General features: G+C 54.0%; 1 protein-coding gene across 1 annotated transcript; it reads right to left on the reverse strand.

The window, feature by feature from the left end:
• Positions 1-20,033: 20,033 nt before the first annotated feature.
• On the reverse strand, positions 20,034-36,126 carry LOC115895190. Its single transcript, XM_030924449.1, has 3 exons — positions 33,812-36,126; positions 28,644-28,797; positions 20,034-20,095 (listed from the first exon to the last, which is right to left on the reverse strand). The coding sequence occupies exons 1-3, from the start codon at positions 36,095-36,097 to the stop codon at positions 20,034-20,036; spliced, it is 2,502 nt and encodes an 833-aa protein (XP_030780309.1). The 5' UTR covers positions 36,098-36,126.
• Positions 36,127-70,640: the final 34,514 nt, after the last annotated feature.

Here is a 70,640-nt window from a genome sequence, read left to right on the forward strand (position 1 = left end):
CAGCTGGGGCCAGAGCCACATTCCCCAGGAACACACAGACGTTCTGGCCAAGGAGGAGGGGGAGAAGGGGGGTAGAGGTGGGGAGGGAAGGGGAGGAGGGAAGGGGAGAAGGGAAGGGGAGGAGGGAAGGGGAGAAGGGGGGTAGAGGTGGGGAGGGAAGGGGAGGAGGGAAGGGGAGGAGGCGAAGGGAGAGGACAAGGGCTGGCTCTGACCTTCCCACAGAGCTGGGGCACAGCCAGGAGGCCCACAGCCTGTCTCCAGGGCGGGCGCAGGACAAGGCCCAATCCCCAGCCTCCGTTCCCCTTGGCCAGGCCTGGCTCCACACTGGGCCTGGGAGCACAGCATCTGGACTCCCAGGAGGGCTCCGGGCGAGAACAGACACAGGGAGCTGGGTGCGATTGGCCGGGCTCCGGCCAGAGGCCCCCAGGGTCCCTCCCAAGGGGCTCTCCCAGAACACTGTGGGCCTGGCCTGAGGATCGAAGGGTCTCCCATGAATGCTGGCAGCCCCATCGCTGTGGCAACTGAAAACATCCCTGTGTGGGGTGGGGTTCTGCCTCTGGTGAGCCCACAGCCTGGCTGGGGGCCTCATGTTCTCCAGAGCCAGCCCCCTCACCATCAGCACCACCATGAGCCCAGGAGTTTGAGACCAGCAACACAGTGCGCCCGTCTCTACAAAAAATGTCTTGTGGGCCCCACCCCCGCTCTCTCCCGGCCAAGCCAGGCCTCTTGTTCCAATACTCCCAGCAATGGGAAGAGCTTCCCAAGCCCACCCTGGAGGCTGTGTGGGGCACAAACGGGGAGGAATTATGATGTAGGGAAGTCCCCAGAGACCCTAACACTCAGGCCCTTCCTCGGAAGGTGCTGGATTCCAGAAGGCAGTTGGGGCTGGGGAGGAGAGCTCCCTGGGATGGAGACAGCCAGCCCCAGCCCTCACTGCCCAGGCAACCCTGTGCCAGCTCCTCCACATCACAGGCCGCCCGGGGTCCTGACAGGGGCCTAATGGGAGCGCTTCCTAAGTCGTTGAGCCCTACCACCTTCCGCCAGCTCGGCTAAGGCCCGCCACCACCCTCCAGGACTTGCACTCACTTGAAGCTTTCCTTGTCACCAACTCACTTTTAAAAACTCTGTAAACATTAAAATCTCTCTCTCTCTCTCTTACCATCCACAGAGGATAACTAAATTATATCCCCGGATTACACTGTAAACCCCTGGCTTCCTTGTCCACAATTCTGAAATCCAAGAGGCCCTGAAAAACTAAAAAAGAAAAAAAAAAAAACCCTAAGTTTGTGGCAAATCATTTGGCCATCAGACTGCATGCTGACAGACAAAAGGCTAAGCGGCTTTCTCTCACATCTCCAACACGTAGAGAAAAGCAAAGCCTGGAACTGTGGATCAAGGCCATGGCCCAGCCAGGGCTTGAATCAGTGGTCAATGGCCCAGCCATGGTCACTGGTTTTTGTTTTGTTTTGTTTTGTTTCCCTCTTTTGCTCAGGCTGGAGTGCAGTGGCGTGATTTCAGCTCACTGCAACCTCTGCCTCCTGGGTTCAAGCAACTCTCCTGCCTTAGCCTCCCGAGTAGCTGGGACTACAGGCGCCCACCTCCAGACCCAGCTAATTTTTGTAGTACAGATGGGATTTCACCACATTGGTCAGGCTGGTCTCAAACTCCTGACCTCTAGCAATCCACCTGCCTCGGCTTCCCAAAGTGCTAGGATTACAGGAGTGAGCCACTGTGCCCCGCCTCCCGTTCACTTCCTGAAGTCAAAAAAACAAAACAAAAAAAACAACGGGGAACATGAGTTGCAAGGATCATGGGAGCCTAGGAGTTCAAACCCTGCCTGCGCGACACAGGGCGGCCCTGTCTCTAAAACAAAAACAAAATAGCTGGGTGTGGTGGTGCATGCCTGTGGCCTCAGCTCCTCAGGAGGCTAAGGTAGGAGGATCACTAAAACCGGGGAGGCTGAGGCTGCAGTGAGCTACAATTGCGCCACTGCACTCCCGCCTCGGCGACACAGCGAGACCCTGTCTCCAAAAAAAGAAACACTTCTAGTCCCAAGGGTTTTCAGATAAGGGGTTACAGATTCACACAACGAAAACAAAACCAATACCGCTTCGTTCTGTTCTGGACACTGCCCTGCTCCAGGCTTGCAGCCCGTCACCAGGGTCAGTTCGTCTCTAGCCTGGTCAGACTCATGGAGACAGAAAGCAGAGAGCAGCCAGGGCTGCAGGAAGCAGAGTTCGTGTTTACTGGGGACAGAAGTTCAGTGTGAGAAGACAAAGTTCTGGGGATGGATGGTGGGGGTGGCTGCACAGCACTGCGAACGCATTCAAGGCCACTGAACTGTACACGTAAAAATAGCCGAAGTGGTCAATTTCCCATCATCTTAGCACAATAAAAACTGTTGAGGTTTGCATGACCTACTGGCCCTTGAGATGTCCCCTTGCAGTAACAGTGAATGTGGGACGAAAGAGTGCAACGTCCTCTTGGGAGTGAATGCGCGTCAGCAGGGCCCCTTGAAACACGTCATCCGGTGTAAGAGTTCAGCCCACACCTGGAAACACCTGCCCAGGGCAGACAGGTCAGGATTTAGAGAACAGGGCCCTGGGTTCAGGCTCTGCCTCCACTGTGTAACAGCTATGTGACGCAGGGGGACCCACGTGACCTCTCTGAGCAAAGCTTCCTCCTTTCTTCAAGGAACTGGAGGGTACCGGCAGCCACCGAGACCCAAGCCCTCAGGAAAATGCTCCACAAACATTCAATATTCTCCCTGTGATTACTCAATAAAGGTGAGGCTGGCGCAGCCCGCCTGACATAGGAGATAGGAAAAATATCCAAGGGTTCTATGAGGTCCCTGTCCTGAGGAAACTCAAGACCCCCTGGTAGAAAGATGTAAAACTGGGTCCCGGCCGGGCGCGGTGGCTCAAGCCTGTAATCCCAGCACTTTGGGAGGCCGAGACAGGCAGATCACAAGGTCAGGAGATCCAGACCATCCTGGCTAACCCGGTGAAACCCCGTCTCTACTAAAAAATACAAAAAACTAGCCGGGCGAGGTGGCGGGTGCCTGTAGTCCCAGCTACTCGGGAGGCTGAGGCAGGAGAATGGCGTAAACCCGGGAGGCGGAGCTTGCAGTGAGCTGAGATCCGGCCACTGTACTCCAGCCTGGGCGACAGAGCGAGACTCGAAAAAAAAAAAAAGAAAAAGAAATAAATAAATAAAATAAAACTGGGTCCCAAGGACAAACCTGTGTGTTATGTGATAAAAATGGGATCCGAGCATATTTGAAGGTGGGAGGAAAGAGTGACAAGGTGTCAGCGAGCTTGTGAAGGAAAAGGCAGATTTATCTTCAGCCCGAAGAGGGAGGGATGACAGAGGAGACGAAGGCAAAAGGCAAGGTGACAGCCCACAGCTATTTTTATTTATGGCAAAAAGAGAAGAGGGCAAAGTCAGGCAGGGGCTGGTGGCCGCATCTTCTGGCCTAGGAGTCTCACGTGTCCCCCTTGTCCTGTGCATCCCACAGTGGCCATCCACGCTGTCCCATCACTGGTGCTCGGACCACTGCAGTAGCCTCCTCCCTGCTCTCCCAGCCACCAGCCTCCGGAAGCCACCTTGGTCTCCGCACAGGGGTCTGCTGGCCACATCACACGCCTACTCAAAACTGTTCCCTGCCGTGTGTGGCTGAGTGGGCAAAGTGCACCTTCCAAATGGAATGTCCCAGTGTCATCCTTTTTGGATCCTGAGCTCCCAAACTTAGACTTTAGAGAGAAAAAAAGGGAAGAAGTGCAAACTCAGTGTTCTGGCCTGCAGCGCTTTTGACAGGAGAAGAAACAGCGCATTACCCAGAAATCAGCGGAGGGGGCTTCTTGAAGAAGAAACGTGTCTCTTTTCACAGCTAAGCCAATGCGCCTCTGATAAAATAAACACAGCCGGACACTCCAGTTTGTATTCTTGGAGAGGGTGTTTACATTTTAAAATAAACACATCGCCCTCCTTCAAGTCTTTTGGTCAGAAGACTCGGCTCCGTGTGAGTCCCACCAGTGGACAGAAGAAAACCCACTGCTGGGTGCCATGGCTCTCGCCTGTAATCTCCACACTTTGGGAGGCTGAGGCGGGAGGACTGCTTGAGTCCAGGAGTTTGAAGCCAGCCTGGACAACATAATGAAACCCCGTCTCTACAAAATATACAGGCTGGGCACGGCGGCTCACGCCTGTAATCCCAGCACTCTTTGAGAAGCTGAGGCAGGCGGATCATCTGAGGTCAGGAGGTCGAGACCAGCCTGGCCAACATGCTGAAACCCTGTCTCTACTAAAAATATATTTTTAAAAAATTAGCTGGGCATGGTGGCGCATGCCTGTGATCCCAGCTACTCAGGAGGCTGAAGCAGCAGAATCACTTGAACCAGGAAGACAGAGGTTGTGGTGAGCCGAGATCACACCACTGCACTCCAGCCTGGGCAACAGAGAGAGACTTTGTCTCCAAAAAAAAAGAAATAGCCGGGACTGGTGGTGTGTGCCTGTAGTCCCGGCTACTCTAGAGGCTGAGGTGGGAGGATCGCTTGAGCCCAGGAAGTCAAGGCTGCAGTGAGTCATGATCACACCACCATACTCCAGCCTGGGCGACTAAGTGAGACCCTGTCGCGAAATAAAAAAGAAGGAACCCCACTCTCCAGCCCATATTTTCTCAAAACAAGGGAGGTCTGGCAAGGAGCAAGGGGCTGAAGGGTCAGGGTGGGGGTTCTCTGCAGTGTAGGGAGGAATCAAACGGGGGCATCACAGTTTCAGCAGAAAGAACTGCAGCGTCCAGGGCTGAGCGGGCACTGTCCAGGAAGACGGCAGCCCTCCCCAGCCCCAGACACTGGTCAGCAGAGCTCAGGCCACCTCCATCCCAACCCTCCCAGCACATCACCATTGGACGCACCCTGGTTCCGCTCATCCACTGCTTTATGGCCTGTCTCTCCCACTGCAAGGTCAGCTCCTGGCAGCCGGGGACTCTGGTCTGTGTTGTCCACAGCTATGCCCCCCCACCCTGTCCCAGGACAGGCCTGGCCCCCAGCTGGGGCCTAGAAAACATGTTCCGAGGACATGCCTCAATGCACTTTGCCAGCATCTCTCATCCCCTGTTGACCTTGTCCGCAGAGAGGACCCTTTCCTCTCCCCCTTTGACAGTCAGAAACACATGGCTCTACTCTTTCTGAGCCCTGGTCCCCATGGTTGGGAGCTACAGTCACCCTCTGGGTCCAGACAGGTGTCCCTCAGGGTCACTGCAGCTCCCAGCCATCCCGGTGATGGCCAGGGCTTCTGATCTTCCTTCGCTTCTGCCGCCCACATAGAGGCCGAATCCCAGCCCGAGGTGTGAGGACGCTGAGGGCCACAGCTGCATGTCCTGGCCACCCTCTGCTGGAGCAGGACTCGTCCAACCAAGGGGTGCTCTCAGTAGGAGGCAGGAATTGTTGGCTCCTTGGCATCTGGTTTGTCACTGACTGTATCTAGAAACTGCCCTGCATGCTCACCACACATCCAAGATGGAAAGAAAACACAACTCACAAGAACCTTGCTGATCTGTGCTCTAGTAGCCCCATGGGGACGCTGGGCTGGCGGCGCTACTAGGACAAACCCTTTCAGCTCCAGGCCTCGGATTCTCAGCTCTAACAATGTGCAGGTGGGGACCGCCCCTCGAGAGCCCCTGGCCAATGAGGAGACGGAGCAGGCGGATGCAGGTGCTTGCTCTAAGGGGACACAGAGTGGGGACACCAGGACCAGGGAAGGCCTTGATCCCGGAGGGAGCTGCCAAGCTTCCTAGCATAGGGAGGAACTGACTTTAGTGTGCAGAGAGGCCAGCGCTCTTGTGACTGCCGGTGATGAGGGAAATACGGTCCCTGGGGCCCATCTTCTGGAACCAAGTGGGAGACCTGAATTATTTGGGTTTTAGGCCCCAGGCGGAGATAAAAGATTTGGGATTTTAAAGCTAGAAGTGACACCCCGGGTGTCATGATAGAACAGGAATTAAAAGAAATTTAAGACTGTGTAAGCAAAAACTCAGTTGTATGTAAGAAAACCCAACTCCCCCTGAGGAAGAGAAAGGGCTGGAGTCCTTTAAAATTAACTGCCTGTTTTTCTCTCTGTGGCTAGTGAGCCTTCTCTCTCCCTTTCCCAGGCATTGTCAAGACTCCTTTCCCGCCCCTCCCCAAGTGGATGGAGGAGGGCTCACTGGGGTCCCCCTTCCAGCGTGGATCCCCAGGTGGCTCTGGGTCCACTGTTCTGAACCGCCCGCCCATGTGTCTGGCTTCCCCGCCGAGGAAGAAGCTCCAAGGGGCCAGGTCTTGTACTCTGTGCCTGGCATGCAGGAGGGGCTCAATAAATGGCTGATCGATAAATCAATCACACCCAATCCCTCGTCTGACCCCACAGGAAACGCAGAAGTTGCGTGGCTAACCTGAGCTCACCAAATGAGCAGCAGGTCCCATACCGGGGTCTCCAGACTCCCTGGCCAGTGCTTATCCTCTGACGCAGTACAAGCTTCTCCAAGTGTCCTGGACACATATTCACAGGGGAGAAACCCAAGCACAGGGTGACCTTCAAATTCAGTTAAAAATGGATTCTGCTGATCTTAATAAAAGATCCATTTAGCTTCTGAATGAGGGAATGCAAATTCCAGCAGGCCCCCCCACCTCGTCTAAACATGCGGTCTAAACACAGGGCCTAATGGGACTCCCTCCCAGCACAGGGAGCCTTGGCAAAGAAGGATAGCATGTCGCTGGATTAATTTATGGAGCTGCTCAAGGTCCGGGCAGGTCTGGCTGCCAGCAACCAGGAAAAGAGCACGTCTGTGTTCCACCCATCGAGAAACAATGCTTACCAAAGGCCTCGGATGGAATCCAGAAAACTCTCCAAACTCACCCTGCGCACCAGAGACTCCGTCAGCACCAGCCACACTGAGAGGCCATTTTCTCCCTTTCTCCCTCAAATTTAAAAAGTCACACACACTCACTGTGACAAGCCAAGATGCAGGAGTGCACACACGAACTTGACGCCAATCCCTTCCCCATTCTCTCCTCTCCCACCCCCCAGGGGCCGACAGTCCGATGCAGGTCCCCTCCGAGTTCTCCACAAAACTTGTGAACAAGTCGGAACTTGGAACAAAGTTCCAGAGCAGAGAGGGGCCTTCTCTCCCTGGTCACCTAAACTGAGATCATCCCATGCACATTACTCAACATTTCGGGACCTCACTCAGGTTGAGACAATGACAACACCGGCCCCAAACCTCTACCCACAACCCCCAAGTCCAAAAGTTCTGGAAACCGTAAGTTTTCCTTAATTCATTTGACAGCAAAAACTGCCTTGCCCTGAGGCTATTTAGAGCCCTAGTTTTTCCCCACTGGGCGTGGATACTCACATGTTTTGCAGCAGAAACATGACCGTGTTTGGTTATCGGGTGCTGCCCCCGACTCCGCTGGGGTGTCGTGTCAAACACAGCATCGGTACTAAAGCATCTGTCTGAGGTTCTGAAAAATCCTGACTTCTGAGACATATCTGGCCCCAAAGGTAACAGACCAGGGGCTGCAGGTCAGAAGTGATGGGAATCAGAGCTGCTGGCTTTCATTTGTTTTATTTTTTAACTGTGTAAATGGAATTAGGCTGCTGACTTTTGAAACACAGAGGCTCTCATTCTTTCTAACCTTTCCGGGATATTCTCAGCAGTACTGTGCCCTAGGGCATCCCGAGTCTTCTTCGAGGTTAAGTTCATGGGGTTAATTTTGACGACCACAGGCGACACTGCAGTGGTCCTCACTGGCACATGTGTACCCCCTGGAATATTTACCTCGATAGGGGATTAGCGGGGGGGACCCAAATGGTGTCGGAAATATAGGGCAGAAGAAGGTGGATTTGACAAATGTGCATAGAGCAATCCTCCAAGCCTCTAAATCCAGAGAGCTGCATCCAAGCCCATCCCCTGCGTGACTTGGGAAAGGTGACTTAACCTCTCTGGGCCTCAGGAACATGGGAAGCTGCGAGGCTGCTTCCAGCTCTCCTTTGACAGCTGCCACCTCTGTCCTGGCCAGGGTTACGGCCCCTGCTTCCAAAGTGGTTCCTGCTCATTTCCTCCCCTCCTTCTTCCAACTCGCCTGCCCAGTGCCACTCAGAAAAATCCTTCTTGTAAGATGTTTTGTTACAGCATCGTTCACCCAAGCTCCAAATACACAGTGGCTTCTTACCGCCCCAGTGAATGCAGCTCAAGCGCCTCTGTGGGTTTTTTAAATCTTATATTAAAAATATTAAAGCACCTAAAATTCCACCAACCATAAGACAGCTGACTTCACCTAAGCCTGTTCCTCCTCTCCCCTCACACGTAGCCAGAGGCACATGCCTGTGATTGGATGGTGGAGTGTGGACAGGTCTGTTTCTCACTTTTCCCACCTCACAAATCTCCTGAGTGATTCCTGTACTGGGAACAAGTCTTTATGATGATCTGAAAGCTACTGGCCCCATGACTGGCCCTGCCTGAGCTATGGCTGCCCCGAACTCACTTTTAGCCATTTGTAGCCACTCACTTTTAGCCTCCTCGTAAAAAAAAATACACAGACCTAGGCACCTTGGATCCATCCTGCTCTCTAGACACTTTTGTCCACCCCAGGCTTGGCAGCAGAAACTCAGATTCTCACCCTGGAGAGGTCTTTTCAGCCATTTCCTGAAACACACTGCACAGAACAGAAGTCCATCACAGTAGACATCAGTGTATTTTTTTTTTTTTTTTTTTTTTTTTTTTTGAGGCAGAGTCTCGCTCTGTCGCCCAGACTGGAGCGCAGTGGCCGGATGTCAGCTCACTGCAAACTCCGCCTCCCGGGTTTGCGCCATTCTCCCGCCTCAGCCTCCCGAGCAGCTGGGACTACAGGCGCCCGCCACCTCGCCCGGCTAGTTTTTGTATTTTTAGTAGAGACGGGGTTTCACCGTGTTAGCCAGGATGGTCTCGATCTCCTGACCTCGTGATCCGCCCATCTCGGCCTCCCAAAGTGCTGGGATTACAGGCTTGAGCCACCGCGCCCGGCCGACATCAGTGTATTAAAGGCACTGATAAGTCCTCAACCAAAGCTCCTGGTTAACTGTCTTTAATCTACTGTTTCCCAAATGCATTTGAGTAAGGGAGCAAAAAATCCCAACACTCAAGTCATTAGTGTTCCTTGGCACACACATGGGGTCCTGCTAAGGGTCCAGGTCACCTCCCACACTTCCATAGTCATCTCCTGCTCAAAAACCTTCCAGAATGGCCCGTCTCCCTGGTAACCAATCTGAATATGGCCCCTGTCTCCCTGGTAACCAATCTGAATATGGCCCCTGTCTCCCTGGTAACCAATCTGAATCTTGAGACTGGTGTTTGCAATCAACCTGTTTTTACCTCTTAGAAAAAGAAGCTCATGGTGGCTGGCACGGTGGCTCACGCCTGTAATCCCAGCACTTTGGGAGGCCGAGGTGAGCGGATCACGAGGTCAGGAGATCGAGACCATCCTGGCTAACATGGTGAAACCCCATCTCTACTAAAAATACAAAAAAATTAGCTGGGCGTGGTGGTGGGCACCTGTAGTCCCAGTTACTTGGGAGGCTGAGGCAGGAGAATGGCGTGAACCCAGGAGGCGGAGCTTGTAGTGAGCCAGCCTGGATGACAGAGCGAGACTCCGTCTCAAAAAATAAAAAAAAAAAAAAGAAGCTCACTGTGGTTACTGCCTTGTGCAGATCTAGAAGAAGAAATAGTCCCAGACCAGCCTCTGACCCACTGGGTGACGTTAGGCAAACCCACTGGCCTCCCTAAGCCACAGTCTCCTCATCTATGAAAGGAAAGAACCAGCATCCCAGGACTAGTATTTTTGGGTTCTAGTCTATCCAGGGGTCTCAGACCACAAGTGCGTGTGGACACAGAGTCCAGGAACAGTAGCAAAGAGAGAAGGTGACCATTCTCCTGAAGTGATTCAGGGGTGTGGAGTCGAGCCCGCTGCGTTGTTGAGTCAGGGTAGAGCTCTGCTACGTACTGGCCGCACGAGCCTGGGTGAGGCCTTCACCTCCCAGAGCCTCATTTCCTTTTTGAAAAATGAAGCAGGCTACACACAGATGTACACACACACAAACACAAGTGCATGTACAACTGGAGAAGTAGGAATAAGATCCATGGATTGTGTCGATGGCAATGCCCTGACTGCGGCACTGTTACCACAGTTACCCAAAAGGCTCCCACTGGGAAACATTCAGTGAAGGATACACTGGCTCTTCATTATTTCTCACAACCGCATGTCAATCTACAATTATCTCAGAATAAAATGCTTTTAAAAACTGGCTGGATGCGGCGGCTCATACCTATAATCCCAGCACTCTGGGAGGCCGAGGCGGGTGGATCACTGAGGCCACGAGTTCAAGACCAGTCTGGCCAACATGGCGAAACCCCATCTCTGCTAAAAATACAAAAATTAGCCAGGCATGGTGCTGGGTGCCTGTAATCCCAGCTACTCGGGAGGCTGAGGCAGGAGAATCGCTTGAACCCAGGAGGTGGAGGTTGCAGTGAGCCGAGATCGCACCATTGCACTCCAGCCTGGGCGACAGAGTGAGACCATCTCAAAAGAAAAAAAAAAAAAAAAAAGCAGGTGAGCCCAGGAGTTCGAAGCTACAGTGAGCTATGATCAGGCCACTGTACTCCAACTCGGGTGACTGAGCAATATCCTGCCTCTACAAAACGATAAAAATAACAATATATTTAGAAACACAGCAGGAATACTCATGGAGATACGGCAGCTATTCAATAGGATGGTGTGTCTATCATCCCCTTCCAATGCCTATCCACATCACGAGCGTTCAATAAACAGACACTGAAGAACTGAATGAATGGAGAAATAGAAGGAATGTGAACTCGGTGTTCAATCTTTTTTCTTATTCTTTTAATGAAGTCTTAATAGTCTAGAAAAGGAAACACATTTTGAAGTCCGATGGCTGGGTACGCTGCAACCAGAGGGCTCCCTATGGTCTCCCAAGCATTAGAGGCCTTACCAAGATGTGCCAGATGCCTGGGGAGGAGCCTTCTAGCAGGCTCCTAGCCCCCTCCAACAGCCCTCCTGCCCTAGTCGGCCAGAGGCCAGGTGGGGCGGCAGGCACACAGCCAGCAAACCAAGAACAGGGGTCACTCATGTTCGCAACGGCATTTACACAAATCCCACCTTCTTCCCAAAAGGGCGGGGCAGCTTCCAGCTGAGGCCCAGATGCTGCCTCGACCCCCACGCCTTCTCTCCTTCTGCCCTAGTCCCTTCCAACAGCTGGCCCAGGGAAGCCACCCAGAGGCTGCCAAAGAGAATATCCCCCTGCTGATCTCACCCCCTCTGCCATTTGCTGGAGCTGGCGAGGAGGCCAGGAGGCCTCCAGGCTCCCCACCGCGTCTGACGAGCTTAGGCCCCGGAACCTGCAAGGTCACTCAATAAGAACCAAAGGGTGAGGGGGACAGGCTCAGGATGGAGGCAGCGGAGGCGCAGATGAGGTCCAGGGAGGCTCCTGCAGAGCCACTCACACCTGTGAAGCTGCAAACAACCTGGGCGCCCAGCAAAAGGCGGCCATATGTAGCCAATGAAACTGTTCTAGAAGAACGCTGAGCCACACGAGGCCATATAACAAGGCTTGGCACATCGCTCTAACACGTCCTAACTCGTTTAACCTTTGAAACAAGCTTACAATAGACATATGGCTATTAACCTTTACAGATGGGGAAATTACAGCACAGAGAGGTTAAGTAGCAGACCCAAGAACACACAGCTAGAGCGAGCCCAGATTTGAACCCCAGCATCTTGCTTTACAGTGGACAGTCCTAACCCCTCTAAAAGACATGATGTCCTGGGTGAAAAAGACCAAAATATACAATGTACAGCATGGTCCCACCCACAGTACTGCCTATGTGTGTGCTGTGCATGTGTCTGAGTGCACCAGAATGTACACGAGCAAAAAAGGGCTGGAAGCTCTGGATGGCGGGACTTAGCTCATCTTCATTGCCTCCTTCTCATCTCTGCTCTCTACATTTTCAACATGAATAGCCTGGACTTCGGAAAAAGATTCAAAACTGCTGCCCTTGTCCTCCTTGGTGCCCTGCCCCTCTGCATGTGCCCACCCATGCCTGCCCACCCTGGAGGCCCTGCTAATGGCCTAAGTCCTTCAGGTCCCCGGACCCTCGCACCACCCAAGTCTATCGGTCATGGTGTCAGGGAAATCTTCTAGCCAGAAGCCTTGCAAGTATCGCCTCCCATACGTTTGGCATCAGCACACGCGGCCCTTCTCACCCGGGGTGTTGACTCTCAGGTGAGGGGTAAGTTCCGGCCTCTACTCGCTAGCCCATCACAGGCACAAGGACTGTTTGCTGCAACACTGGGGGATGTTCATGCCGGGGTGTGAAGTGAACAGAAGAGGCACAGCTGCATGGAAAGTTCCATCTCAACTGGATAGGAAGTGTGCACTGAACACGCCAAGAGGGAACAGGAAAGATAAGCTGTGGCTGCCTCTGAGCTGTGAGGCTGCTCAGGAGCACGGCTCCTTCATTCCTCTCTGAACTTTCCGAAATCCCTACGGCAATCATGAAATGATCATAAAAATGAAAGCTAACATGGCCAGGCACGGTGGCTCCCGCCTATAATTCCAGCACGTGGAGAGGTCGAGGCAGGCAGGTCACTTGGGGTCAGGAGTTTGAGACCAGCCAACACAGTGAAACGCCATCTCTTCCCAAAATACAAAAATTAGCCAGGCGTGGTGGCACGCATCTGTAATCCCAGCTACTCGGGAGGTTGAGGCAGAGAGAATCGCTTGAACCTGGGAGGCGGAGGTTGCAGCGAGTCGAGCTCATACCACTGCACTCCAGCCTGGGTGACAGACTCTCTCTCAAAAAAAAAAAAAAAAAAAAAAAAAAAAAATATATATATATATATATATATATAGTGCTAACACTACATGGGGCTTACTGACTGCCAGAGACTAGGCTAAATCTCCACATGGGTTAACTAACTTCACCCCCTCTCTGAGGTGGATACAATCACAAGTGTTTTCCAGATGGAGAAACTGAGGCACACAGAAGTTAAGCTGCTTGCCCGTGATCACACAATAAGTGTAGGAGCTGTGATTTATCACCTTTCAAATGAAAAAAAAAAGTATTAAAATAATCTTTTAATATGAAGGATCAAGGATAGAAAACGACTTTCTCAGGTACTGAACGTACAGTGCCATGTAAATAACATTTCCTACCCGCCTGCTTTGCCCCCATTTAAAAGCAAATCATACAGAAGCATCCTCATACATTGCTAGTAGGAATGGGAAATGTTGCAGCCTCTTTGGAAAACGTCTGGAAAATAACCTGGCAGTTCCTCAAAAGGTTAATCATAGTTAGGATATGGACCAGGCATAGCCAGGCATAGTGGCTCACACTTGTAACCTCAGCACTTTGGGAGGCTGATGCAGGATTGCTTAAGCCCAGCAGTTTGAGACCATCCTGGGCAACATAAGGAGACTCGTGCCTCTAAAAAAATATAAAATTAGCCAGATATGGTGGTGCATGCCTCTAGCCCCAGCTCCTCAGGAGGCTGAGGTGGGAAAATCACTGGAGCCTGGGAAGTCAAGGCTGCAGCGAGCTGTGAGCGTGCCATTGCACTCCAGCCTGGGTGACAGAGCAAGACCCCATCTCAAACATAAAATAAAATATATTTTAAAATAAAGTTATAGTGCTACCCAGCAATTCTAAGTATATACCCAAGAGAAACAAAAACATACGTCCACACAAAAACCTATACCTGAATGCTTGTAGCAGCTTTATTCACAACCGCCAAAGGATAGAAACAACTCAAATATCCGTCCACTGACGAGTGGATAAACAAAACGTGGTCCATCTATTCGATGGAATGGTATTCAGCCAGAAAAAGGAACCAAGCGCTGATACTTGCTGCAACATGCATGGACCTTGAAAACATTATGTCAAAGAAGCCAGTCATAAAATACCATATTTTGTATGGTCCCATTTATGTGAAATGTCCAGAAAACACACATCTATAGATATAGAGAGTAAATTTGTAGTTTCTAAGAACCCAGGGGAGAGGGGAGAATGGGGTTTCTTTTAGGGATGAATTTCTTTTTTTTTTTTTTTTTTTTTTGAGACGGAGTCTCGCTCTGTCGCCCAGGCTGGAATGCAGTGACCGGATCCCAGCTCACTGCAAGCTCTGCCTCCCGGGTTTACGCCATTCTCCTGCCTCAGCCTCCCGAGTAGCTGGGACTACAGGCGCCCGCCACCTCGCCCGGCTAGTTTTTTGTATGTTTTTTAGTAGAGACGGGGTTTCACTGTGTTAGCCAGGATGGTCTAGATCTCCTGACCTCGTGATCCGCCCATCTCTGCCTCCCAGAGTGCTGGGATTACAGGCTTGAGCCACCGTGCCCGGCCTAGGGATGAATTTCTAAGATTAGACAGTGGTGATGGTTGTACAATTTTGTGAATATACTAAAAACATTGAATTGTACACTTTAAAGGGCAAATTATATAATAAAACTGCTGTGTATATATATATGTATATATGTATATGTGTGTGTGTGTGTATATATATATATATATGTGTATTTTTTTTTTTTTTGAGATGGATTCTGGCCCTGTTGCCCAGGCTGGAGTGCAGTGGTGCAATTTTGGCTCACTGCAGTCTCTGCTTCCCAAGTTCAAGCAATTCTCCTGCCTCAGCCTCGCAAGTAGCTGGGAATACAGGCACACAACACCACGCCCAGCTAATTTTTTGTATTTTTAGTAGAGACGGGGTTTTCCCATGTTGGCCAGGCTAGTGTCAAACTCATGGCCTAAAGTGATCCACCTGCCTTGACCTCCCAAAGTGCTGGGATTACAGGCATGAGCAAGACTCTGTAATCCTAAAATATATATATATTTTTAAAAGAATGGAACTGACACAGAAGCAGCTGTCAGTGGCTCTGACGGGACCTTGGGCCACCCTGGAGATGAAGGAGCAGTGGGTCTGCAGGATGCCACTCACCATCAGTCCCACCCTGGCGAGTCCCACCCTTTGTGCCCTCAGCCAGGAATCCCACATAGGCTTGGCAGCTGGGCTGACCTCCCATGGCCCCTCAAATTGCTAATGCAAAAATACCAGGATATCTACTGCCAGAGGGACAGTCTTGGCTGATGAAGCAGAAATTCCCAGGGCACTGGCATTCTGCCTTAGCCTCTGACAGGCTAAGTTATAGGCAAGTCCTCTATATTGGTGGGCAAGTCCCTTTCCCTTCCTGGGCCTTGGAGTCCTGTGAAAGTGAAGAGTATTAGACTCAACTTCACCCAGTCCTGTGATTCTAAACAGACATTTAGATTTGTTAAAAATACAAAGACAAGTGAAACTGGAATTTCAATCAAGGTTATGGATAAACCATACTTCGTAGCAAAAGCACAGAAGGTCACAAATACTTCAAATGGTGGATGCTTTGTATAAGAAATGAAACACAACATTATTAAATGCATATGCTCCAAACAACACAGTCACTAATATATAAGAGAGCCAGCAATTCTTTACGATCTGTGATTCCGAGATAAAGTAGTTCTCTTTTCTGCATTAAAAAATATTTCAGTTTAGTATCTTTCTTACTTATCCAAGTTTTCATAAAATTCACTCAAGCCAAAGGACACACCATCTGGACTTCACCAATGTCCATCACAGGGGCACATGATAGCGAGAAATTGCTTTAGCCTCCACTGGCTCAATACACAGAGAGAAGAACAGGCTTGGTAAGTGTGCCCTTAGACCTAGATAACTTGGAACAGTCCTGGTGTTTTCATACACATTTCTTCTAGATTTGCAAAACCGGGGCAAGATAGGTGACAAGCACAAAAGATAATACATCTCAAGCCCCCCAAAAAACTGGTTCAAAAACTTTAAAGAGGTAAATCTCTAAAATATAAACCTTCTGGGAGATTAATAAAGTTCCTACGCTGGTTAAGAAAAGAGAAGGCACCAATATTAGCAGTGAAAGAGGGGACATCATTACAGAACCCACAGGCATTAGAAAGCTAATACAGAAATATTAAGGACAAAGTTACATCAATTAACTTGACTACCTGGACAAAATGACTAAGTTCTTTGAAAATAATAAAGTACCAAAACTGACTTAAGAAATAAACCTCATGGGAGAATTCTCATTGTCAGTACATCAAGACAGTGGCCAAGTTTCCCATCTACTTAAGAAGGTAATTCAGAAAAAGACTACCAACTGGAACAGGGTTTTAAATGTGGACAAATCTGGTTTGTTTTGGCAGTGATGTCTCTTAGAACTTTTATTTACTGTGGTTTTTAAAGACATATACTTAATGCCATTTTTATTGTTTTTCCCTAACCTCCCATTTTCACTGAGACTTTGATCTTGCCAGTTGTGATTGTGCCAAGTGCAGTGCTTTTCAGGAATGCCACTCCCACAGCTGGCAAGGAATCACTGTGTACAATGCACAAAAGAAAAACAATAGAGGGTTAATGGGTAAAAATGCAAATTTTAGCTATTTTTTTCTACCTAGTTGGAGAAATAGGGCTTACACACGTGAGTCAATCAGAAGACAACACGAATCAAATGTTAAAAATGCGACATACAGACAAGTGTCTAGGTCGGTCAGGAGAGGGGAGAGAAACTTCAGCTGGCAGGAATCAGCAAAGAAGCCTCCCTGGAGCAGGAAATAGGCAGAAATGTGAAAGAAAGAGCATATGTCAAGACTTAATGGTGGGAACAAGCTTCGCTCTCCAAGGATTGGTGAGGAAAAGACTTCTGGCAGCACTAGAGTGTGTGCAGGGAAATGCGTCTATAACAATGGCTGGTTACATTCTGGGAGTCACATGTCCCCCACAGTGAGTCTGATAAAAGCCACTGATCCTCTCTCCAGAAAATGCACATACGCACCAGATTTTACAGTAAATTTTGAGGGTTAAGAAAGGTGAATGTGAGAACAGAGGTAGTGTTGAGAATGATGGATCTTTGTAAACTCCCCTCTTTTTATTTTTTTAAGACAGAGATAAGGTCCCGCTCTATCACCCAGGCTGGAGTGCAGTGGTATGATCATAGCTCACTGCAGCCTTGAACTCAAGTAATCCTCCTGCCTCAGCCTCCCCACCATCTGGAACTATAGGGCATGCCACCACGTCTGGCTAATTTTTAATTTTTTTGTAGAGATGGCGTCTTGCTTTGTTGCCCAGGCTAGTCTTGAACTCCTGGCCTCAAGTGATCCTCCTACCTTGGCCTCTCAAAGTGCTGGGATTACACGTGTGAGCCACTGTGCCCAGCCTCCCCTAGCTCTTTCCCATAACGTGACCTAAAAAGTATCCCTCCTGATTCACCTGGACTAAAAAGGTCTAGGCCCCTGTGTTTTTGAGGTCTAGGTGCCAGCTCTCCAGAACAGAGGGAATGGAGGAACAGAAGGGAAATAATAAGTAGCAAAAGTAAAGAGCCAACGTTAATTGAGCACATACTATGTACTACAGCCTGTGACACACACTCTACTGTAATTCCCATACATAGATGAGGCAACAGGGCCCACAGACAGACAGACAGTCAGGCAGCAGGTGCCTGCTGACTGCTGCTCAGTGCCCAGCAGCCCCGTGAAAGACCATGTGCCTGAATGCCCCTCCGTCTCTCAGATGAATGCCCCTCTGTCACTGGGAGCCCATGGCAGGTTGAGGGAGCCTGGATCCCAGGTACCCTCCAGCCACTCGCAGGTTTCCATCCCACACCTGCCTCCCCTTGGATGACAGTGACCACAGCCTGGCAGCCACTGTGAACAGGGCCCAGCACCCTGCAGATGGTACCAAGGCCCATGGAGACGTGCCAGGAGCCTGGGAGCAAGGGTCCTGCCACAAGGCCAGGGTGGCCCAGGTGGGGGAAGGGAAGGGTTATGCTGAGGGTGAGGGGCACGGGCCCCTTCATTCCCAGGGCCTTTGAGTGGGGCCTCAGCTACCTCCCCTCGTCTTTCCTCTGCCCCTACTAACCACAGCGATCATTTCCCAAGTCTGGACCACAGGCAGAACCCCCAGCTGCGGCTTCACCTGCTTCCTGTCCCGCAGTCCTGTGAGGTCAGTCCCAAGCCTGTCCCTGTGTGTGGGTGAGGAGCCCAAGGCCCAGAGAACAGAGTGACCTGCTCAGGGCCACCCAGGCAGGAGCAAGTGAGGGTGAGCCCTGATGTCCAAACACCCTTAGCCAAACCATGCCATCTCCCGGTCAAGAGCAGACCAGCACTACCTTCCCTAAAGCCTGGGTTTCTGTGTCGCAGGAAAGGGATGGTACTGGCGCTGGCCTCACCTCCTTTTGTAAGGATGGCTGGAGAGCCAGGTGACACTGAGCAGCAACGGGCTTCGTCACAGGGAAAATTTGGGAAGCAAGTTTTTGAACTCCTTCTTTCTCTTCCCCCAGAGCAGGGCTCTCAGCCCAGGGAGCAGGGACCCAGTGCTCCCTAGGGCCTTGGCCTAGCCTGAAGCTGCCCCCAGCACTGCCCAGCCTCGCTCTGTCCCTTCCACCAGCCAAGGCCCCCAAGCTGTGGGGCTGCCAGCTCTGCTGCTGCTGACGCTGCATTCCGCTGGCCTGATTAAGGCCCTGGAGCTGCTGCAGCCAGAGTCACAAGGGATCCCATCATGCCTCCTAGGCCCCGAGCTCCGGGCACCTGGACACCACAGAGCGTGCCAGGCAGCTGGGTCGCTCCCATTGGTCAGCTCCAGACCTGGAGGCGACAGAGGCAAGAGGCATCTCAAGGAGGACCACTCCCCAGAGACACCAAGCGTGGCTGCGTCACTGCACCAACCCCAGTGCTGGCCCAGCACACGCTCAGCAGGGCTGGCCTCGTCCGGGCCCCACAGAGTCACCCTGAGGGGCTGGTGGGAAAGAGGAAGCCAACTTCCCTCGTACACCCGTCAGAGGGTCCTGTTTACAGGGTCAACGAGATGATGTCTTGTCATCGATACATGGCAACCATCACTGCTATTTCCTTATCACCATTACCATCATCATCATCCTTACTGCATTTCACTGATTTGAAGACCCAGACTGTTTAGATTTTTTGGTTTTTTGTTGTTTTGATATAGGGTCTTGCTCTGTCACCCAGGCTGGAGTGCAGTGGCATGATCATAGCTCACTGCAGCCTCAAACTTCTGAGCTCAGGCCATTCTCCCACCTCAGCCTCCTGACTAGCTGGGACCAGACATGCACTACCACACATGGCTAAATTTTTTTTTTCTTGAGACAGAATCTCACTCTGTCACCCAGGTTGGAGTGTAGAGGTGCGATCTCAGCTTACTGCAACCTCCACCTCCCAGGTTCAAGCCATTGTCCTGCCTCAGCCTCTCTAGTAGCTGGGACTGTAGGCGCCCGCCACCACACCCGGCTAATTTTTGTATGTTTAAGAGACGGGGTTTCACCGTGTTAGCCAGGATGGTCTCGATCTCCTGACCTCATGATCTGCCCGCCTCGGCCTCCTAAATTGCTGGGATTACAGGTGTGAGCCACCGTGCCCAGGCAATTTTTTAATGATTTGTACATATGGGGTCTCACTATGTGGTTCAGGCTGGTCTCGAGCTCCTGGGCTGAAGCAATTCTCCTACCTCGGCCTCTCAAACTGCTGGGATTACAGACGTGAGTGACTGTACCCAGCCTGTTTTACATGTTAATGTATCTGAAATGTGAAATCAGGACAAAATCTCACAATGGGTGGAGGGTCAGTCTCCCAAGGCAGCCTCTTCTCAGGCCTAGGGGGACACAGAACAATATCAGTGGCGACTGTGGTCAGATGTCGCCGCCCGGCCCATCGTGGTCTCTCAGGCTGGCTTGCCTCTACTCTCATCTGGCACACAGTATGAGCCGTAAAACTGCTGACTGAACCCACCCATCACCCTGCTCAGGTCTCTGCATCCACAGCCCATGGCAGAGACGCCCCTCACTATGTCAATTTCCCCCATAAACATCTCCTAGACAATGGCCCTCCCAGCCCCTGCAGGGCCCTCCAGAGTTTCCCAGAATGCCCCAGGGAGGGCTCAGATCACGGGCAGAAGGCCTGCCGCCAGCACGGAGCCCCCGAGGAGCTTCAGGCCACAGCCTGGCAAGGGTGAAGCACCAGGAAGTGGATTTGGCTTGGGCTCCCACAAGCCCACACAGACCAGGGGAGCCAGAGACAGGGACATTTCTCCTGCCATCCAGAGAAATTCTTATGACATGTGAGTCCTGGGAAGCTCTGGCCAATATGCTCAGAACCATCTCACCAAACAGGGAGACGGTGCCAGGAGCCCCAGAGCTAGAGCTTAGTGAGAAGTTTCCAGCGGGTGTTCCAAGCGTGCTCAGCCCAGCTCCCTGCAGGCTGCAGGCCAGATGCTGGGCTCTGCATGGAGGTGACTTCCAGGGCTGCTGGGAGGTCCTCTGCCAAGGGCGGGCAGGGACACAGCTCTGGCCACCTGGCAATCATGACACCAGAAAATCACTGGGAAGGAGCATCTCTCAGACCCATGGCCCCAAAGTGACTGTTGAAGTAGAGAAAACTTGTGTGCAGCTAGGCTGAGAAGGCCGCATTCCGCCCCTGGAGCTGACACCTGTGTGGCCTTGGGCAAGTCACTTTCCCTCTCCGAACCTGAGACCTCGGTGTCCAGATGTGAATAATTCAGATAAAAGAGGCGCCAAGACAAAGATGCTGCCAGAGATGGAGGAGCTGCATCGTAGTGGAAACAGCGGCAATTCACGCGAAAGACAAAACAGCCACAAATGTGCCAAATCTACGATGAAAGACTGGACAAAACTGAAGGGACAAAAAGATAAATCTAAACTGGAGTAGTTCTCAATACTCTTTTCTCAGCAACTGACAGACAAAAAAAAAGTTAATAATAACCTAGACAATTTGAACACCACTACCAACCACCAATCTCCTCAAGTTAATTAATATGTAGAGAACCAACTACTGCTGTTTCCATATCCTTTTCAAGAGCTTGCAGTCCCTTCTTCGAGAGAGTACACTTAAATATAAAAGGATTAAAGCCATACAGAGTACCTTCTCTGTTCACAGAATTAAATTAGAAATCAATAACTGTAAGATATTAAAATAGTCCAATGTTTGGAAATTAAGCAACATACTTCTAAATAATCCATGTTTTCTAAAAAAACACAGGGAAATTGAAAAATATTTCAAATGAGATGAGAATGAGAAATGACTTATCACAAAGTGTGGGGTGCAGCTAAAGCAGTGCTTAGAGGAACATGCATAGCTTTAATTGCCTACATTAAAGTAGCGATAATAATCCCTCCCATGCAGAATTTTAGAGAAAAGTAAAGGAGTTTTCATGGGGGAAAGAGGGAAGCATATGGGGAATGCTTAGAAAATATGCCAGTGCCTGGCCCCCTTCTTAAGTATAATTTAGCAGGCATCATTGAGGTTAGAAATTTCTCTCTCCACATCCTGAGGGAAAACATGATGTTGCAGGTTCCCTTTTTTTCCCCTAGGAAATACAAGATCAAGAATTTGCCAGGCATGCAGGGGAAGGGGGAGCAGAGACATCAGAAGATGCCACGAGCAGAGTCACTAGGAGCCACAGGCGTTCGTTCTGAGACAAGGTAATAAACCAGAACCAGAAACAACAAGAACGAAGACAGGCCTGAGTCACAAATGGGGTCCAAAAGCCCCTCCCAAAACTATTCCTGTTCGGCAGAACTCCCCAGGCAGAATTCTCAGAGCTGCAGAGGATCCTCAGAAGCCTGTCATTCCTTCCTGACACATCACAGGTGAGGCCTGGTTTCTGAGGGAGTGAGTTCTCCATCCCTGGAAGGATCAAGAGGAGGCTGAAGACTCACTGGGGAATGATGAGTAAGGCCCATAAACAAATATGAACAATTACCGAGTTTTTACTGGGATCTTGGTCTGTGCAGAACACGTCAACAGCTTTGTCTCACCCTCATGACATCTCTGTGAAGAAAGTTCTAGAAAGAAGGCACAGGGAGGTATTTGAGAGCCAGACTTTGGGCCAGACACACAGGGATCCCATGCCAGCTGTGCTGCTCCCCAGCTCTGACCCTGGCACGTGTCTCCACCTCTCTGAGCCTCAGCCTGCACATCTGTAAAATGGGGACAATCATCTCTAAGGCACAGCGGGGCATCCACGTAGGTGAGCCATCATTCCTGTCCCAGCTTTACAGCTTTACAGCCAAGCCTAAGACAGGCCAGGCGACTTACCCAGTGTCACACAGCAGAGAAAGACAAGTGCAAACATATATCTGAGTCCAAATGACCCCAGGACATGGAGGAGAGCGAGGTCACCAAATCAGAAGGGACCCTCTGGGGTCACAGATGAGAATTTCACCCCACAGGGGTGAGGGCGGAGCAGGGAGAGGTCCGGGTGCCCTGGCTGTAGAACACCAGCCTCTCCAACCCCACCCTGCGCCTTTCCTCCCCAGTCACTGTGCCCACCTCCTCCCTGCTGCAGCCCAGCTGGACTCCAGAGTCTGTGCCAAGTTGTTTCTTAAGACGGACACCCCTGTGGCCAAGAGGAAGTGGTGGCACAGGTGAGAGCTAGGCTGGCACATAGGCCCTGCCAGATTCACCTCCAGGCAAGAATGTGAGCGTGTATGCGTAAGTGTGCATGAATGAGAGAGGGTGTGTGGGAGTGAGTGTGTGCATACGGATGTGTATGAGGGCATGCGGATGTGTGTACATGCAAATGACTGTGCAGGTGTATGAGTGAGAATGTGGGGGTGAGGGGGTGAGGGTACAGGTATGCATGGAAGAGCAGGCATGTGAGCGCGTGGGCACAGGTGTGAGGGAGCATGTGAGTGCACATGAGTGATGCGTGTATGAATGCACATGACTGCATGTGCAACAGTGAGTGTGATATACAAATGTGTGGGTGGGTTTGCATGTGAACGTGTGTGCATACAAGTGTGTGAGTGCGGTGCATGAGAAGGAGGTATAAGGTGTGTGTGAGAGAGAGGTGGGTGTGCAGGGGTGTGTGGGTCAGAGGGGTGGTGGGGGCAAAACTACCCCACCCTGTGAGCACTGGGGGAGGAGGGGCTTTCCTCCCATCTCGTGCCCTCTCAATCCGCTGTCCCTCCCACACAGGCGGCCTCAGCACGCCTGTCGGCTTGGCCTGCCTTCCTGAAGACTTGCACTGCACCAGGCCTTAAGCCCTAAAGAAAGGCCCGGTTCACCCTGTCACCTGCCGAGGGACAGGTGAGCAGCCAGCGTGCTCCAGGTTTCTCCCATTCATGGGAAGTGCTCTTGGAGGAGGCATCCAGCAGTCACACCCTTGGGCGCTCAGAAAACCAGACCCTGCATTGACCCCAAACACTTACAAATCAGGAAGAAAATGCAGTTTCTGGAAGAGAAAGAGGTTGAGGCATGGCAGAAGCAACGATTCCCCCTGCAGGGATGAGGCCACCAGGGGAGTGACACCTTCTCTGGCTGCTGCCTTTCACCACGGGGCTCACACGTGAGGCCACCTGAGGGCCAGGCCTGACTCTCCTCCCATCCTCTGGAGCCTGCCCCGTTTCTCAGACAACAGGGCTGAACCAGAGGCCATTCTTCATGCCCCGGGGTCCGCCAGGTACGTTCTGGGCTTCTATAGGAGGCCGAATGGTTGGTATTATTCCCAGAGTGGCACCTCCTTCTCCCACAGGAGCCCAGACTACCCGGACTCCTGGCAGCAGGGGGTGGGGGAGTGGAGCACGGCTTCCCAGGAGCCCTCCCTGTCCACTGTGCGTCCCCCGTACTTGGTGCGAACAGCCTTGCGGGGGACACCGCGCAGCCTGGAAGCAGAGCAAGAAGCCACCTTCTGGATGTTCCACGGTTCCCCTCTCCAGAGGCTCCTGGGATGTCGTACAATTGCACAAGAGAAAGAACAGCATACAGCTGTGAGACAGTGCCTCTCAAAGGGCAAGGGCATGCCTGGAGGACATGCCAGCTCAAAGGGACTGCAGATTCACAGAGCTGGCACTGCAGCTGTTCCAAGTCCCCACCATGCTCTCGGGACATCCAAGCCTCAACCTACGCTGCGCTGCCATCCAGGTGCCTCCTGGCCTCCTTTTGCTGCTGGGTCTGGACCCCAGGACCCCTCCCAGCCCCATGGCCAGTCCTGTTGCGCCTGGAAGTGTGGAGGCTCCATGCCACTGCCCAGCTGCCGCCCTTGTCACTGTCACTCCCCCACACAAGCCTCCCAGCCTGCAAACCTTCCCACCCGAAGCAGGAGACTAGGTTGATGGGTCTGGAAAGGGGAATAAAACGCCACAGCAGTGGTCAGCCCTCTGGCCCTCTCCCTCCAGAACTGAAAGCTGATGCGAGAGGCCATGGCGGCCTCCTCCTGTGTGAAATCAGGGGAGGGGCTGGGTAGAAGCCAGGCCCCTACCGGGGCTGCATCGCCTCCCAGAAGCACCCCTTAACTCCAGGGCGGGGAAAAGGCTGAGGCAGTGGCGTTGGACTGGCCACTCTCCCTCACCTCCCCGCCCTGCCAATGACGGCTGGTACCTCCACCCCGAACTCTCTTAGGGTTCTGAGCCTTGGCCTCCTTATCTGAAAAGTGAGAACGGTACCATCCGCCCATGGGGCCATTCATGCCCCCTCTGTGGTCCAAGGAGAAATGGGCAGACTTCAGGGAGGTGGGGAACCGGACCCTGCCCACGGTCACCAAGTTAGCCAGTGTCAGTGTGGAGCCCAGCTGAGACCCATAAGGATCCCAGGGCCAGCGGACCCTGTGGGCAGCTGCAGAGGCTGACACCAGACACATGGCCCAGCGTTCACCTGCTCTAAGCTTTCCAAGCTCAACATCATGAAACACATGTTCCTTCTAAATGTAAAATACGACACAATCTGAAAATGTCTTTAAAACGTTGAAATGGTTCCTACAGTATAATAAATCAGCAGGCAGCATCCCAGCATACATTTAAAGAATAAAATCAGGACTTTTTAAGGTGACATCACTGGTACGTAAATGCCAGAAGAGGAAGCTTTTCGACATTCGCTACTTAGTTAAATCCTAAGAACTCATCAGAGACCCCTCCTCCAGGGAGCCTTCCTAACCCCACCCACCTTCATCTTCCTCCCAGCCTGTCTTCCCATTCAGGAGGGGTGTGGTGAGCAGGTCAGAGTACAGACGCTGGAGCCAGGCAGCCTGGGTGTGGATCCTGGCTCCAGCACTTCCCAGCTGCGTGACTTTGGACGAGTGACTTAACCTCTCTGTGCCTCAATTGCCTTGTCTATAAAAACAAGTAAGCCCACTCATAAGAGAGTGAGATAGTCACGTGGGGCAACGCAAGCAAAACTCTTATGACAGTGGCTGGCACCAGGCACATGCTATCAATGCCGTCTGCTGCTGCCACTGGCACTGGCATCCCCTCAGCCCTTCCTGCTCTCATCAGAGTCTGAGGGCTTGCGAGTGGAGGGCCAGAACCTAAATACCCTTTCTGTGCCAACAAATGACACTAATGATGGGCAGGATAGCGTGGCCTCGGTGGGCAACCTTTGAGGGGACACCCTTGGGCCCTGGGCTGCCTCCTCTCCCCAGCCCACTCTCGCCAACTGGAAAGAGCTGCAGCAACAGGCACTTGCCCCAGGCCCTGGCTTGGCAGGGCTGAACACCAACCCCGGCCTTTGTGCCACTCCAACGAGGTTCTGCACCTCTCGCAGGAAGCCCAACCCAGCAACCGATTTAATCAAGGGCTCCACGCCAGAAAGGCCAGGCAGCAGAGCTTAAAACACAGCAGTCAGAGCAACCAGACCCCAGGCAGGGAACCTGAGAGTCACAGGCTCACAGAGCCAGGCCAGGCCCCAACCTCCCAGGTCTTCTCTGCCCCCCAGTCCCCTGCCAACACGTGCAGAAAAACGAGATGGTTAGCGACTGTCAGCTGTGCAGGAGCTGAGGGCTCAGCTAATAGTCTACCATCTACCATTTGCCCCCATTTTCCAGAGCGGAAAACTGAGGCCTAGCCAGGGTAGAACATCTTGTCCAAGGCTGCTGTGAGTGTCGGGGCCATGACTCAGGGCTTCTGATGCCCAGGGTTATGACTGGAGCAAGCCAAAAGCCCCCTGACCCAATGCAACCCCTTTCTCAATCCTTAGTACAGCTCCCCTCATCCCAGGGAGAACAAAAACGACCACCATCTTCAAACACAAATCCACCGCCTGGAGACCAGGACTAAGAGGATGGACTGCAGGCAGCGTTGATGAAACAGGGTTTCAAGGAGTCACCAACATGACTTTTCCAAACCTAAGCCCTATCACGTCATTTGCCTGCTGAAAACTCCCAACGGGAAAGCAGTCTTCAAAGGGTTAAACCTCCAGTGACCTTAGCACCCAGCAACCTTACTCCCAGGGGCATACTCAAGGGAAATGAAGACATCTATCCACACAAAACACTTGCCCAGGCATGTTCACAGTGGCATGATTCAGAGGAGCCAAAAAGTAGAAACAAGCCCATGTCCATGCTGTGACGATGGGGACACAGTACGTGGTTCATCTGTACAACAGTGCTCTTAGTTGCAAAACGGGATGAAGCTCTGATCCACGCAACACTGTGGATGAACCCTGAAAACATGACGCTGTGTGAAAGAAGTCAGTCACGTATTAGATGATTCCACTCACAGTGTGTGAATTATATCACAATTAAAACAACAACAAAAACCACAATTTTCCCCAGGGCAGCCCCACAGTCCTTATTCCCGCCTGACGGCCCCCCGCCCGCCGCTACGATGGACGGCGTGCCCCTCGTCCCTCCCTGCCCACCCCCCACACCTCCCTCCTCCCTGTCCCTCAGTCCCACCTCGGGAGGGGCCAGAACCCTCCTCACTATGCAGGTGGAAGGCCCCTGCCACTCTTCTCTCCAGCCACTCTGCTGGCTACCGTCACTGCCCCCAAGACCCTGCCCGGTTGCTCACTGCTGGGTCCTGGTGTCTAGAGCAGTGCCATGGGCACTCAGTAAAGACAGGCTGAAACCTGGAATAGCATCCTTTTCCCGTTGCCTTCAAGGATAAATCCCAGACTCCTTAGCTGTGCCCATGATGCCGCCTGTCAGCAGTTCTCACCTTTGTACTTGAATCTTCTAGAAGCTTTAAAATACCAGGGCCCGGGACCAACCCTCAGAGATTCTGATTTAACAGGAGGGGGGCAGGGCCCTGTCGCTGATATTTTCAAATTCAGATTGATTGACGTTGATTCGAGTGTGCATTCGGGGATCCCAAACACTGCCGGGAATGCTGGTCCTGCCCACCCCTCATGCCCGTCCCCTCTTCCGGCTCCATGCAAAATGAACGTTCTCCAGCACATCAACCCCCAACATCCAGGCCTTAACTAAACCTGCTCCTCTGCCAGGAGCACATGGCCCCTACTCAGACTTGGCTGAATCATTTCCAGCCTTCAGGACTCAGCTTAGATGTCACCTCCTCCAGGAAGCCTTCCCTGTGCACACCTGTTTCTCACCCTGCCAAAGGCTCTCAGCAGACCCTACCCTGACCTCAGCCCAGAACTCAATGCACTGCACAGCCATGGCTGGACCTCTTCACCGGTCCCTCCACCTCTCATCGCCCACCAGCACCTTGAGGTCAGGGGATGGCTGATGTCACAGCAGGTGCCCAGAGTGCCAGGGGCTCCCGGAACGCCTGGCCCAGGGCAGACACACATTGTTCAGCGAGTGGGTAGAATATGGGTGTGCTTCTCCAAGGCAGCCATGGATGAGGGTAGAGGCTCGCACAGGGACGGGAGGTAGGACTGCAGCTCGTCCCTGGCCCAGCACTGCCAGGGTGTAGTGTTGTCTGAAAGTGATGGTCTGTGAGATTCTTCCTGACCCTAACATGTCATCCTTCAAGGGACAGAACCCCATGGCGTTTTGGGGTCCCGGCATCATATACTACATTTGAAACCAGGCCCCAAGACGAAGTCATGCTCCTGTTCCTAGTCCCGCAGCAGAGACTGCCAATAAATCACAAGACATTTTCCCAGAGAGTCCAGACACGGCCTCAGAACCCTTCTTAACACAGCCCGAGACGGCGGAATGAGACACCACATATACAATGCAAATCGCCTGTGACCTTTGCAGACCAGTCTTGTCGCTTTGACAGACGGGGAAACTGGGTGAAAGTCATCCAGTGGGGAGGCGCTCCTTCCACAACTGACCCCAAGAGTGTCCTACTTGGGGCTATGTGAAGACAAGAGGCAAGTCCTGCAATGCTCTTCTCCGAGGACAGACATGGCATCTCTCTTCAGTGTCCCTACTAGAACCGGGACCTGAGGCGGAAAAGGACCTTGAATTCTGGACATGGGGTCTTCCCCAGCCAAGAAAATGTGCCCAGAAGTTGTACATCCTCCAAAGACACTCCCAGCAGAGTTAACCTCACAAGGGTGAGATCTTGAGAGATCTAAGCAGAGGAGGAACCAGGAAGCTTTGCAGACCCTGGCTCCTCCAGTCTCACCCCTTCCCCCTCCTGTTTCCAGGGGAGGCCGAGTTTTGAAGACCTTTCGCCTTCACTTCCTCCTTCCCCTGCTTTTCTCTGACTGCCTCCAGGTTTAGGAGGGGCACATCTGGAAAGCTCACGCCTCCAAGCTTGAGGAGGGCCTGGCCACTTTCCAGTTGCTGCCAAGGAGAGGGTGCCAGTGCCAGCCCCACCCAGGCTGCCTCCTGTGGCACCTTCCACAAGGTCCCCCCTTCCAATCAGTCCTGACCAGGTGTTCCAAGAGCCTGGACCGTGTGGGCGCAGATAGTCAGGAAGCATGGGAAACAGATGTGCACGTGGCCTGATGGGCGGGTGACGACAGACGCTCTCCGCAGACCTCAGATGTCCCTGCAGAGAAGAAAGGTGGCTGCGGCAACAACACCTGTTCTGGGCTCGGAAGCCACACTCGGGGGGCCTGGCCGGGGCATCCCCATAGTGAGAGGCTGGGATATGGTTAGGTAAACAGCTGCATGGGCCATTAACCAGAATGCTCTCCGGACAGAGTCCTGGAAGCGGGAAGGGCGGCTCGCCCGCCAACTGGCTTGCAGGGAGAGCCAATCCATCATGCAGCAAACCCATCTTTGATGGGAGCTCTCCCAGCAACAGAAGGAAGGTGCTGGCTAAGACCTCAACAGATGGGCCACACTGGGGAGGCCAAGGCACGGGGCACCACTGCTCACTGAGCAAAGAAACTCGGGGGTGCAGCCAAGGCAGCCAAGTGGGGCGTCTCAGAGCCTCTGCCCCATGCAAGCTAACTCCTGCCCCTGAGATGTTCCAGAGGCTGCGGTGAGGAGGGGTGGCACACACAGGAAATTAAGAGCCACTGCCCCACCTCCAGGTCATGGCCACCTCCACAACTGGAGACCCACAGGGACAGAAAGGCAGGATTTGGGGAGGCCAAGGTGAGAGGATTACTTGAGCTTAGGAGTTCAAGACCAGCCAGGGCAACAGAGTCTCTACAAAACATCAAAAAATGAGTTTGGCGTGGTGGCGCACACCTATGGTCCCAGCTACTCAGAAGACTGAGGTGGGAGGTTCGCTTGAGCTCAGGAGGTGCAGGCTGCAGTGAGCGGATATCGCACCACTGCACTCCAGCCTGGGCCACAGAGTGAGACCCTGTTTCAAAACAAAACAAACAAAAAGGCAAGACCAAGTAGAGGCTGGAGCAGACTCAAGAGCTGGACTCTTAGGCCCGATGCGGGTCCTGGGGTTACTAGCTGAGCGACCTTGGACAAGTGGCTTAACCTCTCTGGACTTATTTCCTCATCTATGAAAAGGGAACAGTAGCACCTCCTGAAACTGGGCTGCAGCGAGGCTTCAGTACATGTGAATACAGGTGAAGTGTGCACGCCTCCTGGAGGGTGGGAAGCACTCCAAAAAGGCATCACCCACATTATTGCATCCCCAAATGCCACCCCCAGCATTCTGGCCAGTCTTGTTTCTAGCTCTGAAGGGAGGGACAGCCGTTCCCCAGCCAAGCAGAAAGGCAGCAGGCAGAGGCTCCAACCTCAGAAATCCAGTGTCACGCCGGCAGCACTTCACGGGGTGTGGGGGGCGGGGAAGGGGGCGTCAATGCATCCGCACCCCCACTGTGAGCCAGGCGCTCGGCTTACTGGGCTCCAGGACAAACCTTCCAGAGGGAAGAACATCCCCAGTTCTCAGGTGCAGCCACCGAGGCCCAGACAGGGCAAAAGTCTTACCCAGGATCACATAGCTGACTCCCAGCAGCATGAAGATTCAAGCCAGGCTTGTTTTAAGGCAACCCCGCGGTCTTTCCAGGGTTTCACAGAGCTTCCTTGGGAGGCTTGCAGGGAAGTGTCAGTCCTTGGGGCGGGGGTGCCCGGCCCAGAAGAGCAGGCTTCAGCCCTCCCCAGGCCACCTCGGGCACAGCCCTGGTGAAGCACGAGGCACGAGTCAGGTGCCTGCAGAATGTGGCGCTCTCTGGGGACCCAGGGCCCAGCTGGAGAGAGAAGTGCAAACCCTATCCAAAGCAGAAGGTGCAGGGGACACCCTCCTCCTTTACTTTCTTCTTTTCTTCTCTTTATTTTTTTCCTGTTTCCTCTTGTAGTGTTTTAAAGCTGATTCACTAATGCAACGAACACATCATAGGGAACAACTGAGGAGTCACAGGAAGCAGCACAGACCATGGTTCTGGGACATGCCACGTCCCCAGCTGAGTGGCTTCCCCGCAGCTAACTTCCAGTGCCCTACTCATCCCACCTAAATTCTCAAGCCACCCCCCAAAACACAGATGGGAAGATGCACATGAGCATCAAGATCTTGGGGGCTGGCATTAGGAAACTGGCTTGGGGACAGTCCCTCCACCCTCTCCCCCTCCCCAGGGGGCTCGCAGGCTTCTCCCCTGCCCGGAACCCCAGCTCTCATTCCCAGCTCCGGAGCCCCAGTTCTCATTCCCAGCTCCTGCCAACGCCACCTTCGCTGCCCACGCCCACCCTGGCACTGGGTCCTAAGTGTAATCTGCTCTGCTGTTTCTCGGCACTTAGCTCTGCTGGAAGTGGCTCCTTCCCTCCACTCCTCGTGTGTGTCCCCCTCCCCCATGACACTGGAGGCTCTGTGCTTGCCACCAGATCCCCAGCATCTGGAACCGCGCCTGGCTCAGAGTCGGCGCTCCATAAATATTTGTTGAATGAATGGGAAGGAGGGGGAGGGAGGACGGAAGGCCAGAAGGCTGCATTTCCGGCATTCTCCCGGCTGTCAATCGCGCCTCCCTGGGAGCTGAGAGCTGAGGCTTCTCCTTTCCCTCCGTCCAGGGGAGCCTGAGACCAGCAGAGCTGCCCCCTTTGCCCCAATGGCCTTACCACCCACCTGGATTGCTGCCACGGCTGGGCCCTGAGCGGATCTCTTCTCAGTCCGTTCCACTTTCTTTCAAGAAATTGTTATTGCTCCCCTGAGCCTTCAACTTCAAATCCAACCTCCTATTCCTGATTTCAAGGCCTGGAGTTCACTCCCACCTTATTTCCTCTCATCCCCATCAGGCACCTCCTGCCCACGGAGGCTGAACAGGTCACCCCTGCTTCTGGGCCTGTTTGCCTGCCTCATTCCAACAAATCCTACCTCTTTTCCGAGGCTTGACTCAAGCTCCACCTCCTCCAGGCAGTTGATAGAAGAGGGCCTAGGGAGCAGAAGCAGGTTCAAAACCAGCCTCAGATACCCACTGGCTGTGTGTTGTCTGACTTCTCCGAGTCTTGGTTAACTCATCTATAAAATGAGATTAGAAGGCCTCAAGGGCCATGGTAAGGGGCGAATGTACTAACTTGCTCTAGGGAACAGAGCCCACATCCATGCCACATGAAACCTTGCTAAACCCATGCTCACCCCTTCTGGGTAGACACCAGCCTGCGTTCCCGTCCACACCAGACTACTTTCCATTCCCTCTTCCCAGCTCCATGGGAAACAGCGGCTTCTTGTTTCCTGGAGTTCTTATCGGTCAAGGCTGAAGGGCAGCATCCCATCAACTGCTGACACGTGAGCGGATCCACATGAGAAAATGCATCAGAGTTTGGATGTTCTGCATAAAACCCTGTGTTTGAGATCTTGCAGAGAGTTCTGACTGCCCCTTGAAACACACTGCCAAGTGTAAAACTAGCACCCAGCCTGCAAGTCAGCATCTCGCACACATAACCAACCCACATCCAGGAAGAACTTGCTCCTGTGTATCAGCGTGGAGGACATGAGGGTCCCACTATATGTCAAGCACCTGACCCTGTGGGGGAACTTACATTTCCCCCAATCCATTGAACTCTCACCATGTCCCTACAAAGCAGGCGGTACCTTTCCACTTCTCAACCAAGGAAACTGACATTCCACCAGGATAAGAAACTGACTCGCAGGTACTTAGCTAGCAAGAGAAAGGGCAGACTTTCGAACCCGCCTCAGATGCCTACTGACTGAGTGTTGTCTGACTTCTCTGAGTCTTGGTGGACTCATCCATAAAATGAGATGAGAAGGCCTCGCAGCGCCATGGTAAGGAACAAATGAACTAGGGTCAGTCTTGCTCCAAAACTTGGTCTCTGCTCCCAGTTTCAGCCCTTTCGGGAACTGTAGCTCTTCTGATTCCCACAGGCTGCATTGCTACAGGCCGTAGCTTCAGCATCTGTGACAGGAGACGATGTGCTCGTCCAGTTAAAAAGAGAGGCCATCCCACCAAAGCCACAAAGACGGCTTGAAAGTCCAAAGCTGTCATCCGTAGAAAAGGAAGTCTGAGTACAGCATGAAGACCGGGGCCGCGTATTGGGGGAGAGGTGGGCAAATCACAGCAGAGCCCACTTCCCGAGTACAGCCACTATATGTGAACATGTCCCCCAAATATCCCACCTACGGGCCCCACACATGCAGGTGGGAAGCGGGATCAGGAAGCTTTCAAAGGGTGGGATGACCCTTTCTGAACAGGACAGCGCCACCTTTCCCATCCACACCTCCCTCTGCCCACACATGGCCAGCAGCTGCCACTACAGGCGTTTGATTAAAACAAGTCACACTGACTGTCTTTGGCAGAAATGAGGATCCATGCCCCGGTGGCCAGGTTGGTGACTGCCACTCACAGACGCCTACATCTACCTTCCCAGACCCACTGGGGGCAGTTCCTGCTTGGGCCCTTGCAAAGCCGGATCCCAAATTAACTGAGCCCCGTCTGGCTCCTCGCGGGCGGGCAGCGGGAAGGCAGGCGCCTTATAAACAGGGAGAGCGCCAGGCCTCCCGTCTGCCTCCTGCACAGCTGACTTGCAGAGAAGAAAGACTCTCTTCCCGCTGGGGGAAAAGTCTGTTTAGGCCAGTGTCCCTCGAATTCCACACCCGCATGTCTGGAACCCTGTTTCCCTCAGCCATAAAGCAAGCACAGTCTCAAAGGAACAGTGTGAACTTAGGTGGAAAACTCTGGAAAAGCCAAGCCACACGGGAGCTAGAACGGAGAGGAACTTCCACCTCTGATGTGTTTCAAACCGGGTGAGCACAGAGACCTCTCCGTGACCTGCACGGCTGGACTAATTACCAATGTTATCTGGCGGATGACAGACATGCCCCGAACTTCCTCTGTTTGATAGATCCCACTGCAAACACACCCAAGTTCAGGCCCGTGCCTGCTGTTCTCAGCAGTGCCCTATTCTTCCCTAAGACCACTCCTGATCCCCACTCCTCTGACCCCTGCCCCATGCTTCCAAGGTCAGCCAGGCCAATGTACCCACCAAGCACCAGCCCAGTGACTCAGGGGGGTACCTCTCCCGGAACACCCCACACAGAACCAGTGAAAACTCCTACTTCAGAGTTTTTCTGAGGAAGAGAAAACATCTCTCCCTTCCCTGGATGGATTTTGGAGGAAGCGTCTGAGATGAAAACTGCTGCTTACCTTCGTCACTGTTGCCACTGGGGAGCTCCAGCTCATGGGTCCCTGGCGGTTGAGCCCTTGACCCGCACACACCAGGGTCCCACACTCCACGCAAGCGCCAATGATCAGCTGCTGTCCGTCATCCACCAACAGGCTGTGGCTTGCTCGCAAGGTGTATAGGAACAGGGGCAGCCGGGCCACCCGCACGGACTTCAGGCCCAGACACCGTTTCTTCTCCTGCTGGCAAAAGAAGCACACGAATGTCTCCACCTGGTACTGCCGGGACCAGGCGCTGACAGCATGGTGGGTGCTGCGGGCCTCATGCTGCAGCCACTGGGCCAGCAGGTCATGGTAGCAGAGCACACAGGTGGCCACCAGGCCGGTGGAGTCCACAGGCCTGGCACGAGGGGCAGGCGGGTACACAGTCAGGAAGGGGAAGAAGGGCTCCTTCTCGCCCAAGCGGCTGGCAGGGTTCACGTTGAGCTGGAACTCCTTCCCGGGGCCCAGCTCAGCCCCACAGATGTAGCAGATGGACACGGGGCCGCCCTGGGCTGACGCGGGCAGCTCGGAGAGGGCAGGGTCGGAGGCGGAGAAGGCCTGGTGGTACCTGCCCAGGAAGCCCTGCACGGAGGTGATGAGCTCCTCGTTCTGGCAGGCCCTGTACAGGGCCCAGACATCCTCTAGGACGCTGAAACACTTGGGGCAGCTGCGGACCTCACAGCGCTTGTTGGGGCCCTGGGCGTTGGGCGGGCAGGGAAGGAGGCTGAGGAAGGGGAAATGCATGGCGCTCCTGGCGTTGCCATTGAGGATCCTGGAGGGGACCGCCCGGGCATCTGGGGTACAGTCCTCCCCACAAAGGTAGCAGGCCTCTCGCAGGGCCCCGGAGGGCAGGCCCTCTTCTCTCGGGAGCCTCCTGCCCTTGGAGGCCATGCCGGGGGCGTGGCTGTCCAGGGGCACCACATAGAGTCGCTGCAGCACCGGCACGTTGGCCAGCTCGAAGCTCTGCCACTGCTGCGTGAGGGAGGAGAAGCAGCTGGCGCACACCAGGGTGCTGCCGCCCTCACTGATGGGCTGTGCCCCTGGGGGCGGGCTGTGCAGCCACAGGAAGGGGAAGAACGGGGCCTGCGCCAGCTTCTCCTGCTTCTGCACGTGGACCTGGTGGTGCGAGGCCGGGGACAGCGGGGACCCGCAGATGTAGCAGCAAAGGCCCTCTGGTGGTGCCGCCCGGCTGTCCGGGAGAGCCCGGGGGACAGGGCCACTGTTCTCCTTCGCTTTGGGGTTGCAGACGCCTGGGTAAGGCTGCTCCTTGTGGTCCTCTTCCCCACTGGTGATATTGATGTCACTGTCCTCGGATGTGCAGAAGCCCCGGAGGGTCTCCCTCAGCGGCCTGCTCTCCAGGGGCTTAGAGGCTCTGCCCGAGGGAGGCCCTTTCATGCCGTCTGCAGAAGCCTCTTGGACAGGAGGACCTTGCCAAGGATTCTGAATGCCCCTCAGGACGCTGGCCCGGGCCTCAGGAACCCAGTGCCTCCCAACCCCCTTCCGCCGGCGCCTAACCCCGGCCTTAGGCTCCCCATCTGCGTGGGCCTTCGCGGGGAGCCCCTCGTGCTCCGCGCGCCCCTGCGCCGCGGCCTCTGCGCCCTGTCCCGGAGCGGGTCCCGGAGCTGGCCTCCACTCCTGGCCGCGCCCCCCGCGAGGCCATGGCCCCGGGGCCCCGTCCCGGTGGGGGCTGGCCGCGTCTCGCGCAGGCGGGTCGGGCTCGGAAAGTGGGTCCGTGTCCGACAGCTCCGACAGGTCAGAGTCTCGCGTCTCCTCGGCGGCCCCGCGGAGCCGGGGGCCGCCACCGTCGTCCTCGTCGTCGTCGCCGCCGGCGCTGCCCAGCGCGTAGGCGACGTTCCACTCGCGGGGGGCCCCGGCGCCGCCACGGCGGCCGCCCGCGCCCGCGTCGCACTGGTGGGGCCGCTTGAGCCAGTACATGCGCTTGTCCACCGGCGTGCGGGCGCGCTCGAAGGCGGCCCACTGCTCGCCCAGGAAGCAGCGGCACACGGCGCACACCAGCACACAGCCGTCGGCCGGGGACAGCTCGCGCGCGCCGGGCGCCGGCTCCTGCTGCTGCAGGAACGGGAAGAAGGGCTGCGCCGGGGCCCCCGCGCCCGCCGCCGGCTGCTTCACCTGCAGCTTCAGCTCCTTGCCGCGCCCGATGCCACCGCCGCAGATGAAGCAGGAGAGCGGCGCGCCGCCCGCCGCCCGCTCGCCTACGGCTGCCATGAGCCGCTGCTTGCGGGAGACCGGGGCCGGCCGCCCGCTCATGGCCGCGCCGCGCCGCCCGCCCGGGCCCCCGCGCGCCCCGGGCCGCCCTCAGCGCCCGCCCGCGCCGCCGCCGCCGCGCCCAACTTGGAGCATGTGTGCGCGCCGCAAAGTTTGGCGGCGGGCGGCCGGCGCGGGCGCGGGCGCACGGCCCCTCGCAGCGGCGCCCCCCCGGGCCTGCCGAGCCCCCCCGGCGGCGACGCGGGCCGAGGCGGCGCCGCGGCGAGTGCGCCCGGAACGCAGCGGCGGCGGCGGCTGCGGCGGCGGCGAGGCCCGAGCGGCTGGAGCGGCAGCCGCATGTGCGAGCTCCGGCGCCTGCCAAGGCGTGGGGTCATTTAATTGGGGAGGAGGGGGCGGGGCGGCGGCGGGCGGGAGGGGCGGGGAGGGGCGGAGGGCGGGCGCGCGGCGGGCGGGGGAATCCCTCCCCGCGCGCTCCCTGCCCCCGCCCTCCTCCTCCAAGCCTGCCTCCCTCCCGCCCGCCGCTGCCTCCCCCCGCGTCCCAAACTGCGCACAATAGCGGCCGGCTCCTCTATCTATTTTGTGTCCAGCCGGAGCCGCGCGCGATGATTCATTGCCCCAATTAGGGGCTCTTTCCAGCGCGCCCGGCTCAAGCCGTCTGAAGGGTCTCCTGGGGGACCCGCGGAAACCCATCAGCGGCTGGAGCCGGTCTTTAAGTAAAGGTCAAGCAGGACGCGGGAGGAGCCAGGTAAGGACGCGGCGGTCGGCCCTGGAGCGGAGGAAGCCCCCACCCCAGGGCTGCAGTAAGGGCAGCCCCAGCCTAGATGCAGGCACCCTGCCGGGTTCGTTCGGGGTGGTCCGACCCCCTCAAAAGGGGGGACCAAGCGAGAAAGCCATTTACAGTCCCGAACAGGCCTGAGTTGGGGACACCATTCACGCCCCGCGTTCTGATTTGGGAGAGAGGAAAGAGGCGCCGTCCCCGTCTCCTGGAACCCGTTAGTGAATGCATCGTCCTGCGGACAGTCTGGGGCCTGCTCTGCCCCTTCCCACCACCAACAGGGGTCACTGGGTCACCAGCAGAGATAGAAAGGGTCCTGTGTGTCCCAAGGCCAGTGACTCAACGTCTCTGGGTCCTGATTTCATTCTCTTCAACAGGAGCTGCAGCAGGGGATTGATTGTTTCCGTGTCTTTATTGTACATGTGTAGAGATACATTGTATTTATTTAACAAGCAGAAGGACCTGCGGTGCAAGGCGCTTAGGGTTAACTGTGGTGATCGGCCCCATTTCACAGACAGGAAAGAAGTCGCATTGAGTGTTAAGTTTTCATCCAAAGGGGCCAAACAGGATTCAGACCCAGGACGTCGGGCTCCAGGCCCTACTCTTGACCACCAGGACGAGTAGCCGTGCGAGGCAAACGTCGGGTCCCCGTCGCAGGTCTGCTGATGGGGACGGTCCATGGCAGGACAAGGCCAGGATCCCTCGGTCCTCCCAGATGATATGGCTCAGGCCCTGGTCCAATCCAGGCATCTCCAGACCGCTCATTTCCCATCTGTGAAATGGCACCCCTTCCAGCTTCAAAATTCTACAAGTCTCTGATTTCTGGGCCGTTTACAGCTTCCTCATTTGCAAGCAGCAGCCCAGAGTCAGCCTGGGGACAAAGGTACCCGGTGGTCCCCTCCACCCTCTGGGACACTGAAATGTAAATAAAACTGGGCTTCCTCTTGACAAGGAAGAGGGCCATGCATTGTGAATAAATGTAAGAAGAAGGCCTCCAGATTCCCTGGGGGATGTTCCAGGGCTCACGGTCCAAGGGTTAACAGGAAATCATCATTGGTTGGGACTTTGGGCCTTCACCCTGGCCCAGAGGAATGCTGTGTCAGCAAAACTGTCCCGAAGGAATGTTGGGGGCGGGGCAGGGGGCTTCTTGGCTCCTGGCATTTTTAATACCTGGAGAGCGGAGGAGGGCTGATTCGGAGAAGTTTAAAGGGCAGTGTCTGTTGAATTGCATCCTTGCACAGCTCAAGAGGGACTATTAGGTCCCACACAGACTAAGAGGTTGCTAGTAAGGCACTGCCTGACTGGGGACATGCAGGTCAGCAGGTGAGTTAAATGTGGGTTCCTTAGGACTGGGGCACATGCTGTCCCTTCTGCTTCAAATGCGTTTTGGGCTCATCTGTATGGCCATGGCCACAGTGTCATCCTCAGAGGCCTCCCTTTCCTCTCTAGAGCAGGTGCTGTGCCGTGCTTCTCCATCCCAGCTCCCCAGCGCAGGAGTTTGCCATTGATTTTATTGATTTTTCCGTCCACTGCTCCTGTCTGCCCCCAACACCCCGCCCCCGGAATCCTGGGTGCTCCCTCCCAAGGGCAGGAGCCAGGTCTGTCTTGCTCACTGGAGATGTGGGGCCTGGCTCAGTGCCTTGGTCCCACATACCTGGGTCTCAGTCCTGTTCCATCCCTTGCCAGCTGTGTGAGCCTTGGGTGGACTTCTTAGCACACGACCCCTTAGTTTTCTGCTCTGTACAATGGGGGTTGTTAAATAAACAGAGATTTGGGCGCAGGCATGGGCTCTGGCATGCTGTAGGTGACTGTGTACGTGTGTTGCCCCTTCCTCTTTCCAGTGGTTGAAGAGGTTCTCCTGCCGCCTGTCCGCACTGCAGGGTGGCAGGGAGGGCCACTGTGTTGAGGTCACACACAGAGTCTGAGAGAGAAGGAACACAGGGCCAACCAGACCCAAAGAGAGAGGTAGGGTTTTCTTGGCTGAGCTGGAATCCTCCAGGAGGTATTCTGAGTATGCACCATACATATGCAGGTGTGAGTGTGTACGTATGTGAATGTGCATGATTCTGTATTTGTTAGATTGTATATGTGTGTGTACATGTGCGTAGTTATATATGTATGTACAACCTGTGTGTGAGCATGTGTGTGAGTATGCATGCGTGTGTGCATTTGTGCATGCATGAGTTCACCTGTGTGCTTCTGTGTATGTGCCTGTGTGTGCATGTCAAGTGGGCCAGGAGTGGGAGTGGGAGGTGTCCAGCTGGATGTTTTTCTTCTCTTCAATGACCCAGTGACTTAGGAAAGTCCCCTGGAACACATCTTGGGAACCAGGAAGCAGGGTGAACACAGATCAGAGGAGAAGGCCAGTGATGATGGCTGCTCCTCTGCAGGGATGACATGGGGGCAGGGCCGCTGCCACAGCTTGACACAGCAGACTGACATCACACAGCCATTTACTAGCTGTGTGGGTTTTGGCTTGCTTGTTTACCTCTCTGAGCCTCAGTTTCCCCTTCTGTGAAGCAGAGCCAACTTGACAGTGTGCAGGGAGGGTGAACTGAGCCAGTGCTGGTAAAGTACATTGCATTGGGATGCAGAATAACAGTGGTACAAACACACACAGCATGTGTAGACATTAAACACACAGCACACCCATTCAGTGTGAAGCACACACCAGGAGCTATACTTTGCAGGTGCCAACTCGTCAAATCTTTCCCAGAAGCCCATGAGGAAGGTTGTGCTATACCCGCAAGTTTAGGGGTGAGGAGACTGGGGCATAGGGAGGGGAAGTCACAGGCCCAGGGTCACATAGCATGGTGGAATTGGGACTGGCACCCCAGTCACATGCCTCTGAAACCCTCTGCTTTGCTGGCTAGTGAGATTCACTTTCTCTTCAATCCTGCGATGCCAGGACAGGAACAGCCTAGAATCTGGTCTCCCCTCTCCTCACGTGTCCCCAGTTTCACACCAAAGGAAACAGGCCTTCACACGTGCCTGTCTGGATACAAAACAGGCCAAGTGTGTGCCAGGAGATGAGAAGAAATGCCAGGGTGGATTGGCATGAACTTCACGCACCAAAGTAGACTTGAAGTCCCTGTTTCTAATGGAAATGGGCAAAAGGTTCAAACAGGACTAAGCCATCCAAACATCCCTGCCAAGAGCTGCTGAGGCCACAGCCTGACCGTCCCCAGCAGAGCCATCTCCTGGCTTCCCTCTAAGCCCTACACCCCACCCTGCAGCTGGAGAGAGGGTGCCAGGCTCCCTCCAGACCACACACTGGCTCTTCATCTTTCAGTTGTAGGACTTGAAAAGCATTGACAGATGCTCATAGGCAGACCCTGCGTTGGGAGCAGGTTAAACATGCCCACCTGGATTCTGCAGGAGACAAAGAGGCCGTCAGTGTAGAATACCTGGGCACATCTCAGATTTGCAGCTACCTGTAGGTTCATCTTAGCCCAGAAACCGCAGGAATCTGCCGTCATCCCGCCCAGGAGAGCTCATTTCCAGCCTCCAAATGCTTAACCACACATTGTTTTGTATCTCTGTCTCTGTGCCTGCCTCTCCCAGTGGGGCAGGGCCTGAGCTGGCTTGCCTTGCCCTGCCTCACGGTTTCACAAGGATGTGGACATGGTTGGGGACCAATCGGTGCTTGAACCAGGGACGCCGCTAGACTCTATCCAAAACCTCACTCATTATGCCTTCCAAGTTCCAGAATCATCCAGCTGCCTGGCCAGTTTCGACTGCGCCATCTTTTATTCCTCTTGAGTGCCAGCAATCAAGATTAAACTCTGTCATGTGCCCCTGGCTTTTCCCAACCCTGCAACCCGACTTCCCTTCTCACTGGGCCTTTCGCCCTTTTCCTCCTTCCTCTAAACTGTGCCTGCGCCTTTGGCATCCTGCCCAGGGCCCATTTACCTTCTTAGGCTGGTCCATCCTCCTCATTTCAGAGGCAACGTGTGCTGTGTTTGGCCTCTGGCTCACTGGGGACCAGAAAAACAAAATTTATCATCTGACTGCCCTATTTTTTCTTTCTTCTTTTTTTCTTCTTCTTTTTTTTTTTTTTTTTTTTAATTCTTTTTGCCTAAGAATGAAGCAGGCCCTTCTGTGCTGTCCTCAGAAACAGCTTCAGACATGGCAGGCCACTGGCAAAAATACATCCTCCTTCTCAGAGGGAAAGAATGTAACTGTTAACAACGAAAAAACCCTGGGATTTGTGGAGGCCTTGGGCTTATGAACCAGTTCACCTCCGTGCACTCGTGTGACACAGCAGTACATGGAGGCATCACATCCATTTTAAAGATAGAGAAACTGAGGCTCCAAGAAGTAGGGATTTCCCCAAGGGCACCATTCTTGGAATCAGGATAAGTTGCCAGCTTTGGAGCTGATGAAATTTTGTTGCATTTTGTATGCATTTATTGTGCTAATTTGTTAAATATAAACATTACACACATACAGCATGTTTTGTAACCCTGTCTTAGCATCTTGTTGCCTTTTTATTTTTTATTTTATTTATTTATTTATTTATTTTTGAGACAGTCTCACTGTCACCCAGGCTGGAGTGCAGTGGCACAATCTGGGCTCACCACAATCTCCGCCTCCCAGATTCAAGCAATTATCCTGCCTCAGCTTCCCAAGTAGCTGGGACTACAGGGATACACCACCACACCCAGCTAATTTTTGTATTTTTAGTAGAGACGGGGTTTCACCATGTTGGCCAGGCTGGTCTCGAACTCCTGACCTCAAGTGATCCACCCGCCTTGGCCTCCCAAAGTGCTGGGATTATAGACATGAGCCACCGCTCCCAGCCTCGTTGCCTTTTTAAATACAGGTGCTTCTGAGCATGGAAGTGGGTGGACCATTTTCTATCTCAGGGGCCTGAGACAACCTAGGCAGAAGCATTCTGTAAACTGCAAAGTGCCTTTTTAAACAATCACGGTTTGCATTATACAATTCAGTGTCAGAGCACAGGCTACAGATTCACAGAGCAAAATCAGGTGCTCTAAAACCTCTCCTTGCTCCCCTAAGCCTGAAAAAGAATCCAGCAGAGAACAGCCCAGTCTCCCGCTCCGGGAGGCGTCCCCCAGCCCAGCCCTCACCGTCTTGAAACACAAGGATATTGCCGTGAACTTCAGGGCCTCATAAAACCCTTTTGATAAATGATCGCTGGAGCTGACCTGCCCCTGGGGATGATGGGACACTCACTCCCATGAATCTGGAGTGGACTCAAAGACTCCCTTGCCGCCGGCTTCTCAACAGGCCCCCGATTTGCAGCACAAAATTCACAGCAGCCATTTATGTGTTTGTTCCCAAGCTTGCCAGCCATGGAGGTTTCTTGGTAGAGCACAGGGGGGAGGGGTGGGGGCACAAGCCAGGGGAGACAGAAGCCAGAGCAACCCAGAAGTGCCATGAGGGCACCCGGCGTGCAGTCAGTGCTTAATACTAACCAGTGTGCAACCGAGAAGTGCCATGAAGGCACCCGGCATGCAGTCGGTGCTCAGTACTAACCAGCATGCATCCTGCAATGACAATAGCTGATGTTTAACTAGAAGCCGGGTACCGTGTTCAGAGCTGATAGTCATATTTATCCCATTTGGCTCTCACAACAGCCTAAAAAGTAGGCACGATTACACACTTTTACAGACAAGGACACTGAGGCTTGGAACAGCGAATCCATGTCCCCAGTGTCACAGCTGGGAAGTGTTAAAGCTGGACTGAGACCCGGTCTGGCCAGAGCGCCTCGCTCTCATCCGCCCTGCTGTGTACTCAGCTCCTGGCCTGTTGGGCCGCTTTCCCAGATCCTTCCTGCTAGAGGTGTCCTTGTCCCTCAAGGGGTCCTGCCAGGGAGGCTAATGGTCAGGCCTCGCTGCAGGCCTTCGAGTCCTGCCCGTGGCTTCATCAGCGGCTGCCAACTTCAGGACAGGTTCCCCAGCTCTCTGGCACCGGAATACTCAGTGGGCTGCGGCAGGTCCCCCGAGCTGCCTAATGGGAGGGCGGTGAAGTCAACAGCAGCAGATTATTTCCAGCTGCTGCTCTGAGTCACGAAAGCATGTTCCAAACCTAGCCGCCAGCTCGCCTTCCCTGGCCTCTGATTTATGCGGCGGGTGGGTCGTTGCTGGACTCATGGTTGGGGACATGAGGTGGGACCGAGGTGTGTGTCTGACACTACACTAGGGTGTCATTTTTTAAAATCCTTTTAGTGGGCCTGGGGCAGTGGCTCACGCCTGTAATCCCAGCACTTTGGGAGGCCAAGGAGGGCAGATCACGAGGTCAGGAGATGGAGACCATCCTGGCTAACACAGTGAAACCCCCGCCTCTACTAAAAACTTCAAAAAATTAGCCGGACGTGGTGGCGGACGCCTGTAGTCCCAGCTACTTGGGAGGCTGAGGCAGGAGAATGGCTTGAACTCGGGAGGCGGAGCTTGCAGTGAGCTGAGATCGTGCCACTGCACTCCAGCCTGGGTGACAGAGCGAGACTCCGTCTCAAAAAAAAAAAAAAAACCTTTTAGTGAAGTATTGCCTCTGTACAGAAAAGTGTGCATCTTCATATGTGTACAGCAAGCTGAATTTTCACAAACTGAACATATCTGTGTAACTATCACCCAGAAAGAAGACATGGCTAGGCTCCCAGAAGGCCCCCATGTACCTGCTTCCAGACCTTCCCCCACCAGCAACGGTAATGACTTGAGCCGGGACTACAGGCATCTTGACTTCTAACACCAAGAATGTTTTATTTTTAGCAGCTTTATTGAGATGTAATTCAAATACCACACAATCCACCCATTTAAAGTGTACAATTCAATGGCTTGTAGTATATTTACAGAGTTTTCAACCATCACTACAATTCATTTTAGAATATTTTCGTCACCCCCGAAAGAAACCTCATACCCTTTAGTTCTCACCCTCAACACCTCCAGCCCCCACCCCGCCCAGTCCCTGGCAATCATTAGTCTACTTTCTGTCTCTGTGGATTTGCATGTTCTGGACAGTTCATATAAATGGGATCGTACAACAGGTGTTCTTTTTTTTTTCTTTTTTTTTTTTTTTGGAGATGGAGTCTCCCTCTGTCGCCCAGGCTGGAGTGCAGTGGCGCAATCTCACCTCACTGCAAGCTCCACCTCCCAGGTCCACGCCATTCTCCTGCCTCAGCCTCCCAAGTAGCTGGGACTACAGGTGCCTGCCACCATGCCCAGCTAATTTTTTGTATTTTTAGTAGAGACGGGGTTTCACTGTGTTAGCCAGGATGGTCTCGATCTCCTGACCTCGTGATCCACCCGCCTCGGCCTCCCAAAGTGCTGGGATGACAGGCGTGAGCCACCGCGCCCGGCCACAACACGTGGTCTTTCGTGACTGGCTTCTTTCAGCGAGCATAATGTTTTCAGACCTTCACATTGTAGCCCGTGTCTGCACGGGCTGTTTTTGTACCTTTGCTAAGTGGAAGTGTATCATATGTACCCTTCGGCTCTGGCTTTTTGCTCTGTGTTAGACCTGTGAAATTCTTCCCTGTTTTTGCCTGAAGCAATACTTTGTTCTTTTTGATTGCTGTATAGTAGTCTGTGGATGAACATTCCATCATTTGTTCATCCATTCCGCCATTGGTGAGCTTTTGGGGAGTTTGCATTTGAGACTTACATGATTAGTGTTTTTCTGAACATTCTATTTCATGTTTTTGGTTGAAAACACAAAATGCAGGCTGGGTGTGGTGGCCACATCTATAATCTCAGCACTTTGGGAGGTTGAGGTGGGAGGATGGCTTGAGCCCAGGAGTTCAAGATCAGCCTGGGCAATATAGTGAGACCCCATTTCTGCAGACAAATCTAAAAATTAACTGGTCAGGCCGGGCGTGGTGGCTCACACCTGTAATCCCAGCACTTTGGGAGGCTGAGGTGGATGGATCACGAGGTCAGGAGTTCAAGACCAGCCTGGCCAAGATGGTGAAACCCCGTCTCTGCTAAAAATACAAAAATTAACCCAGTGTGGTGGCGGGCGCCTTTAATCCCAGCTACTTGGGAGGCTGAGGCAGAGAACTGCTTGAACCCAGGAGGCAGAGGTTGCATTGAGCCGAGATTGCAGCCACTGCATTCCAGCCTGGGCAACAGAGCAAGATTCCATCACAAAAAAAAAAAAAAAAAGAAAGAAAGAAAGAAATAGCTGGTCCTGGTGGCGAATGCCTGTAATCCCAGGTACCGGGGAGACTGAGGCAGGAAGACTGCTTGATCCCAGGAGTTCGAGACTGCAGTGAGTTAGGATGATGCCACTGCGTTCCAGCCTGGGTGACAGAGTAAGAACCTGCCTCCAAAGAAACCCCTAAAAGCAAAAATACATAATGCATTTCTGTTGAGTTAATAATACCTAGGAGTCAAATTGCTAACCATGGGGTCAGTGTATGTTTGACTTTAATGCATACTAAGATGTTTTAAATCACATTCATAGGCCCATGGAATTCCCAAGTCTCCCTGGTTCCCAGACTCAGCCCTTCCTGACTCCTCCCCTCAGCTGCCCACCCACCAGCCTGACCCCCTGGGCAGCTTCTTGCAGGGCACCTCCTGCCTTCCAGAGCAGCTGCAGTAAAGGCCGTACAAGTTGCAGAGGATGGCCAAGATTTGGGTTGGGTTTTGTGAGCACACATGGTTTTTCTGCCCTGGCTCTGAAACTGTGTTCCTTTCACAGGCCAGAAATACTTAGGCATGGCTCACTCTAAAAGGGGAAATACATTTTTAAATTCCATTCTGCCTGGGTCTTAGAATGATTTAGAACATTCCAGCTGTCTGAAGGACAGTGCTCACCAGGAACAGTGGCTACAGTCCCCAAGATTGATCGCTTGTGATTTTGGGTCCTGACTCCACTGGTCCTGGGTTCAATGTGCATTTCTCCCAGGGAATTTCTGGGTTCAAATACTGTGTAGAGTCCAAGCGAACGAGCAGCAGGCCGACACAGTGGCAAGCGCATGCGTCTTCGAGTGAGACTTCATCAATACAGCAATCCTGAGCCCTTAGCTAGCTGAGCTAAATCTGCACACGTCATCCCATTTCAGCCTTTCAGTGCCTGATGAGGTGGGTGCACAAGCATTATTTGCACTTTACAGATGAGGAAACAGAGGCACAGAGAGGCTAAACTATTTGGCCAAGATCACATACCCTCTAACAGACAGAGCTGGGATTTCAACCCCAGGCTCTCTGGCTCCAGACACCACACTGAGTACTGCACTACTTTGCTCCAGATTTCAAAATCTAGATGGAAATTCAACCCTGGCATTCATTATCAGTGTGGCCCCTGGTAAGTGGCCGAACCTGCGAGCCACATTTCCTTACTCCACGTGGGTGTGGCGCAATAACCATGCCCACTATGCCTCCTTGTCAGGAGATCAAATGCCAAAGGGCCTCGAACACAGTAGGCGCTGTGCAAAGGTTCATCTCCCCACCACCAGCACCCCCCACCCAGCTCCCTGAAATGGCTCCTTTCTTCCGGAGGCGCCTGCCTTCGGAAGCCTGCATTTTTAGAGAGGATTGAGATGTTGGATGCGCTCTAGCCCATCCCCTGAATTTGAGAGTCCAAGGCCCAGGGCAGCCCCGAGTTGACCAAAGTCACACCAAGTCCAGCTAGAACTCACTTTCCTGACTCCCAGCCTAAAGCTCCTTTTACCCCTTTGGAAAAGGGTGATTTGTGGTTATGAGGCCAAGGGGCCCTGAGTCAGTCATTCAAGAACTTCTTCCTGACTCCATTTCTTCCTTGGAAGCCCGAGGTTTAGCTCAAGGGAGGTCGAGCTCTGGGCTTAAGAGAAAACCTGAGAAAGTCTGAATGTGGGGCTCCCAGGCTCGGTGCCCAGTGGGATGGGGTGGGGGCCGGCGAGGAGGCTGGGAGTCGGGCCCAGGTGTCCCATTGCGTCTGTGACTGGGCACCCTGATGTGCCTTCCAGAAAGACTATCTCTCCATGGGGCCCCCCTCGACCCTGCGTGGCCATTAATATTTATCAGAGCTGAAAGCTGAGCTGCTGGAGCAGTGGAAAACAGCCATGGACAGGTGCCGCGGTGGCTGGCACTCCAGCCCAGGGTGTGGGCCGCTGGGGGGAGCTTAGCAGAGGGAAAGGAGATGGGCAGGGTGGTGTGGGCTGAGCCAGGGCCTCATCGGGGGGTGGAACCAGGACTGCCATCTAAAAGGGGGAAGCAGATGATCAAGAAAGTGGGGGTCTCCTTAGGAGAAGGGTTCCCCTCCTGCCATGGGAGTCTGAGGCCAGAGGGTAGGGACAGTCGGAGGTCCCTGGCCTGGGTGGAAGCGGGAGCTGGGGGAGGGGCTTGGCAGGGCAGCCCCAACCTCCAACGTGCTTCCCCTCTGGGGGCCCCCATCCGTCTGTTCTCCACCCAGCAGCCAGCACGGCCTTTTCAAAAGCGCAAGTCTGGTTGTGGTCTCCCTCTTGCTTAAAATCCTTCTCAGGGTTCAGAGCTCTCAGATTAAAGGTCAGAATCCCTGTTTGCTGGCCCTGCCCAGGCCTCCAGGAGACCCTGAGGCTTCTTGGGACCCTGCAGCCTCCTGGTGCCTTGGCATTCCCAAGAGGCACCAGGCATATTGCACCACAGGGTCCTTGTAGGTGCTGCTTCCATTGCCTGGAACTTGCACCCCTTCCCTCTGTGCCTGATGAATTCCTGCCTATCCCAGGAATATCCCATTCCTCACCCTTCTGCTCTGCAGGCTGACCCTGCAAACTACATTTCCCAGGCTTCCTTGCCTCTGACTTCCCATTAGGGACAGTCCTTGAGAGGCACTTGCGGGAGACCGGGAGACCGGAGGGCCAGGGGAGGGAGAAGCCCTCCTCTCACTCCCTCTCTCTTTCTCTCTCTCTCTCTCTGCTTGGGCAGTGTCTCTGCAAGTGGCCAGATCTCTGTGATTCCGGCAGCAGCTCTAGTAACTCCATCCTCCTCCCAGTCCTCCCCAGGGGTGACAGCAGCTTCCTGCTATTCTTCATCATGAGTCAGCCTCACTTCCCTGCTTGCTCTTGCAGCTTCTTCACTGCTTTTGCAGCCCATTCTCTTTGTTGGATTCCTCTCTTGACTCACCTGGCTAAGGTGCCCTTTTCCTTGACCAGCATTGGCCTCTGTGTGACCATCCAGATCTCGCAGGAGCACTCCCTGGCCCCAGGGCCTGGCTCGGAAACTTCTGTGACATTCTGGGTGATATCTTTTCTTTCTGGGCACTGTGTGGGCACGGCTTGTAATTGCTGTTTGTAATTATGGCTTCATGAGCGTGGCTACTTGGCTAACATCTGTCTCCCCTCAGATTTGTAAGTTTCATGAGGGCAAGGCCCAGGCATCTGTTTTTGCTCAACTGTATATCTCCAGGACCAGAACCAAGTTGATGTCTGCCACTTAGGAGGCACTCAATAAACATGTGCTGAATAATGGGCAGATGAATGAATGAGGAGAGCTGGGAGGGACGTGTTCCACAAAAACCACTTGCTCCAGGGGAATCTTTTTCCCTTTCTCATAAGGTTACTAAATAAATTGCTTGGAGAGACTCATCATTCACTCATTCAACTAGATTTATGGGCACCTCTCTTGGGCACCAGGATGGATGGGTGGATAGATGGGTGAATGGATGATGGGTGGGTGGGTGGATGGGTAGACAGATGGAAGCATGGATGGATGGAAGGAAAGAGAAATGAAGGGTGGATGGATTGATGGATGGTTTGGTGAGTGAGTGAATGAATATGGGTGGATGGATGGATAGATGGATGGACAGATAATGGCTGGGTGGGCAGATGGATAGGAAGACGGATGAATGGATGGAAGGCAAGAGAAATGAAGGATGAATGGATTGATAAATGGTTGGTGGAGAGATGGTTTGGTGGGTGGGTGAATGAATGATGGGTGGATAGATGGGTGAGTTTGGGATAGAAGGTTTGGTAGGTAAATGGATAGATGGATGGATGGGTGAATGGATGGATGGTTGGAGAAAGGATGGATGGATAGATGGAAAGAGAACAGATGGATGGATTAAGATGGGCTGGTGGGTATATGGATGGGAGGAAGGAAGGATTTACTCCTGGAAAAAAAAGGCAGAGAGAGAAGACAGGCAGACTGAATTAAGATAAAAGGCACGACTGCTCTTTGCGGAGCAGCAGAGGGTCAGAGAATGTCAGTGCCCACGTGGGAACTTCGTGCTGTGTTCCGCAAAATATGCAGAAAGGTCAGGCTCTGAGAAGGGAGTGGGCAGGGAAGGTAGTATCTGAACTGAGGTGCAATTCCCTTGCATTAACTAAGATTAATAACTCTGCTTCGGAGAGGCCACTCCCAGCCATGACTTTTTGGCCAACAGGACATGCCTGACAGCCCTGTGGCTGCCTCAGAGACACGGGGCTCCCAGGGTGACAGTTAAGGTTGACATGCCCCTGGCAGCGGGCGACAGAGGCAAAAAGTGAGATCCTGGAGCCCCTAAGTTCAAGTCCAGCAAAAGTTGGAACAACATTTCCCTTCACCCCAGTCCTGGGACCCAGGACAGAGAATCTCAAACTAAACAGGACCCAGAATCCCTGCAAGCCTATTAACAAGCTGGTGCCTGGGGCTCCCCAGCAGTCTGGGTCAGAAGGCCAGACTGGGGCCTGGAAGTCTGCATTGATTTTTTTGTTTTGTTTTTTAGGTTTTTTGTTGTTTGTTTGTTTGTTTGTTTTTGAGACAAAGTCTTGTTCTGTCACCCAGGCTGGCGTGCACTGGCGTGATCTCGGCTCACTGCAGCCTCTGGCTCCTGGGTTCAAGTGATTCTCCCGCCTCAGCCTCCCGAGTAGCTGGGATTACAGGTGCCCACCACCACGCCGCGCTAATTTTTGTATTTTTAGTAGAGACGGTGTTTCACCATGTTGGCCAGGCTGGTCTCACACTCCCAAACTCAGGTGATCCACCCACCTCGGCCTCTCAAAGTGCTGGGATTACAGGCGTGAGCCATGGTGCCCAGTCTGCACTGGTTTTAATGAACATGTGGGGATTCTGAGGCAGAAGGTCCATGGATGACAGTTTGAAAAACAGTAACGTGAGAGACATCTCAAACAGCATCCCCCAAGAAGGGGAAGGAGCAGGAAGGTCTAACAGGTTGAACTTGAGCTTGGCAGCCAGAGATCTAGGCCCAGTCCTGGCCTGTCTCTCATGAGTGAAACCTTCCTGAGCCTCAATGTCTTTATCTGAGATAGAACAAATTATCTCCATGTTTGAATTCAATACATGAGCGAAGCACCAGCAAAGATCATCCAGCAAATGTCAGCCCTGAACACATCTGTCCACATGGTTAAAATCGAATGCACCTTTGTCACACCAGGGGAGTTCCAGAACTCAGCGTTATATTCTGTATAACGCTGTATACATATTCTGTAGCGTTAGAACTATAAAATGGTGCCAATGCCAAATCTTACATGACACCCCAGCGGGGCTGAGGCAGTTCCCTTAATCAACCACCATTATATTTCTGTAGCAAAAGACATGAATATTCATGCAGAGTGCAGCAAGTGGAGGCTCCGAAGAGCCTCAGGTCCAGTTTGTTTTGTTTTTTGTTTTTTTGCTTTTTTTTTTGAGACGGAGTCTCAGTCTGTCACCCAGGCTGGAGTGCAGTGGCTCTGCCTCCCAGGTTCACGCCAGTCTCCTGTCTCAGCCTCCCGAGTAACTGGGACTACAGGCGACCGCCACAACGCCTGACTAATTTTTTTGTATTTTTAGTAGAGACAGGGTTTCACCATATTAGCCAGGATGGTCTCGAGCTCCTGACCTCGTGATCCGCCCACCTCGGCCTCCCAAAGTGCTGGGATTACAGGCGTGAACCACCGTGCCCGGCCTCCTCAGGTCAGTTTTTTGTGGCCAAATGAGTGACACAAAAACTTGTTTTTTTTTAAGTACTCGTGATTTTGGAACTGCAGGTACGGGACTGAGCCCTATATAAAGATGTGGGCATCCAAACCAGGCGCAGTGGCTCACGCCTGTAATCCCAGCACTCTGGGAGGCCGAGGCAGGTGAATCACCTGAGGTCAGGAGTTCGAGACCAGCCTGGCCAACACGGTAAAACCCCATCTCTACTAAATATACAAAAATTAGTTGGATGTGGTGGCACATGCCTGTAATCCCAGCTACGCAGAGGCTGAGGCAGGAGAATCACTTGAACCTGGGAGGCAGAGGTTGCAGTGAGCAGAGATCACGCCATTGCACTCCAGCCTGGGCAACAAGAGCAACATTCTGTCTCAAAATAAATAAATAAATAAATAAGTGGGCATCCAGGCGATGCTATGAAAAAAAAAAATTATGCTCTGGCTCCCTGGGTATTGTCCTGGGAGGAGATTAACCTTATACTGTTGAATAGAAGGAAGATTTTAAAAAATTATATACATCTTCATAGAAAAAAAGACTGGAAGACTGATAGCAGGTGTATTTACCTGGGAATACAGATGGTGGTTTTCTTTTTTTGCCTGTGGATAATTTCAAAAGCCTCCACTTTGTACCATGAATTTATATTACTCATCTGATTTATTTTTAACAACAGGAGTTTTAGACCAGGCACAATGGCTCACGCCTATAATCCCAGCACTTTGGGAGGCCAAGGCGGGAAGATGACTTAAGGCCAGGAGTTTGAGACCAGCCTGGTCAGCATAGTGAGACTCCATCTCTACAAAAGAAAAATGAGAAAATTAGCCAGGCAAGGTGTTGCACACCTGTGGTTCCAGTTACTCAGGAGGCTGAGGAGGGAGAATCACTTGAGCCAGGGAGGCTGAGGCCATAGTGAGCCATGATCTCGCCACTGCACTCCAGCCTGGGCAGCAGAGCAAGACCCTGTCTCAAAAAAACAGCAACAAAAAATAGGAGTTTAAAAGTCTTTAAATGCCCAAAGATTTGGTGAGTGACACCTTTGAGGGACAGATTTTATGGGACCTTGAAGGGACAGTGGTGGGATGGGGTGTCAGGGGACATGGGGGTCAGCACCTACTCATGGCCGTACTTGGGGTCTCCTCTGAGGGGTGACCAAGCCCCCTTCCCTTGGTCTGCTGGGGCTCTCTGCTTTCCCTGCCCTGAGCCTTTGCAAACCAGGCTCTGAAGAGGATGTTTGTGCCCTCATCGCCTGCCCAGACTCAGTTGGTCCCCTCTCTGTGACAGCCCCTGCCGTGGACGCTGCAGGGGCTCAGTGTAGAACACAAGGAGTAGGTGAGGCCAGCAGGCAGGCAGGAGGAGGGGGGCGGTGGAGGTGCCTCTGGCGGGGTTGCCGACTCGCAGCCATCCCTTCCACAGGTGGCCTGCCATCTGCCCCGGCTCCCTGCCCGAGCCACGTGTCCGGCCCTCTTAAGTTTAACTTTGGCTGCGCACGTGGCCTGAGTTCATACAGCCAGAAAAAGAACTTGTCGAGAGCGGCCAGGCCCGAGGACAGAGTGTGGGTCACTTGCCCCCAGGGAGGGAGGCTAAAAATGACCAGGGACCTTGGAAAGTCCCCCTGCTGGGGCCCCAGCCTGCCTTTTGCTTCTCTGGGTTCCTGGACTTTGGCTTGAAAAGCTTTCTAGAGCTGAGCACTCCCAGGCTTAACCTGACAAATGGAAATGCGGACCCAGAGAAGTGAAGAGGCTTGCCTGGGGTCACACAGCGCAACCGTTCATTGATTCATTCATTGATTCTGTTTATTGAATGAGCTCCCTGCCCTCCGCAGAAAGGAGGGGGAGCCTGTAAATCCAGCGAGAAGAGGAGCTGTCTACACAGACACCTAAACTTAATGCACAAGCCTCCCAGCTCTGCTGCTGACAGCCTGAGAGAATGTCCGCGGCGCTCTGAGCCTCTGCTTCCTCATCTGTAAAATAGGAATAATAATAATAGCACTGACCTCTCGGAGCTAGCATGCTTGGCCATGTCACAGATGTCTGATGAGAAAGTCCTTTTATTTAACCTCAGTGTCACGTGCTTTTAATTTTTTTCGCACAACCTTGAGTGGTCGCCATCAACGTCAACAGCTTTTTGTTGTTGTTGTTGTTTAGACAGGGTCTTGCTCTGTCACCCAGGCTGGAGTGCAGTGGTGCGATCATAGCTCATTGCAGCCTCGACTTCCCTGGCTCAGGTGATTCTCCCACCTCAGCCTCCCCTAGTAGCTGGGACTGCAGACATGCGCCACCACAGCCGGCTGATTTTTGTATTTTTTTGTAGAGACAGGGTTTCACCAAGTTGCCCAGGCTGGTCTTGAACTCCTGGACTCAAGTGGTCCTCCCACCTCAGCCTCCCAGAGTGCTGGGATTACAGGCGTGAGCCCCCGTGCCTGCCCACCAACCTTTTGCAGTGAGGAAATAGACGTGGCGAGTTATTTATCAGCGCATGCAGGACAAGCCCAGACTCGGACCTGGTCAGTCTGATCCCCAGCCGGCCATCCCCACCTCCTCCCCTCCTGCTCCCTGAATCTGCCTCTGCCCTGCAGGGAACGTGTTGGAGCCTGTCCCCTGGGGTGGGGCCCAGCTGTCATCCTCCGGCTGCCAGGACTCTGGTGTTCGACACCTGGTGCCAGGCCTCAGGCTGAGGCTGGGGAGACGCATGTAGCTTCTGGACCATCAGGGGCAGGAAAGGGAGCCCAGGGGGCCAGGCAGGAGCCTCGGGTACAGCATGTTCCATCCTGCATTACCCACCACACAAGGCCTGCACCCTAACAGGCCCCCTTCTCCAGGCAGCCAGCCCTGCCTGATGCCTGTGCGGAGAACCCAGCCTCTCCTCCTGCCATCATGGGTCTCCCTTACACCAGCCTAAGCATCCACTGGAAGAGTCACTTCCGCGCAGGCTTCCAGGATGGAAGCTGCCCGCCATGATGGACTCTCCGGCGCCTGCAGAGCCTGGGACACCCAGTAGCTCAGCAATGCGTGCTGAGTTTTCCGAGTATCACCTGGAAGAACGTTGTGTGGGTGTTTCTCAGAGCACTGCCATTGAGGAGCGAGTGTTCCCACAGCTCACATGGAGGTGGCCAGTGGGCACCACGCACTCACGTTATTGAAGACACCTGTGCCAGGCATGGGGCCCGCTCTGTGACCTCAGCCTTCCTGCTATCCTGGTGGGCTGGGGCTCTTACCTCCACCTGGAGATAATGGCCTTGAACTTGGAGACATCCTGTCACTGACAGGGGCCGCTGGTCTGTGGCCCCAGGGTGGCCAACTCCAAGCGTGTTTATCCCACTGGGCTGTTTGTGTTTCTGATGAGCCCTACAGAGGATTACTCTGAGTGGCTGGTGGCTTCGAGGCCAGCTCAGGCCTGGCTGCCCTAGGGACTCTGACTTCCTGGGTCCTGCAGGGGGCTGCCACCGCTGGAGCTGTCAGGGGCCTCCCAGCGACTCCTCTAAACTGGGGCCAAGAAACACAGACCCGCCGGGGATAGGAGGGTGGGGGCGATTGCTGAGGGTGACTGCGAGGGTGGGGCCTGGCAGGCCACTGAGGGAGGCGGAGCCCGGGCCTCTTCCCAGCCAGAGGTTCCCTGGACTCCTGCAGAACCCGGGGGCACGCAGAGCTGGCAGCGCTCTGCGGGGATAGGAGGCAGGGGCCTCTCCCAGGAGGAGGGAATTCACCCTGAAGGCTGGAAGGCATGGAGCCAGCTGCTGCGTGCTGCCTGCTGCCTGGGCAGGAGCGGGGTGGGCCTTGTCCCGGGAAAGGGCTGAATGCCTCTTCCTGCTGCCTGGAGGCGCCAGAGCGGCCTGAGAAGGAGCCGCCGAGTCAGGGCTGGCCTGTCGCTTCATTCCATCTGCCCGGAGAGGGGCTTTCTTCTAACTCTGCCACTCAGGAGCCCAGAGGCAGGAGAGGGATGCTGTGTATCTGACCATGCACAGAGATGGAGGGAGATAGAGATGCAGAGACACACACACACAGGGAGGAGCAGAGACAGAACGTGATACAGAGACAGAGAGACACACACACAGAGGATGCTGAGAGACAGATCAGAGTCAGGGATACAGAGAGAGACACACAGGATGCTGAGACAGATCAGAGTCAGGGATACAGATACACACACAGAGACACACACAGAGGGACAGAACACGATACAGAGACAGAGAGACACACACAGAGGATGCTGAGAGAGAGACAGAGACAGAGAGAGACACACAGAGGGGCACAGAAAGACAGACAGGGATACAGAGGGACACTGAGAATTACAGAGACACAAAGACAGAGTGTGTCAGAGGCACACAGAGATACAGAAACAGACATGCAGAGAGACAGCCACACACACAGTCAGAGAGACAGAGACGCTGAAAGAGAGACACACACAGACACAGAGGCACACACATGCGGCTACACACACACACACACACACACACACACAGACACATACAAAGTGATCCCAGTATCCCCCACAGAGCCCCCAGCCCTCACAGGTCCTGTGCACACCTGCAACCCTGTGACCCCACCTTAGCTGCTTCTTGGGGAGCAGCAGGAATAGCCCTCAGGGCTGTCCTGCCAGCCATGACCCAGAGCTTAGCCATCCCCAGAGCCCAGCAGTCCCCAGGGCTCAGCAGGCCCCAGCTCTCAGCCCCCAGCTCTCTGCTCCCAGGGCCACACGTCGCAGCATCAGTGTCTTGTGTTTTGACCCAAATTCGCTCGGGGTGAGGCTCTGCGTGGTGAGGAAGCCCACCAGTGGACACGCTTGGACCCAAGACCTGTGTGTGCATCCTGGGACTGCCACCCACATGCTGCAAGACCCAGGGCAAGGGTCTTCACCTCTCTGAGCCTCAGTTTCCCTCATCTGTGAGGTAGATAGAGGCGGTGGCCGACCTGGGGGGTTAGGGTGGCTGCAGAGCTGTGACAGGAAAGTTGATAACCAGGACGTGGCCCCTGCTTGGCCTCGGAGGGGCTGCCAGGCCGCCTTGGCCCAGCCGTGTGGACTCCAGGAATGGAGGCATTTACATGGCCAGCCTGAAGAGACGGGGCCCAGGTGCAGGTCCGGTGGGGACCTGGCTTCTAGTCCCAGCGAGGGCACCATTAACCATGTGGGCTGGCGCTTGGGTTCTAAACAGAGCTCCTCCCAGACATGGCTCTGCCCTTGTCCAGGGAGACGACAGAGCTCGGTCAGCAGCCAACAGGTTTCACAGCAGAGTTACTTCCTGCCCAGCACTGGCGGGGCTCAAAGTGCTGCACTTAGGCACCAAGTGAAATAAAGGGAATCCCAGGCTACATGGCCCAGAGAGCTCTGGCTGAGCATGGGGGACACGGAGAACAGTTGGCATGGAGGGCTGGGAAACTCAGCTGCTTCTTTTTTTTGAGATGGAGTCTTGCTCTGTTGCCAGGCTGGAGTGCAATGGTGCCATCTCTGCTCAGCTCACTGCAATCTCCATCTCCCTGGTTCAAGCGATTCTCCTGCCTCAACCTCCTCAGTAGCTGGGATTACAGGCACCCGCCACTGCACCCAGCTAATTTTTGTATTTTTAGAAGAGACGGGGTTTCACCATGTTGGCCAGGCTGGTCTCGAACTCCTGACCTCGTGATCTGCCCACCTCGGCCTCCCAAAGTGCTGGGATTACAGTTGTGCACCACTGCACCTGGCCTCAGCTTCTTTTTATGAATGCGCTTTATTGAGGCATAATTTATACAATAAAATGCATCCGTTTTAAGTGAGTTTGGCACAGGTATCCACCCTCATCGCTACCATTGCAATCAAAATAATCAGTACATTTCTCCCTTCCCTGCCAATTCCCACTCCAGGGCCTGAATGCCACTTCTGAATACTCTGTCCCATATGTTTGCCTTTCCTGGAATTTCCTGCTGGTGGAGTCACACAGTCACAGCTCACAGTCACAGTCCCATGCCTGGCTTCCTTCATCAGCATCTTGTTTTTGAGACTCTTCCAAGCTGCTGCGTGCATGGGTCATTCTTTCCTCATCCCACTCCAGGATGACACCACAGTTTGTTTCCCCAGCTCCTGTGGATGGATATTTGGATCGTTGCCAGCTCAAAGTTATTCTGGAGAAAGATGCTGTGAACATTTGTGCACAGGTCTTTGGACGTGTGTTCTCATTTCTCCTGGATAAATACCTAAAAGTGGAACTGCTGGGTGACACGGCAGGTGTTGACCCTGAGTGGAGCTGGTTTAGCCTCAGTTTGCGTTTTTTATTTATTTATTTATTTATTTAAAGACAGAGTCTCACTCTGTCACCCAGGCTGGAGTGCAGTGGCGCGATCTCAGCTCACTGCAACCTTCGCCTCCCGGGTTCAAGCGATTCTCATGCCTCAGCCTCCTGAGTAGCTGAGATTACAGGCTCCCACCACCACGCTCAGCTGATTTTTTGTATTTTTAGTAGAGACGGGTTTTCGCCGTGTTGGCCAGGCTGGTCTCGAACTCCGAGCCTCAGGCGATCCACCTGCCTCGGCTTCCCAAAGTGCTGGGATTGCAGGCATGAGGCACCGTGCCCGGCCAGTTTTCTTATCTTCATAATGGGAATTAAAAAGTTGGAAACAAGCACCCTGGCGTGCATCAGCAGGTGAACAGATAAACAAAACACGATGTGTCCACACCATGGAGCATTATTTGGCCATGAAAAGGAATGATAGCCCTTGACAACATATGCCAGGAGACAGAAGCCAGACACGAGGCCACACACTGATCCCATTGACATGAAATACGCAGAACAGGCAATCCACAGAGACAGAAACAGCTTAGTGGCTGTTTAGGGCTGGGGGCCAGGGAGATGGAGAACCACTGCTCATGGAGACAGGGTTTTCTTATTGGAGTGATGGCCATGTTGTAAGATGAGATACAGGTGGTGGCTGCACAACCTCATGGCTGCACTGAACGCCACTAAATTGTACCCTTTAAAATGGTTACAGTGGGCTGGGCACGGTGGCTTACGCCTGTAATCCCAGCACCTTGAGAGGCCAAGGCAGGCAGATCATGAGGTCAAGAGATCAAGACCATCCTGGCCAACATGTTGAAACCCTGTCTCTACTAAAAATACAAAAATTAGCTGGGTGTGGTGGAACACGGCTGCAGTCCCAGCTACCTGGGAGGCTGAGGCAGGAGAACTGCTTGAACCCGGGAGTCCGAGGTTGCCGTGAGCCTAGATCGCACCACTGCACTCCAGCCTGGCAGGAGAGTGAGACTGTCTCAAAAAAATATGTAAATAAAATAAAATGGTTAAAGTGGTGAAGTTTATGTTATTTGAATTTTGTCTCCATTTTCAAGAGGGGGAGGCTAATCTGATCGTTGTTTTTAGGATTCCTGCAAAGGTTACACGAGATGCCGCACGGAGCATTTAGCACAGTGCCAGGCACACAGTCCCAGGATGACAGCTGCAGATCTTCAGGGGTTCCGTCTGCTCACTCACGGCTGTCCCCATGCTTAGAACACTGCCTGCATGTGGGAGGCACACAACAAATATCTGTTCATCAGGAATGGTTAGCTTCGAGACTCTGACGTCCTCAGGCCCCTAAGTAAAGCCCTGCCAGGAATGCATGGTAATGAGAATGTCTGCAGCGTGACTGTGACCTTGGCATCCATTATCTTCAAGAAATCTTCACAACAACCCCATCATTAATCTCCCCATGTTTACAGAGAAGGAAACCAAGAGGGGTTAAGGAAGCCGTCCAAGGTCAGCCACCAGCCCAAACTGGCGACTCCCGAGCCCATGGGGCAGGTGAGCAGGCCGCGTGGTCAGGCAGCCCGGACTCCCCCTACGCAGCATCAGCAAGCCTCATATGGAGAGGCCCACCCTTGGCGACCTGTGCAGAGCGAGGCTCTCTGCCCTACTCTCAGGCTGGATTTTCACAGAGACGAGGCCAGGAGGGGAAATTGTCCCTGTGGGTCTGTTCCGGAAGAGACCCTGGGCTCCAAGCACAGGGCAGGATGTAGCCTGCCCCAGGGTCCTCTGGCCAAGCCAGGAAGAAGACCTCATGACAGCCAGGCCGGCAGGGATTTCCCAGAGGCTCTGACTTGGAGGGAAAGAGGAGGTAAGGAAAATGCAGCCAAAACTAGGCCAGGGAAAGTTGTTCACAGCTGCCTGGGCCGGCCACTGTCTCCCGGCAGCCGCAGTGACTCTCCCAGGGCTTCAGCCATTGATTGGCCTCTTGTCCTTAGCCCTCAGTGGCCATGGGCATACCTCATTCTCATTCTAGGAATTCTCCCAAGATCTCACTCTTGGCTGGATCTCAGCCTGGCTGACCCCTCCCCAAGGCCATCATGCTGCTTCCTGCCTGGATTGGGGAAAGCTCGCCACTAGAGGCTTCCCCTCCTCATTCCCCCATTCCCAATCCCCATTCCCAATCCCCATTCCCAATTCCCATTCCCAATCCCCATCCCAATCCCCATTCCCAATCCCCCATTCCCAATTCCCCATTCCCAATCCCCATCCCAATCCCCATTCCCAATCCCCATCCCAATCCCCATCCCCAATCCCCATTCCCAATCCCCATCCCAATTCCCCATTCCCAATCCCCCATTCCCAATCCCCATTCCCAATCCCCATTCCCAATCCCCATTCCCAATCCCCCATTCCCAATCCCCATTCCCAATCCCCATTCCCAATCCCCATCCCAATCCCCCATTCTCAATCCCCCATTCCCAATCCCCATTCCCAATCCCCATCCCAATCCCCCATTCCCAATCCCCATTCCCAATCCCCATTCGCAATCCCCATTCCCAATTTCCCATTCCCAATCCCCATTCCCAATTCCCCATTCCCAATCCCCCATTCCCAATCCCCCATTCCCAATTCCGCATTCCCAATTCCCCTTCCCCAATCCCCATTCCCAATCCCCCATTCCCAATTCCCATCCCAACCCCTGAAAAATGCTTACCCCAGTGAACCCATGAGCATGCTTCTGCCACATCCAGTTCTCCAAAACTCTGTTTCATGCATGTCACTCTCCTGCTCTCAAACTATCTGTGGCTCCCTAGTGCTCTCAGAGAGGCAGTTCAAAGACTGGCTAAGAGCAAGGATTCTGGAGCCAGGACATCTGGGTTTGAATTCTGACTCAACTGCTTACACGTTGAGAGATCCTAGACAAGTCACTGACCTTGCCCTGCCTCTCTTGCTCCATCTGTGAAATGAATTAAGCATTGGGGCCTCCCACACCATTCTTGGCATAGTAAATGAACCGAAGGATGTAACATGTTTAGCACAGGTCCTTCTGGTCACTGTAAGGACTGTGAATACTGAGGGCAGAGCCAGTCCGTCTCCTGGGTCTGGACCAGGGCACAGTGTCTGGGATTCACTCCAGCCAAAACACACGGCCCCCACTGGCCATCTGCATCACTGGGACGTCGCATCCCCACCCCCAAGCCTTCCACCCCTGCAGTCACATTATCTTACAGGCTCAGCTCAACAGGCACCTCCATCCACCCGGCCCCAAGCAATTGGGTCACCCAACTTGACCTCCTTCCATGGGTGTGCACACCAGCGCTTCTCAGACAGGAAGTGCACATGAAGCCCCCTAAGCCCGCCTGGAAGAGGAGCTGACCCCCATCTGGGATGACCCCTGGACAGGCAGCTCGGGGCAGGAGTCCCCTGGCCTGTGGGCTTTGTGACCGCCCCTCCCGGGAGCAGACTCTAGGCTGGTTTGGTGCCTGCTCAGGGCCATTCACCAGAGTTAAACATCTAGTCAGCAAGAGGGCAAGGGCCTCGGCTACGCTCCAGCCTCTACCCTCCCCAGCCCTGCCCCAGCGGCTCTGTCCATCCGTCCTGGGCAGCGCTCAGCAGCCTCACTTCCTCCCTCTGCGGCCCCCTCCCCTGCATGGGACCCAGGGCACCCCGCCGGCTCCTCTGTCCCCATCTAATGCCTCCTCATTCGACACACATTCATTAAACGCCCTCTGTGGCTTGCCCAGGTCTCTGATCCCTCAGCTGTCATGTGGCTGTTCTCGGGACATGCTTTACTTTCTCGCCTTGTAAAGTGGTCTTGGGTGGGTCTTGTCACCTTCTTCCCCAGGCCCCACTGGGATGGCCCATGGGACGTTGCCATCACAGGTTCAGCACCTACCATGTGCCGGGTACTGTGTCATGCAGGTTACAAATGTCCTACCACTGATGCCCCCCACAAGCCCTGGAAAGCCAGGGCCTCTTCTGCTCCCTGCCCCTCACTTGCAGAAAGTGAAGCTCAGAGAGGCAGAGTGACCTGTCCTGGGGCGCACGGCTGGTGAGAGGCCAAGCCAGGGCTTCTCGCTCCAAAGTCTGGGGTTCACAGGGCTCCACAACCCTGTGGCGTGTAACAGCCACATCCTACGATGAGACTCTGTGGCTTCTCAGTCCCCGTCAGCCCCTGTAGATGGCAGCTTGGTCCTGCCCCCAACCCTGACCTCGGGGTCCTGAATCTCCAGCCCAGAAATGTCGACCTTGACATCAACACTGCAGGCTGAATGACAATCCCCAAATGTGCCCCTCGTCCTAACCCCTGCACCTTAACTTGGGTGGCCAAGGGACTCTGCAGATGTGATTCAGTGAAGGACCTGGATGTGGGGGGGGTGTCCTGGATTAGCCAGTGGGCCTGAGGAACCCTGGGGCCCTCACAGGAGGGAGGCAGGGGTGTCAGAGCCAGAGAGAGGAATTGGAAGATGCTCTAATGATGGATTTGGAGAAAGAGGAAGGTGCCAGGAGCCAAGGAATTCAGGCGGCCTGGAAGCCGGGAGCACAAGGATCAGGGGCTCCCCAGAGCCTCTAAAAGGAACCAGCCCTGCCGACACCCGGATTTTGGCCCAGTGAGAGCCACGTCTGACTTCTGACCTCAGAACCAGTAGAGAAGCAGCTGCGAGGTTTCAGCCTCTAAGCCTGTGGTGATTCGTGGGGCGGCCATGGAACACTCACACAACTAACTCCCTGGACATCGCGCTGCTGTCCGGGGTCCTGGCCGCGCCTGCCCTCCTCCCTTCCCTAACCCCAGGCTGATGCAAGGCGGCCCCCACCCACACCCAGACCCCAGGCGCGAAGGAGGTCTTGGCCGCCTCAGCTTCTCCAGTCTGGCAGCCTCTGGGCTCTGGGCCCTGCCTCTGGCCCTGCTCACGTTCTGCCCTGGGCCATTGTTAGCACCTTATCAGCCCAGCACATCTCGCCTGCATCTAATTGGAATTTCCTCGGAGGCAGGAAACCTGGCTCAGGCGTCATCAGGGCTCAGATGGTGGACCTGTGGCCCTCCTACTGGGTAAACTGAGTCGCACGCAGGCCCACTCTTGGCTAACCTCCTGAGGCTGCTTGATGCTCTTTCCCATGGCCCAGGAAGCCATCAAGGTCAGCCCACCCTCCCTCCCGCTGCGTCCCCCGTCAGGGCCTCTGCCTAGGCTGCTCTCTCTGCCCGGAAGCTCAGCCCCTCTGGGTGCAGCGCTGCTCCATCTTGCTCAGGGCTGAGCATGGCAGGAGTGAGAAGCCACCCCTCCCAGAGCTGCCCCACATGGCACTCCCTTGCTGGAAATCACTTCACTATTGTTTGGCTTTTTTTTTTTTCCCTGAATCTTCTGAGGGGATCATGGTGCCCACAGCACTCCCGAGACCTGTTTTGAGGCAGGGGGTCCACGCATCTCTCACAGGCGGCCCACGGTAGCTGTGCACAAAGGTGCTCCTGGCTCCAGCTGACCTCAGGCAAGTCAAGTCCCCTCCTGGGCTGGGGGTTGCATCTGGAACGTGGCAATACAAAGGCAGGTCTAGTACGGACAGAAGACACCTGATGGCACGCACATTACGTGCTCAGCTAACAGCAGTTGTTTCGCTTGAGTCTGCAGTGATCGTCAAGGTGCCCTCTTGATCCACAGGCCAGGGAGGTTATTGATTGATAAAATGTTTCCCCTGGCATGGAAAACACAGCCCACGATGCCCTGTCCTCCTTTGGGCAGAGCCGAGGGCACAGGAGACCCACAGCTGTGTGGACTCCCCGCTGGTGGGGATGGTCACATTCCAGGTGGAACAACAGAGCTCAGGGTCTCAGAGCTGACATGTCATACATTCAGACTTCCAACCTGCTTTGTGTGGCGTTGCCATGGCCCGAAGAAGATGAGCAGGACTCAGAGGCATCTCATAAGTGGACAGAGACCCCCAATCTGTGTGCAGCAGTGAAAGCTCCCCATATACCTCCTGCTGTGGACAGAGACCCCTCAGTCTGTGTGCAGCAGTGAAAGAAGCTCCCTGTACGCCTCCTGCTGTAACCAGAACCCCACGAACAGCTCGTGTCAAGGTTCCCAGGCCAGCCAGGCAGGGCTGGGCAGAGTGAGGTGCTGCAGGTCACGGACAGGGGGACTAAGAAGGCTTGGGGTCTTAGAGAACGTTCCCTCCAGTTCCCCAGGGGCAGGAATCAGGACCCTGACTTCCGCCCCAGCCCAGGTTCCTGCCCCAGCGAGGCTTTCTCACCAGTGTGATCGGGGTCCGGTTTGAAGCCAGGCCAAGCAAAGCCACACAGAGCAGCCTCGGACGTTTGGTGACAGAAAACGATGTGACCTCGGTGGGGTTTGGAGGCTGCAGCTTTTGGCGGGGCAGGTCACGGCCCCCGGGTGTTGTGGCTGCAGAGTCACGCAGGGGAGGCACTCGATCATGGCTCAGGGGACGGGGAGGCCCCTTCGTCCCTGACCAGGTTGGGCCACGGTGATACCTTCTTTCCTCCCCCTCTGCCCCCCACAACCCTGATACTCTTCACTGAACCCTTCCGTCTGCTAGGCACTGGGTAGACACTATTTGTATAAATAAAATTCTTTTTGGGCCTGTGTGGATCTCCTCCTGAGCCAAAAAGCAGTTTGAGTCTGGGAGTGACAAGACCCGGCTGTCACGGGAGTGGGTGGGGCAGAGAGAAGAGGTGACCTTTTGCAGCTCATCCCCCTCCACGGCCTCATTGAAAGATCCTGCCCAGGACCGTGGGGGACAGGGGAATGAGGAGGGGGACACTGTCTTACCAGAGGTCATGATGTCCCAGTTTTGCCTGAGGCTGTCCCTCATGTCATTTCTGCCAGCTGCAAAGAGCAGGGAAGTCCACAGCCAGCGGAGTGAGGGGATGGCGGTCACCACCCGGTCAGAGCCCCGCTCCATCCCTGCCAGAGCAGAGGATGCTGGAGAAGGAGGGGCCAGGACACATAGGTGGTCCCAGAGTTGGGAGCTGCTGAAGAAGGCTCCAGAGACCCCGCATCCCCCACAAGCAGGGAGCATCCACTTCCTGCAAGGTCCTCTCCCCAAGGCCCCATTTGCTTTGAGCAAACAACCCTCTTGCCGACTCCTGGGCCTGACCCTGGCCAGGCAGCATGGGGTCCTCTGGGGAAGGTTTTCACAAAGACCCGTCCAGCCCATGGGCCACTGCAGGAAATCCTGGAGGCCAGCGCTACAATGCAATGCTTCCGGCTGCCTAGGGGTCCCTGGGCACAGGAAAGGTACCGGCAGCTCTCAGGCGTTCAAAAGGGACTGTGTGGCCCCCCAGGATCATCACAGCCTTGAGTAGCAGTGGTCAGGCAGGGGAACAGAAACGCTGCCCTGGGAGGGCAATGGGAGTTTCGAGCTGTGAAGGACAGCCGTCCTAAAATCCCACTTTCTCAGTCCTCTGCTCACATACCTTCCATGGCTCCCCATTGCCTAAGGGATCAAGTCTAGACACTGAAGCGTGGCATGCAGGCTTTCTCGAGTGCCTCCACCAGTGGTAGCCCACTCCCCAGACAGACCACCGCCTTACGCCGAACATTCCTGCCCTGACTGAGGTCTTTGTCTTGGCCACTGCATCTGCCTGGAAGGCCCACACTCCTCTCCCCAGAGCGGCTCCGGGGCGGTCCAGTGTGTTTAGTGCTTATCATGCTTGACTCCGACAGCTCCTCAACCCTTATGGTGACTGCAGTTCTCCCAGGTCCAGGACAGTGCCCCAGCTGCTCCCACAGGGAAGATATGCACCGCGTGATCAAGATAGTCAGACCAGACCAGGCGTGGCGGCTCACGCCTGTAATCCCAGCACTTTGGGAGGTTGAGGCACGTGGATTCATCTTAAGTCAGGAGTTCGAGACCAGCCTGACCAACATGGTGAAACCCTGTCTCTACTAAAAAATACAAAATTAGGCCGGGTGCAGTGGCTCACGCCTGTAATCCCAGCACTTTGGGAGGCCGAGGCAGGTGGATCACGAGGCAGGAGATCGAGACCATCCTGGCTAACACGGTGAAACCCCATCTCCACCAAAAATTCAAAAAATTAGCTGGGCGTGGTGGCGGGCACCTGTAGTCCCAGCTACTCGGGAGGCTGAGGCAGAAGAATGGTGTGAACCCGGGAGGCAGAGCTTGCAGTGAGCCAAGATCGTGCCACTGCACTCCAGCCTGGGCGACAGTGTGAGATTCTGTCTCAAAAAAAAAAAAAAAAAAAAAAAAAAAAAAAAAAAAAAAACACAAAATTAATCGGGCATGGTGGTACACACCTGTAATCCCAGCTACTTGGGAGGCTAAGGCAGGAGAATCCCTTGAACCCAGGAGGTGGAGGTTGCAGTGAGCCAAGATCACACCACTGCACTCCAGCTTGGGCAACAGAGTGAAAATCTGTCTTAAAAAAAAAAAAAAAAAAAAGATATTCAGACCAGGCCAGGCATAGTGGATCATGCCTGTAATCTCAGCACTTTGGGAGGATGAGTCGGTGGGAGGGTTGTTTGAGCCTAGGAGTTTAAGAACAACTTAGGCAACATAGCAAGACCCCATCTCTACAAAATAACTTTTTAAAATATTAGCTGGGCATGGTCGTGTGCACTTGTAGTCCCAGTTATCCAGGAGGCTGAGGTGGGAGGATCACTTGAGCCCGGGTGGTTGAGGCTGCAGTGAGCTGTGATTGTACCACTGTATTTCAGCCTGGGCAACAGGGCAAGACACTATCCAACAGCCCCCTAACCAAAAAAAAAAAAGATAAGGTGAGCATTGAGCATAGAGCTGCCACGTGTGGAGATGCTGAACCTTTTCTCTGCAGCTCTCTGCTTAGGAACAAAAGGAAAGGCAGCTTCTTACAGGACTTAGCTTTCAGCTTAATTTCTTCCTTTTAGCAGAGGAAGCTGCTGAGTTAGAACCCCTCTTTTGGACACATCTCCCCACCATCCGTGCCACCAGCAACCGCGGGAATCTCTGTGAACCACAAATCTGGCAATGACACTAAGACTAAGACTTAAACTCTCCAGTGGCCCCTGAGGTCCTCAGAACAAAGTTCGCTGCTCTTCAGGAGCTCAGGCCTGCCACAGCCCCACCTTGCCTCACCTCCTCACTTGTGCAACAGGGAGCACTTAACTTCTGTCGTCCTCAAATGTGTATGTTTTCTCTTGCCTCTGTCCTCTTGCACAGGCAGCTCCCATTGCCTGAAACACTGTTTTCTGCTTCCCCACTCCTCTTTCTTCTTGCTTGTTTTCTTCCTTTCATTTTCAGCTTAAATGCCTCCTCCTCCAGGATGCCCTCCTGATTGTTCCAAGACTGGTTGGATGCCCTTAAGGATGTCTGCAGCCCTCAGAGTTGCCCATATATTTTATATTTCTTATTGTCTTGTCAATACTTGAACTCTCTATGAGGATAGGGACCCTTTGACTTCTCTAGGTTTCATCCTTTATTCCCCACCTCTGGGGTCACCATCTTATCAATGTCACCAGCACCTCCACTTAAACAATTAAGAATCACCTCCTCCCTGCTCATTCTCCCTCCCCTCATGCGGTCCCACCACCTGGCCAAGGGGTCTTCCTAAAACATGAGTCAGACCCTGAGTCTCCCCTGCTCAAGCCCACTAGTGACCTCCCCATTGCTCTTAGAATAAAACCCCAAGTCTTCACCATAGCCCATAGGATGCCCGGATCAGACCCTGCCCCTCTTCCCTTGCTCCCTCCATGTAAGTCCCCTGGGGCTTCCTTCCATATTCTATAGCCCAGCAAGCCTCTCGTGCCTCAGGGCCTTTGCACATGCACTCCTGCTGTAGAAAATTCTTACTGCTCCCCATGGGACTGGGCCCTCTCCTTCTGCCCAGCCCAGGTGAAAGGAGCCCCCCTCAGAAGCAGGTTGACCTTAGACTCACTGGCTCCAGCACCTGGCTGACTTCCTTCCTAGACCCACCCTAATGACAATTACCTGTATTTACCCACTTGGTTGCGTTTTTATTCCTTGCATTCCACTAAAATGGAGGAGGCAGGATATTCTGTCTTGCATGCTGTTATAATCCAGATGCCTGGCATGCACCCTCACCCCTAACAGGACTCGGCCAATATTTGAGAAACAAATGGATGAGTGAAGGGACACAGAGCTTCTCTGCCATGCTGGGTTTGAGGAGACCAGGGACCAGACCCCCTGCCCACGCCCCACTGAGCCCCTTCCTCCACCGGCCTCCCCAGCCTCTCCTGGAGACATGTTACCCAGTCACGTGCAGAAGAGTTGACGCTTTTAAACAAAACAAACATGCTGTCAAGTGGCCTGGTGACATGGTGGCTCACACCTGTAGTCCCTGTCAAGTGGCCGGGTGACATGGTGGCTCACACCTGTAGTCCCTGTCAAGTGGCCTGGTGACATGGTGGCTCACACCTGTAGTCCCTGTCAAGTGGCCTGGTGACATGGTGGCTCACACCTGTAGTCCCTGTCAAGTGGCTGGGTGACATGGTGGCTCACACCTGTAGTCCCTGTCAAGTGGCCTGGTGACATGGTGGCTCACACCTGTAGTCCCTGTCAAGGGGCCTGGTGTTGGCGGGGGTTTCAGCAGGTGGCACTGGAGGGAGCCACAGACAGACGGATGGACAGAGGGCTGGGTGAGCAAGCAAAACCACCAGCCTGGGTCACAGCTCTGCTGAGGTCTGTGAAGTCCTCTCTGCACCGTGTCTGTCTCAAAAGTGTCTGCAATCCATCAGCATCAGGGGAGCTTGGGGCCTGCCGCTGGTGGCTGCAGGCTCGGCTGTCTCTGTTGAAAAGCTGTGAATGCTGGGCATGGTGGCTCACACCTGTAGTTCCAGCACTTTGGGAGGCTGAGAGGGGAGGATCGCTTGAGCCCAGGAGTTCAAGACCAGCCTGGGCTACATAGTGAGATCCTGTCTCTACCAAAAAAAAAGAAAAAAGAAAAGAAAAAGAAAAAAAAGAAAGGAAGAAGAAGAAGACAGAGAGAGAGAGAAAAAATTAGCCAGGCCTGGTGGCACATGCCTGTGGTCCCAGCTACCTGGGAGGCTAAAGTGGAAGGATCACCTAAGCCTGGGAGGGGAGGCTGTAGTGAACTGAGATTACATCACTGCACTCCAGCCTGGGTGAAAGAGCGAGACCTTGGCTAAACAGCAACAAGAACAACTAAAAGGGGTGCAACCCATGACGTGGGTCAGGGGTGGACAAGAGCACAGCTGCCCCCACCTCACCCCATCTTTGGAAGCAGACAGACTGGACTTGTCCAAAACCATGTCATTTGTTCAGGCTCTTGCCTTTGAAAGGGAAATCTTCAGAATGTGATCTTCAAGCAGGAAAGAGAAAAAGCTGTGGGAAGGAGAGGCAAGGAGAGAAAAGGAAAGAAAGCAGAAGGAAGGGATGGAGAGAAAGAGGAAAGAAAGAAAAAGAAAGTAAAAGGAAGGAAGGAAGGAAAGGGGAGAAGGGAGGGAGAGAGAAAAGGGAGAAGGAAGAAAACAAAAGAAGGAAGGAAGGAGAAAAGAAGGACTGAGAGAGAGAGAGGGAGACCAATAGAGCCAGAGAGACAGGGGAGAGGAAGGAAAAAGAGAGAAAGAAAGAAGAAAAGGAGAAAGGCAGGAGGGGCAAGGGGAAGAATGAACATGCACATCAGCCCCTAATGAGAGGAGCCCCAGTCCCCGTCCCTAAGCCACCCCAAAGGCCCCTGTCTCGCCTTGGCAGACCAGGCTTGCTGGTGGGACCCCACCCACCGCCCAGGCCTGCTCCGCTCCTGGACAAGGCAGTTACACAACGGTCTCTGTGGACACCGTCCAGAAGCTGGAGGTCACATGGGGCAGCTTCGCCCGGGACTGGGAGGCGCTTCCCAGACCCAGGCCACCCCTCCTCCCCAGCTCCCATTAGCTTGGCCGTGAGTCAGCTCTCCAGCTCACTGGCCAGAGCGTTCCCAGATGTGCACCGCGGGTGATAAAAGGCACACTGGTTCCTGTCAGCAGCAGGGAACTCCAGGAGGGGACCCCCAGCAGCCGGCCGGGGCAGATGTTTGCAACGTGTTCGCTGGCGGCAGGGAGGGGAGGCCAGAGGCACCGGGATGACCTGGCTGGCTCGTGAGGGGACCACACAGGGATGTCGCCACACCCCCTCTCCTGGGACACAGATCAGATGGGGTGGGGTCAGGTGCAGTCAGGAGACACCCTGCCCTTCCCACCTGGCTGCTCACTCCACCATGGACTGCACTGGGAGTGGCATCCGGTTTGGGGTTACCCTGGGCCTCTACTGCCTGCCCTGGAACTGCATCCTGGCTTGGAAATGGGCTGCTCCTCCCTCTGCCCCTGAGTTTCTGGGGATGGTGCCAGTACCAGTACTTTGCCCTTGACCCTTGGTAACAGGGGAATATGTAACCCTGTCCCGACCAATCACAGTTTCCCATTCCCCTGGCCACTGTGATTGGTGCAGGGATGGGCATGGGACCTGAACAGGACCAATGGAGTCCTTCCCTGAGAATGAAGACTGTTCCCTCCTGAGTCTCAGACCTTTTGAGGAGCGATTCCAGAAGGTCGCTCGTGGCCACTAGACTCCTCGACAGACCAGGAGATCGGGGTCCGGAATGGGGCTTGGAGTTGAGCCCATGCAGCAAGCTAGGGGCAGGGTGAGTTTAGGAGAAGAATCAGCCAGGCTGCTGGCCGGCTGGGAGGGGCTCCCGCAGTCCCAGCAGCGTAGGCGAGGAGAGGGGAGTGGAGCAGCCACTCTGGGCGACCCAGTGACCTTGAACATTTGAGCCCCGTGAAATCGGGGCAGCTGGATGAGGAGCGCAGGGGCAGCTGGGGCCTTGCACAGAGCAAGGGGAGGGACTGCCCCCGCTGGGTCCTGCAGAGAGAAGCCGCTTTCTGCTTTAAAACGCAGGCAGAAGCCAATTAAACCAAAGCACTGAGGTGCCTCCCGGCAGAGATGGCCGCAGGAAGGGGTTAAACAAGGGCACAGCTGACTGGCCAGCTTGGGACAGGAAGTGAGGCCAAGCTGAGGCCAGGCCGGGGAGGAAATGCAGGATTCTCTCCCTCAACCCTCAAACTGACCTTTTCAGATCGCCCAAATCTTCTTCCTCTTTTTCCTAATATGTCTGAGCACCATGCAGCCCTGTGATCTGTGGTGGTGGTTTCTCTGTCTCAGGACAGCTGCCGGGGGAGGAACTACGTTTTGCTCACTGTACAGATGAGGAAACTGAGAGCCACAGTGGTGATGCAGCTGCTGATAACTGAAAGGGCTGAAGGTGAAATCAGGTCCCTCTGACCCCCAGGCCAGGGCTCTTTCTTTCTTTTTATTTTTCTTTTAGAGGCAGGACCTCACTCTATCGTCCAGGCTGGAGTACAGTGGTGCAATCACAGGTCACTGCAGCCTTGGCCTCCCAGACTCAAGTGATCCTCCCACCTCAGCCTCCCAAGTAGCTGGGACTACAGGCATGCACCACCACACCTGACTAATTTTTTAAGTTTTTGTAGGCCGGGCGCGGTGGCTCACGCCTGTACTCCCAGCACTTTGGGAGGCCAAGGCAGGCGGATCACGAGGTCAGGAGATCGAGACCATCCTGGCTAACACAGTGAAACTCCGTCTCTACTAAAAATACAAAAAATTAGCTGGGCGTGGTGGCGGGCACCTGTAGTCCCAGCTACTCAGGAGGCTGAGGCAGGAGAATGGTGTGTACCCAGGAGGTGGAGCTTGCAGTGAGCCGAGATCGTGCCACTGCATTCCAGCCTGGGCGACAGAGTGAGACTCCATCTCAAAAAAAAAAAAAAAAAAAAAAAGTTTTTGTAGAGATAGGGT

Source organism: Rhinopithecus roxellana, chromosome 20 (genome assembly GCF_007565055.1).
Source record: "Rhinopithecus roxellana isolate Shanxi Qingling chromosome 20, ASM756505v1, whole genome shotgun sequence".
In the NCBI taxonomy this organism is placed as follows: domain Eukaryota; kingdom Metazoa; phylum Chordata; class Mammalia; order Primates; family Cercopithecidae; genus Rhinopithecus; species Rhinopithecus roxellana.

Coding starts and splice junctions, on each gene's coding strand:
- LOC115895190 (XM_030924449.1), bottom strand. CDS start 36,097: ATGAGCGGGCGGCCGGCCCCGGTCTCCCGCAAGCAGCGGCTCATGGCA. Junction 28,798..33,811: donor CAGTGGCAACAGTGACGAAG/GTAAGCAGCAGT, acceptor TCTTCTCTGCAG/GGACATCTGAGGTCTGCGGA. Junction 20,096..28,643: donor AAGGGGGGACCTTGTGGAAG/GTGCCACAGGAG, acceptor CACCCTTGCCAG/GCTGTGGCCTGAAGCTCCTC.